Consider the following 61,614-nt stretch of genomic DNA (forward strand, 5'->3'; position numbering starts at 1 on the left):
AGCAGAGACAGAACCCAAAAAGGTGAGAATTTGGGACTTTGTCAAGGGTGGGTGTGCCCTGCTCTCCTGGGGTTCTGACAGCCCCAATTCCAAAGTGAGATTTGGGGAGGTGTGATTCCCTGTGGGGATTTCAGTGCTGGGAGGGCTCAGCCTGGCCAGCCTGGGGTGTTTGAAGCAGCTCTTTGTGTTTGTTTGAAGGAGACTGAGAGCGAACCCGAGGACAACCTGGATGACCTCGAGAAGCACCTGCGGGAGAAGGCCCTGAGGTCCATGAGGAAGGCGCAGGTGTCCCCCCCCTCCTAGGCCAACCCTTTGATATAATGTACATTTTATTTGGTTTGTACTCAGAATTCAATTTCAAATTGCTAAATGTGTTTGAGCTTTAGAATATAACATTTGTTGTAATAATTGCTAGGTTGAGGTTCACCATGTACAAAGGGCATGGATTTACATTACAAAAGGTGTCCACAGTGTACTAGTGACATTCTTTCATTGACAGCATAATTTCATTTAGAGTGAGACTTTTTAGAAGCAGTAGGAATTTGTTTTGGAGGTTTGAAACATGACCGTCAGTTCCCTCATTTCTTTGAAATCCAGCAGAGCCTTGAGCAGAATTTGTGAGGGGCTCATTTGACTTCTTTTGTATCACTTACATGATGCTACTAACCTTTGTGGTTTGTAGGCTTGCCCAGGAGTAAAACCACTGCAGAATTCAAGGAAGTACATCTCTATTTTAATGCTTTCTACTGTTGCCTGTATAGTCTCCATAAAGCCAATCAAGAATAGCAATTTAGAGTGGTACATAAATGAAAGCATGTTGTTTACCAGGACACTGTGGGTTTATATTGATGTAACATGTTGATTTGGAACACTGGAATTTCATTTGTATTTTTATGTTCTTTTTTTAAAGGGCAGTTTCCATGATCAGCAGACCCAGAAAAAAAATAATAATTCCTTCAGTTCCATAAATTTTGTTTGTGAGCTGTCGTTGCCCCATTCATAAATCTTGTCTCGTTACGGTTCTTCGGAATGGTCTGAGCAACTTTCAGAGCTGTGTTCTTTGAAAGTTTAGAGGAACCTGAACTTTGGATATTGTCATGTTTTCACTGTTCTTTGTTTTTGTTTTTTTAACTAAAGCTATATAAAGCTTGTGGATTAAACAAAATAAATTTCTAAATTTAAACAGATGTTGGCTATTTTTATCTGGACGTTTACATTTGCTAATCAGCTTTGTTTTGTGCAGGATTAATGAGTGTTCAGAGATGAGAAAGTGTTTGATCCACTGTGCTGGCTCTGGAAAAATTGGGGCTTTTAACTGGCCTGGTGGAGCAGGAAAAGCCCTTTAATTAGTGATGCTCCTGTGGAGTTCCTGCCAAGCAGAAGTCTAACAGCCTTACCTGGGCAGTGTTTTGGGAGAATGGAGAAGCTCAAACTCAATATTTGCTGTGAAAATTGCTGGTCAGAACAAGTGAAGTGTTTGAAGGCCCTGCAGGAAATGAACAGCAGGTTTGATTAACTTGGGGAAGGAGCTGTAGTGGTGTGAGAGCTCATCTGAGGAATCCTGGGGCCTCCTTGCCTTTCCATAATTATGGAATCAGAGTGGGTTGGGACCTTACAAAGCACCCAGTTCCAATCCCCTTTTAATCACTGGGAACTTGCTGGGTTGCTGCTGTGGAATTGTTGTAAAAACTCCAGCTGTGTTTCTGAAATCAGCTCAGTTCTAAAGCCTGAGGTTTTTCTGGAAGGTGCTTGTGAATCTTTCTGTGCTGCAGCTGCAGTAGCTGAGGTGCCCACAGTGAAGTTGGAGATTGATGAATCTTTCCTTGCCCTTGTACAGGATCTGACCTGAGGCAGGGCAGCTCCAGCTCCTGCCTGGGAGGGGAAGTTTCAGAGCAGCTCCTGCACTTCCCTGCGTGCTGAACCTTTTGTTTCTTCACACAAATGTCATTGTGTGCTCAAGTGCTTGTAAACCTCCTCCAGAGCTGGAATGCTGAGGTTCACCTGTTACTAAAACGTGTGTGATAAATTCCAAGAAGCTTCTGGACAGAGGCACTTTTCAAAGTCCATCTGGGTGAATTTGGTGCTTGAGGAGCCACAGACCAGGACTCAGGACGTGCTGATCCTCACTCACTTGGATTTTCCCTGATGTCCTGCAGGGGTGCAGCTCCCCAGGGTTTAATGCCTCCTCCTTTATCATCCAAATCTTGCTTCTACCTGGGTTTGGTGACCTCTGAGTGCCTTTTAATCTTAGCACTAATAGAAGTTCTTTAAATACATTCAGGGCCTGAGTCACTGCTTATCTTCCCTCACACCTATTTCCATCTCCTGCCTCCAGGGCTGATAAAGGACCTCTGGATGGGCCAGGCCTTCCCTCCACATTTCCATCTCCCTTGCAGTTCCTATTGTTGCTGCTCCCCCTGCCTCTTTTTTTCATCTATCCATAAAGAATGGTGTAGGCTTAAAAAGAGCAAATTAATGCAGTGTTTAAAAAGAATATAACTTCTAAATTGTATTTAGCTTAGTATTTTAATTCCTTTCTACTTATCCATTCAAGTAGTAACATTTCATTTAAATATCAGTTGGGGAAATGAGCCCTCTCCTCTCCTGAGCTGTCCCTGCTGTTGCACAGACCCTTTTTAGCACAGAATCTGCTGGGCTGGCTTCCATCTGTGTCTCTGCTGTTCCTGACACCACTGAATTCTCTCCTGATCCTCTGATTGAGCTCCCCTCATCCAGACCCAAACTTGTCTGATCCCTTCCCCACTCCAGCTTCTTGGTTAACCTCTTCTCTCTGTTTTTAAATCCTTGTATTTGTAGTTCAGAAATGACCCTGGTGTGATGAGGCAGGAGCTACCTGGATCTCGCTTCTTTTTTATCCTGGATCTGCTCATGCTGAATTTTGGCTTCCTGACCCAGGCCACCCTCGTGAAGTGACAGACACAGGGTCTAGGTAAGGGACTTGCTGTGATGATCGTATCCAGCTCCACAAAAAGTTTAATTGGGCTGTGTAACTGAAATGGAACCGAGTCCTCAGCAGTGAGCGTGAGGCTGAGGTGAGTCACAGGTCAGTCTGTGTAGCTGCTTCTGAAGAAAGATGTTTGTTGTGTCAACACCTGGGACAATGGCAGGCGTGTGTGCTACAGTTCCAAGCTTATAGAAACTCAGGGCTGGATTGTTAAATTTTTCCACTTGTGTGACTTTGGCAATTTGCCTGGGAGTGCTGTGGAGCTTCCTGAGCCAAGGGATTTACCCTGCATTGCCCCAGGACACAGAACTGTTCTGCTGCTGCTCCCTGGGAGCCCAGGGACAAATCCCAGCACCAGGGCAGAGCTCTGTGCAGGGAGCCATCCCAAAACCTCCCTCACCTGACACTGCTCCATGTCCTGAGGGCTGCAGGGAGAGACCTGGGCTTGGAGGAGCAGTTGTGCACTGTGACTTCATTCCTGCAGCACCAAACTCCACATCCCTGTGTGTTGGTGTCAGAGCAGCTCTGGGAGGAGCAGCTCAGCAGGGCACAGAGCTGTGTTTTGGTGGAGTCCATTCCACCTGTTGTATGTCATAACTGATGATCTGGTACAGGATCATCTCATAAATCTTTGATTTGTCTGCTTGAAGTCCACTGTGGATGTCACCAATATCTCAAAGCACTGACAATTCAATGGAGTTGTGTCTTACTCATAAATTACTATTGAAAGTAATTATATCTCTTCCAGGGTAATAAAAAGATTATTGAATCTCGGCACAATGGGATGGGGAGTTGTGTATTCCCAGACTAATCAGCAGTTTGACTTTTGAACTTTTTGCAGCAATCCTGGAGTTCAAAGAGGCTGGAACTGCTGGGGTCCCTTCAGCTGGGTGTGAAACAGCAGCTGGGGATGGTCCCCCCCAGTGGCTGGGGGCAGAGGATGTCCTGTACCAGCCCCTCTCATCTGGGCTCCCTCTGGCTCGGGATCAGATGGTCCAGCAGGATCTGGGGTCCTTCCTGCCGTGTGGTGACACAGCTCAGCTGCTCTGACTCAGGTTCTGGGGAAAGGAGTGCTTGGCTTTGTTATCACTTGTTCAGTTTAGTTCTGACTTGAGCCCGAGTGTTTCCTCCTGCTGTGAGTGGAGCTCAGGGAGCATCCAACATGGTTAGAGATCTTCTGGTCCACTTGAGATGGTTTGTGTTTGCTGCCTTGGTGGTTGGAGGCTGTCAGGTGGTGAATTTTTCATTTGTCCCATCCTGAGTGTGGATTGAGCCTTGGGGAGATGGCTGGGAAAAGTGGGGTTGATTTTAATTGCTCTTAAAGCAGGAGAACAAGGGAGATGATGTTCAGAGGAGTCCCCAGTTCTCACTGCAGGTTTCTACCTACACATCCCCAAGTGGCTTTGGCTCTGTCTCACCAGGCTGGAGATGGACTGGAAGCTGTCCTGAAGAGATGAGGATCACACTTTGTTGTGGAGCTGGAAAGGAGGGTTTGGGTTTTTCTTGCCTTTTTTCCCAATCCTTTATTTAAAATCAAGAGCCACAAAGTGCCTCCTCTGGGGTTTGCTGGTGTCTTGTGTAGGGCTGTGCCCAGCAGCAAACGGGAGTTGTGTGGCTCCAGCCCATCTCCCAGGGAGAGAAACGCCGTGGAGCTGTTCCCTAGCTGGGAGTGCCGGGTTTTGTAATGGGATCCGCAGCTCCGGGCAGTGACTCAGGGCAGCCGCAGCCGCAGCCGGGCCGGGCGAGGGCGGCGCTGGGGCGGGGGTGACTCACGGTGACGCAGCCGCGGGGCCACCCGAGCTCGTTCGTGTTTTGGGGTTGTACCGAGCCTGGTTTGGGCTTTGGATAATCCCAAAAATCAGCGCTGCAGGAGGGAACGTGCTGGCCCTAGAGCGGGGCTGGGGTCAGTGCTAGGAGCGCAGCTCCCCACGGGTTGGGGTTTGCTGCAGGAGAGGAGAGTGAGCCTTCAGTGCAAGGTGTTTTAATCACCAAGTCGTTAATTATCTTCAGCACTCGTGTTGTGGCAGATTCTGTAGGAATCGTGGGTTTTTCCCATTCAGGATCAATCCATCGGGAGTTGTGTGGTGAGCACCTCCCAGGGCCAGGTGTGGGCCTTGACCTGCGAGCCCAGCCCGGGATGGGGTCAGGAGTCCCTCTGAGCTCCCACAGCTCCGAGGGGCTGAAGGCAGGAGGGATGTGGGTCCGGAGCATCCTTCCTCCCACACAAAGGCAGGATGTGGCTGCCCCGGGCAGCTCCCGGAGTCAATGCGGGCTTTGTGCGCCGGGCCTCGGGCAGGGACCGGCCCGGGGCTGGGACACCCGGGATTGGGGCTGGGACACCCGGGGCCGGGGCTGGGACATCCGGGATTGGGGCTGGGACACCCGGACCTGGGGGCTGGGACACCCGGACCTGGGGGCTGGGACACCCGGAGCTGTGGGCTGGGACACCCGGGATTGGGGCTGGGACACCCGGGGCCGGGGCTGGGACACCCGGGATTGGGGCTGGGACACCCGGGATTGGGGCTGGGACACCCGGGGCCGGGGCTGGGACACCCGGGGCCGGGGCTGGGACACCCGGGGCCGGGGCTGCTCCTGCATGGAGATGTTGAATCCCAGGGAGAAACAGAGAAGGGACCTTGTCCAACAGATCCTGGGGAGCTTTGGCGTGAGGCTGGTCCTTGTGCTGATCCAGGCATGGGGATGATGATGCTCAGAATCCCCGGGAAGTTCAGGATCCTTCTGTTTCACTTGAGAGAAAACACGGAAAGCAGCTGTCCTGGGAAAGCAGCGCTGGGGGAAAGGGAATTGTGGGGAATTGTTTGTTTCCCCCACAGAGGCTTTGTGTTCAGTGCAGGGGCAGAGCTGCAGCTCGTGTAAATTGTTGTGGCTATGAAATAAATGGAATTCTGCTGCCGACGTCAGCTGGGGATGGCCCCTGGAGAGGAGGGTCAGCGTGAGGGGCCGGACTCTCCAGGGCACGTGAAGTCCTTATCAGATCGGCCAGAGCTTCCTCTGAGTTCGTTCCCACCCCTGACCTGCTCCGGGCTGGCCCCAAGCACACAAAGCTCAGAGGGGTCCAGCCCCTGACCCACACTTGCAGTAGGAAAAGGGAATTTCTATGGGGGCACAGCCTGGGAAGCTCTCAGGAGGTTTTTTACTTTTTGTAATTCCTCACTCAGGCTTTAAAACTCGAGCTCCAGATGAAACCAAAGCTGATGGAACAGTTGTGAGAAATGTGGATCCCTTTTAAGGGTAACCCCCCCAGGCTTCCCCTCTCCAGGAGGGAGGAAGCTCCCATTAAAAATTGATAGTCTCCCTGTCAGCTGGATTTTAATTCAGCAAGTGGATTTGACTACTGATGTGAAAAAAATTACCTTTGTCACCATGCTGATATTTTTTTAATGAGACAGAAATGGTTTGGCACCTTTCCAGCTTATTAAAACCTTTGTGAATCCACAGGCACCAGCACAAGGGGACGAGAAGGGAAAATTGCATTAAGTGCATGATTGGCAAAACAAAATTGAGCTCTTTCTTATTTATTTATTTTTAATCTATTACAAGCCTGTGAATGAATCTTCTATTATTTATGGGGGAGGATAAAGGGAGCCGTCCCTGTGGCTGCAGGCAGACTCTGCTTTCAGTTCCACTCTTCTTTCCAGACAGGGAAAGGGGACACCTGCTGTTATCCAGGACAGAGATAAGTGAAAGGAGCTGTGAAAAAGAAGAAATCCCCACGTTGTGTGGGAGAACAGGGCCCTGGGGGTGACTGATCTCCACGGGTGCTGGGTTTGTGTCTGTGGGCTCCCAGCTCAGCACAGGGTGCATTTCTGCACTGGATAAAAGGGATCAGACTCTTTCAGCCTCTGCATGCCTCGAGTTGAGCAGCCCAGGGTCTCCATCCTGGCTGGAGCAGCTGCAGGAGCTGCAGCAGCCCCGGGGCCTGGAAGGGGCTGGCCCTGCTGGCACCAACCCCCAGAGAAGGGGCTGTGCAGAGAGGGGCTTCCCCTGCTGCCAACAGAGGATTTGGGTTCATCCTCTCCAGCTGCACATCCCACTATTAATGAGCAGCCAGGGCACCATTTGAATTTTAATGACATCACAGATACAGCGCTGCTAATTGCTCATTTGCTTATCTGGAATGAGTTTTAAATCTGTGAAAGAAACCTGAATCATGGAAACCTCTCGTGCAGCTGGTCAGGGCCGGGTTAGAGAAGCAGCTGTCTGTGGTTTAACCCCTCAGTGACAATTCCTCCCCTTTCCATCCCATGGCCCACTTGGCTGCACTGATCAGCTGGGATTCATGGCTGGGATAAAACAAAGGATTTAAAATGGGAAAATCTCCACAGCCTTGGTGCTCTGAGAGCCTGGCTGGGTTTGCACATCCCTGGCTGGGCAGAGGGATGGCTCCAGTCCTCAATTATCTCTCCCGGGTTTGTGCCTAAGCTTTTGCCTCTAACCAGCTCTTATCGTTGCTCAGTAGGAGCCCGAGGAGCCTTACAGCAATCATTGCACAGACAAACCACCAGGGTAAAGAGGTGATAATTACAATTGCAAAAGCAAGGACCCGATGATCTGAAATACCAGAATTTCAGCCTGAGCAGGTCGAGCCTGTGCTCAGATAAGGGGCAGGGAGACAGGAAGATTTGGGAGCTCTTGGTCCTGCCCTGCAGGATTGTTGTTGTTCTCGCCATCTGCAGGGCACAGTGGCTTTGCTGGGGACCGCAGCTGCTTTTTGAGTCGGTGACTCAGGAGGTTTGGGTTCAGTTCCCGGTCCTGCTGTGGCTGTCTCAGGGATTTGGGATGTCATTCCCTTGGCAGTGCCTCAGGCTGCAAGGTTTGGATAAGGTGGAGGAGTTTCTGTCCATGTTTGGAGAGCTGGAGCACCCTACATGCTGCTGCAATGCAAATAATTTTATCAGAAAGATTATTTCCAAATCCTGGTAGAACTGCAAGATCTTGGCCTCTTGTCCTGCCCACAATTCCTTTCCTTTCCTGAGTACTTGGAAAAAAATCTGGCTCCTTCCAGTGTGACTCAGGTAGGAGGAAATAAACCCCACATTCATCATGTCACTGCTTGAGTCAGATCAGCATTTACGCCATGGCTTTGGAGCAGGGTGGCTCTGGGAGAGGTGTTCCCTTTGTTCCTGGGGGTCAATGTCATCCCTCCCAGATGTGGACTTTGTCCAAGGAACCTCCTGGAAAGCTCAGGGGATTTGGTATGCACAGCTTCACCCCTCAGGCAGAGCAGAGATGTGAAAGTTCAGCTGGTGCCCAGCTGTACAGAAGTGGTTTGGGTTTGTGAGATGACAGTCCTGCCCTAAACCGGGATGGGATGGATTATCAGGTGCCTGCACTGATGGAATCAGAATCATGGAATGGTTTGGGATGGAAGGGACCCTAAAAGTGATCCAGTTCCACCCCTGCCATGGGGTTCCACACCTTCCACCATCCCAGGCTGCTCATCCTTGGACACAGCCAGGGATGCAGGGGCAGCCTGTGCCAGGGCCTCCCCACCCTCCCAGGGAAGAATTGCTCACAGCATTGGATCAAGCCAGCCCAGAGATAAAGAGGTTTTGTGTTGGACTTGGATTTTTTTGTCAGTCTTTTTCTCTCTGATGTCAGGCTGCACCTCAGAGACAAAATTGAGCATTGGTGTCATTGCTGTGGCTGGATTGGTCCCTGCAGATCCATGGGATCTAGAAAGGAGCTGCTGCTTCCCCTTTCCCCACACACAAAGGGCAGCACACAGAGCCAGCAGTGCCTTCCCTGTGTCCCTCAGAGCTGCAGCCCATTAAACCCACAGCAAACAGAGTTTCTGCATTTCAGCTCTGACAGGAGCCAGTCCTGGGTGCTGGATTCCAGCTGGGATATAAAGGACAGGGCTCATCAGGGGAGCCCCAGCCACCAGCAGCTTCCAGGCTTTTCTGATGATGGGAATTCTGCAGGAAACCTCGCTGCTGGGTTTGATTGCTGCTGCAGGGGGCTGTGGCTGATTTAAGCACTTAATCAACCTCAGCCAGGCAAAGCTGGGGTTGCTATTTCAGGAGAAGCAGGTTGTGGAGTGATATTCACCAAATCTCCTTATCAGCCCAGGTGTTTGAATCACCTGGGGACTAACCTTAAAAGAAAACAGCCAATACCTGAATTTATTTACTTTCAAGCAACTTCTATACATAAAGGTGGGGAAATATAGATTTTAATCAGGCTCACTAAACTAGCTTTTTTTTTTTCTCTTTCCCAAATAACTTTTCAAGCCAGGAATGCAGTGGCTTTGGGGTTTTTATTGAAGGACTCCTTGTGTGTCCAATGCTGCCATGGGAAGGTTTCCCAGCACTCAGACCCAGCTCCATCTCTGCCTCTTTATCCTTTGCAGGTCTCTTCCTGCAGAAGGAAGAAGCCCAAATCTTTGTTTGCTGATGCTCACAGCAGAGGACAGGCTGATATCTGAATTTGGAAAGTAGGGCAGCGAGAAACCCTGGGCAGAGCACAGCAACAGCCTCCTGCTGAAAGGGGAGAGTCAGGCATTCAATTACTCCTGTTGTGTGTGTGGTCCTGGGAGCCAACTTTCCTTTCCCTCCCTTGGATATCACCTCCAAAGGCAGGGAGGTGACAAGCACTTCAACTTCCCCGTGTTCCAAAGGAAGGAGGTGAAAGCTCTGCCTGTGTCAGCATTCCCAACAAGCTGCCCCTCAGTGCAGGGGACCCACTGCAGAGGGAAACCTGCAGACAATGCCTGCTTTGTCCCCTCCCTGCTTCTTGGGCACCCTGAGATGCTGAGTCCAAACATTTAACCACAAAATGCATTAATTACCATCCAGCTCCCGGGGAAAGGACCATATGCCAGTTTCCAGGGGAAACAAAAAAGGAAGAAGCACGGGAAGGCCATTGATTATTAAATTACTCCAAGTGCAATTACTGCCATGGAAAGTTCTTGATGAACATTTCCTAGAAACATGGAGTTCTCCAAGCTCTGTGCTCGGGCCATGGAGCACAGGAGTGACCCAGAAATTGTGGGATGAGGTCACCTTCCCACATAATGCCAGGGGATGTGTCCTGTGCAGGGTAACTCTGCTCAGCCCATGGCACTGAGCTGTTTGCTGTTTGCTGTGGCAGCTGTGAGCTCCAGGCCCGGCTCCACGCGTGTCCTCAGCTGCTCACTGAAGCTAATCCTAAAGTTTGGCAGCCACCCCGGAGGAGAATGAGCCATGCAGGGACAGCTGGTTGGGAATCACAGCAAGCTGCAGGCAGTCTGACACCGGCAGAAGTTGGGTTTCCCCCGCAATCCTTGCAAGTCTGGCAAAGCAAACCCTGCTCATCACAGGGGCAGTGAGAGAGGGATGAGCCAGAACAAATCCGTCCCTCCCAGGAGGCAGGGGGTGAATGGAGCCCAAAACCCCAAAAACAAATCCGTCCCTCCTAGGAGGCAGGGGGTGGATGGAGCCCAAAACCCCAAAAACAAATCCTTCCCTCCCAGGAGGCAGGGGAGGGATGGAGCCCAAAACCCCAAAAACAAATCCTTCCCTCCCAGGAGGCAGGGGGTGGATGGAGCCCAAACCCCTCTCGGTGCCTGGATGGGAGGGAGGAACGTGGAGCTCCTGGGGTGGCTCTGCTGAGGGGGCCTGAGCTCCTCAGAGCATCTGTGACACGAGGGCTGGGCCTGAGCCTCACTGCTGCATCCCAGGATCCCGAATTAGCTGTGGAATGGGAATGTTGGTATTTATAGCCAGGGTGTGGCAGTCCTGCTTGCCTTTAATGGGTGTCCCTGGGCAGGTTCCTGTCCCAGCTGTGTCCAGCGTGGCTTTCAGGAGCTCTAATGAACCCAGCAGTCAGGACAGGCTCCTGCTTCTGTCACAGCCAGCCCTGGATGCTCTCCTTCCCAACCTCCTCAGCATCCTTCTCCTCACAGCAGTTTCATTACCATTTAAAAAATGGGATGTTCTTACATGTGTCCCACTGAGTGACAACATGACCTGTGTGCTGAGCTCCTCCCGTGCCTGAAAAATTCCCCGTGGAAATAAAAACCCATTTTTGAGCCCAGGGTCAGCGTGGCAGAGAATTCCACAGGAGGAACACGCACAGCCAGGGCAGGAGAGGGCCTGCTTTGATATCTTTAACATCTGATGCCTCCAGTTTCAAAAGCACTTGGAAAGTTTGAGATGGAAAAACTGCTGCAGAAAGGCCAAAACTGCTGGAGAAGTGAAACAATCCCACGTTGTTTTGCTGCTCTGCCAAATGGGGACCAAGCTCCTGAATGCAGCATAAAATAATATTGAGGGAGTGACCCACTGAGCACACATGGGGGGCCAGAATTGCTTTGTTCCCACTCCGTGGCTTGGTGCAATTTTAGCTTTGAGTAAGGCACTGAACTTTCCTGACTCATTCCTCACTGCTGTTAAAGGTGGGTGATGCTCATTTCCCTATGGATTGTTAGCAGCACTGGTGATTTATTATGTAAAGCGTGGACAAATTAATTCTAAGTGTTCTAAAAAAGAAATAAATAAATCCAGAATAATACAAACAGCAATTACTGAAGGAGGAAAGAATTGAGAGCTTTCAGACTGAACATTGTTAGATGTTTCATTTGAATGGGGAGCACGAGAGGTTTGGTAAGTGGTAGCTGGAAACCAGGAAAATGTCATCTGAAAGTGAAATAATTGAAAAGATATCAAAGCAGAGCCAGGGCTGCTGCAGCTGGGTATAAATGAAATAAGCTATTAGCTGCTCTGCGAGATACCAGCAGGGGAGAGCTTTTGTTAGAGCAGAAATGCAGCACTGGCGAGGGAAAAACAGCTCTGGCAGCTCCTTTGTGGGGCTGGGAACATAAAAAGGCCCCAAGAGCCTCACAGACCTCAAATTTGTTGCTCTACACCCACTTTTGTGGGCGCCGTGGGAGAGCTGTTCCTTTGTGCTGAACCACTGCCTGTGCTGCAGCAGGTGGGTCTGGGCTCCGGGGAGCCCTGGGAAGTGCTGCAGGTTTGCCAAAACCTGGGATTTTAAACTTTCTTGTGAAGCAGAGAGGAAGGCTTGGTCCTTGGCTGAGGGGGGTGCCTGGCTCAGTGTTCCTTGTCCTGAATAAGGACTCAGCTCCTGCTTTTCCCAGCAGGCAGAGGATCCAACTTTTCATTGCCCCTCATTAAACCAATCCCAGAATCCACATTTGGCCCCAACTGGTGCAAATTCCTTACTCTGCCATGCAAACTAAGACAGATGCTTGTGGAGTCTCTGGGACAACCTCATTTAAAGGAAATTTCTTCCCTTGTTGGAACGTGGGTTCCAACAACAACAACAACGGCAGACGGTGTCCTTCATGGTACAGGCTGCAATTAATTAACGGGTAATTACCAAGGGAGGTTCCTGGCCAGGGCTGGACTGCACAGCCCCACATCAGTTTGGTTGCAGTGCCACACCAATTTCCAGCCCAAGCTGTCCCACCCCATGAATCAGTGAGATTCCTTGGACTCTAAACCAAGCACAGACAGATATTCCACTGGCTCCCGGGGAGCTGGGGCTGTCCAGGAACGGGAATAAAAAGGACTTTGTCACATTGGTGGCCCAGCCCTATCGCTCTGGAGAGGGGCTCACAGCAGTTTTTCCTGCTCCAGATGGATTCAAGGGCATTCAAAGCTGATATTTGCGTGAAGACATCCGGTTATGCAGCAAACGCCTGGAGAGACAGGAGGTTTTGTTATTAGCAGCGAGCGCTCCGTTGGTAACCATTCCATGGAGCCATCCCGGGCTGCATTTGGGTACAAATTACAAATTACAGGGAGGCTCATCCCGGGTCACAGACGGCATTGAAGTCACTCCGTGCCACCTCGGGCCATGCCACAGCCCCGGCCTGCCCTGGGAACGGCTCTGCCGAGACGCTCAGGTGCAGCTCCTCTCAGACTATTAAAAATACAGTCTGGGCTTCCAAAGGGAAAGCAAGGACTGGGAGCAAGGGCGGGAGGCGCCGGGCCATGAAAGCCGCTCTGTTGTGTGAAACCGCATGGGGAAAATGTGACCGTGGCTCTGCTGTTCCTCTGGAAAGGCTGGAAAAAGCGCGGTTTCTTCTCTTTCCGATGTTTCACCCAGTTCTCCTGCACATTTTTTTGTCCGGCTCCTCAATCCCTGATCTTAATAGTGAGGGGAAAATTAGGCTGGAGACAACTTGGGATGGATTTTCCCCCCTTCCAGGAAAGGAGCCGTTCGTGCTGCTCTGGTGTGGTGGGTCTGTAAGGGGGAAGTTTCTAGATTTTAAGTTTTTTACCTGAGGGTGAGCCGATGGCGGGGGGACACATACGCCGGGACGGGCAGCACCCACAGGGCTGTGGCCCCGACAAGGCCGCTCCCAGACGTTGTCACCGAGCATGACATCAGCCGCGGGCGGTGTCTCACGGCCGGGACGCCCACGGCTGACACCGGAGTGTCCCCGCCACCATGGGGGGACCGCGGGGACCCCCCCGTCCCTGAGGGGACTCCGGGACCGCCATGGCCGGTGCTGCCCCTCACATCTGCCCCCTCATGGGGCCACGCCCCCTCACAGAGACCACGCCCCCTCAGCGCGGCCCGGCATTGTCCCCTCAGGGAGGCCACGCCCCCTCACACATTGTCCCGCCCCCTCGCGAGGCCCCGCCCATCGCCGGCGGGCTCCAGGCGCGGCGCGGGGCGGTTCTCAGTCGCGCTCAGGGCGGGTGAGGGGAGTGGAGCTGCGTCGCCGTCCCGGCTGTGGCAGCGGCGGGCGAGGCGGGGCAGGGGCTGCAGCAGCGAGAGCAATGGCGCTGTCCGTACCGGTCAACGGGCTGAAGGAAAGCGACAAGGAGCCAGTCATCGAGCTCTTCGTCAAGGTACGGCCGAGGGGAGGCAGAGGAGGAGAGGGGAGGGGAGCTGGGGCGGGGGAGTCTCGTCCCGTCTGAGCGCCGAGCGCGCGCGCGCCGCGACCGTTGGGCGCTCCCCCCTCCTTCCTCCCTCCGCTTTCCCGCCCGGGGGGCTCTGGGTCCCCTCACGGCTCCCTCGGGCCCCTCCGTGCGCACCCCGCTCCCCGCGGACCCCACTCCTCAACCGGGCATGGCGAGGGGAGCCCCTCGGAGCGATCCCCCGCACACCCCGCGGGCACGGGGGGCTCCGCTCGGGGCGGCTCCCGGCGCGGTGCGGGCACAAAAGCGGAGCCGAGGGCGTGTGCCCGGCGCCGGGAGGGAGTGCGGGAGCCGCGGTGAGTCAGATGGAGCGGGCGATAGCGCCGGCGGACCGCAAGAAAAGTCACTTTTTTGGGGGGAGAAAAGTGCGGGCCGGATGCGTTTTGCTGGAAGATTCTCCGGCCGGAGCAAAGGGTGCCGCGGGTGCGGGGCAGCAGCGCTGGCACAAGGGAAGAACCGAGCGCCACAATGGATCGCCCTCGCTCGGCATTGTGTGCCCGGCCAAGCGCAGGAAGGCGGCAAAAAAGCAGCAAAAACACGAGTTACTGCTCGCTCCCCGCCCCAAAAGTCTACTTTTTATGACGGGAAGTGAATATGTAAAGTAACACCAGGTTTTTATCCAAACTAGAAGAATGAGCATGTGTTGTACTGCCCTTATCTGGCGAAGATACCATATGGTATCTCCACATGTTTTGCATTCATTTATTGCTGTATGATGCAATATTTTGCATCCTCCGGGGCTCTGGTGATGCAGCATCTTACTTTTACTTCATATCAGAAGTAACACCAATTACTCTGTGCAATCTTCTCTTTCTGTGCTTAAACGTACTTTAATGAAAGCTTCTACAGGAAAGTATTTACATTCTTCAGATGAAGTTTCTTCCAATTGCAGAGAGAAAATCAGAGATCTCTTCATCTGGGAACTTGGGAATTGCTTTGTATAAAAGCAACAATGACGAACATGAAAATTTCCAGCTATTTGGAAAGAAGTTATTAAATATCGATTTTATTTCTTAAATTATACTCTTAAAAGTGTTGAATTTTTCCTCTTTTCACACTTCCTAATAGTAGTATCAAGAGGCACTAATGGGACCCCAGGGACAGCATTGCAGTGGAGGATTCCAGACCTGATTTTGGTCAGAATATTCAGACTGTTAGTATAGAGGTTAGAACTTACAACTGCAGCAATTAAGTTACAGATTACTTTGAATTATTTATAGCAGTGTATCTTTAACATAATGTGCCAATTTATCTTCATCTGTCCTAAAGTTCATCAGCTGATTTTTCTTATTTTTAAAGAAATTCAGGCAGTGATTGATGGCAGGATGATTTGGGGGCAGAGGGAAATCAGCTTTGTGGGTGTGTTTAAAGAGAATATTTCATGCATGAGGAGTGGCATGGAAGAAGCTGTAAAAATAGTTTTGAGAGAGATGTGTTCATTCTGATTAAATCAGAATTGGACCAATAAACCTGTGAGATTATATGAAAGGGAGAAATCAGAATTTTTCTGTCCTTTTCAGTTGAAATTTCTTTATTGGCATGGGTTTTAAGAAAGCTAAATTTTGGGTTATCAGTGAGGCTTTTTTCCCTCAAGGAAACCTTTTCCCATTGTTATGGATGACTGCTGCACGCTGAGCACTGTCTCCCCTAAGGGTAAAGTTCACGTTAAAATAAGAGGTTATTGCTGCCTGCCTTCACAATCTTCAGGTAAAGATTATTTCCTATAAAATCCTTCAGGTAAGGGACAACCCCCAGCCCAGCAGACAGAACCAAAACAGTTGTTTCACCTGGGTATTGCTGCCTTTCCCACACTTTATTGAAGCTGTTGAGGATTATCAGGACAGCTTTTTTGTAAGGCAAATAAAATCTTGTTTTCTGACTCATTTAGATGCTCACTTCAGAAATTGCTAGCAGAATATGTTTATTGAAGACAGCCAAGAGCGTCTATCTAAAGGAGCACTAAATTTGGATTTTAGTAATTATTTTTTCCTCTGGGAATGGAACGCTCACTTGCAGTTTTTTCACGTGGTTGTGGGTGCAATCTAGAAAAAGAAATCTGACTTTACTGAGAGTTTTCTCCATGCAGATAATCACTTTTCAAGTGTCTGGGATTTACCTGTGCCCTGTTAGCCAGGGAAGCTCCTCAGGCAGAGGTAGTGGAAAAAGTTCTGGCCCAAGCTCAGCCCAACCCCGGCCCAGGGGCGGTGCCTGCATGACCTGAGCACAAAGGATTGTAACAGCCAGACCCGAGATGAAACAAAGGTAGGGGTTAAAGCTTGAGAAACAAACCTGTGAAGCCGGAGAAAGGGTCTGGCTCTGCGCCCGACCTGTGGGGTTTGAGCCTTATTAAATTGTGATCAGTAACAAAATAGGATGGGCACGGCCCCGGGAGGAGCACACACAGGCTGGGCTCGGTTGGGAATGGTTGTCACAGTGTTGTCACCAGCACATTGATACGGGTTTGCCCGCCAGACAATGTATCAGTCTGCTGTCATTGTATTTCCATAGTCTGAGAACCCCCTGCAGGATTAGGGGACTTAGGTGAGAAACTCTGTTGCACTGGTGATTCTGTTTCTTGGTGTCACCATGAAAACTTCCAGAATTTATTTCATTCCAGAGCCGGTGGGCTGCCTGTGGTCTCTTTTAAACCAAATGTAAATATTTTCCGAGTCTTTTCTCTTGAGAGCTGATTAGGACAAAAGCAGTGATGGATCTGATTTCATTTCGTTTCCTTGTCTGTTCCATGTTTTATTAACGAGGGAGGCTTCCATTGTCTAGCAGGAATATTTTTATGTGCCCTAGTGGCATTTCAGAGCAGTGAAGGCTGCATTGTGAATGTGCTCAGAGAAACTTGAGCTCTGGGATTGGAGTGCAGCTCAGACAGGTCACTTGGAATAAAAGCTGTGCTTTTGTTGGTGGTGTGTGGAATTTTATTGTAAATAAAAACGTAGTGAGGTGAATTGGTCAAATAGGCCCAGTCACCTGTGGAAATCACAGAACAGTTACAAAACTGCCTGTGCAGTTGCTGTCAGGATGGAGCTGCTGAAAGCTCAGCCCTGGGCGTTCTGGAGGGCACTCAGTGATTGCATCCTCTGCTCGTACCCAGGTGGAGACACAGAGGGTCAGCAAGTTCAGTGTTAAAGGAAGCAAACACCAGGCCCCACTAATGAGGAATTCAGAGCTGTGTGTCTCTGCTGGCATGGCATGGGTGGGAGGAAGGTTTCCCCTCTCCACTGGCAACGTGTGTGTACTTGTAATTAACGAGACCTTGGATTTCTGGCAGCTCTCAAGTGAGATGTCATTGCAAAATGGGGCACCTGTGTTGAAAATCAGATAGAGTCTGCTGTCTGTTTTACCCTTGAGTTGCCTGTCAGTACAAAAGAAAAAGCTGTGATTTCACATTTAATAAATACCCCACTCTGAAGCACTCCCAGTGACTGCAGCAGAAGCTTGTCTCTGTTTTTGTGTATCTGAAGCAAACAGGGATTTGGCAGGTGAACTGTTTGTGTTCTGGGCTCAGGGTCTGTTTTGTTCAGTGCCATGCTGGGGCTGGGGCAGGAAGGGATGTGAGCATCTCCAGAGGATGGATTTGTGTGCATTCAGGTCTGCCTTTGTCTCACCCTGTGCTCATTCCTTATGTAAGCTCTGCCGTGGCACTCTGAAGCCCTGCAGCTCTGTACATTGGTTTATTACAAACCATCCCTGAACTTCTTTGTCATCAGTTTTTATTTTTTTTTTCACTCACAAAGTAGCTGTATGATTTAGAGGCACATCAGTACAAGGAAATAACAGGACTGGAGACATGCAGTGCTGCTTCTCAGAGATAGTCTTGGCAGGGTTATTGCTTGATAATCTTATTAGATAAGTCTCCTCCTTATGCACCAGATCATCCTTGGAGGGTTTGATGTAACCTCAGCAGCTGAGAACCTCCTCAGCCTGTCTTTGATATGTGTTTGTTATAGACAGCAAAATGTCATGTGAGGGTTATTTCTTGGGAGTGTTGTAAAGGAGCCCTTTGTAAACTGAGGTGTAACCATTGAGTTATATCCTGTGCTCAGTGGGTATAAATCAGGCCTTTTCCTGCTCTGGCCAGCAAATTCCTTTAAATTCTGCCTGGGGAAGTCCTCACAGCCAGAAACATCCTCAGCTTTTTCATTTGGGTCAGGTTGGTGATACAGGAACTGTTGCTCTTAGTACAGAGGTGGCCTCAAGTGTAAATGTTAAATTTTTCTGCAAATCATTGCTACGTAAGCTTAAAACCTCCTGGCAATAATTTCCAGAGGGTTAACTCATTTCCAGATGAGTTAGCTTTCCTTTAGTCAGGAATTGCTTCTGAGTAATGGTTGTATTCCCTGGCATCCCTTCTCCCTTCCCAATGATTAACATCTGATTGTCAGGAGGGCTTCTGTTTGACTTTGCAGCTGAAATGTGTCTTAACATTCAAGCTTCAACATTTTCCTCTTTTCCCTTCTAAAATCTGTGTGAATTCCCAGATTTCAGCTGTGGCCCTTCACAGGCTGAGGGCTGGGCCCTGTGGTGGTGCCTGTGAGTCACTCCCTCTATGGGACATGTGCCATGGACACATTCCTGCAGCACAGATCCTGCTACAAAAGACAAGTCTGTCCTCAGTTTTCCCAGCTGGGATTTCTCAGGGTGTGCATCCAGGGCTTGAAGTGGAAGGAGAAGCCTGTGTGTCAGAGCAAACCTTGTGGGGCAAACTTTGGGGCCTGGAGGCTGCTGGAAGTCAGGGATGGACGAGCACTGAGGATCCAGGGCTTGTCCTGATGTGTGCAGTGATGAGTTCACCCAGCAGGGAAGGGCCCTGTGAACACCAGCATTCCTGTGAAAATGAGTAAAGAGACTGAGATCCTCTTTAAAGAGAGTCTTGTGTGGCCATAAAAGCACTCGATTGTTGAGAAGTAACGAGATGTGAGAAATCCTTGCATCAGTTTAGGGAGTGGGTGGGAGCCCCTGCTAAGCTGGCAGTGGGCAGCCCTGGGACAGGATGAGCCCATGAGAATTGGTGATCATCCCCTCCCAGCCTGGAGTGATTCATGGCCCTGTCTGCTCCTTGCATGGCGATCCTGACCTCATCCTCACCATGGAAAGGGTTCTTTATTCGAGGAGCAAGCCTGTCTGTCCTGGAGTGGGGAGAGCAGAGAAGTGGCTGCTTCTCTGCATGTGGATTTTTGAAGGCTGAGCTGTCCCTTCCAGGAATCTGCATTTGGAAGGATCTAATTGGGGAATTCCTTGAACTCCAAGCTAAACAGTAACTGTGTACTCTGGGAAGCGACTGTTGGACTCTAAAGTTTGATTTTTTTAAAGTGTTCATTAGCTCAAAGGGACAAAAAAAAAAAAAAAAAAAAAAAAAAGCCCTGGACTGTTATTTTCTCACCAGCGTGTGCTCAGATTGTGTTTAAATGAAACATTTCTTGTGATGTGACAAACACAAGGCCTGCAAGCTTTTGTAACAGTGCCTGCACCAATCCCAGCTCCTGGCCAGGCTGGACATAGCACTTAAAAATCCACAAGAACGACTTTTAAGGCTGGATAACTGTACTTGGCAGTAATTGGATTTGTTGCCTTGTTTTGGTAGATGTTCTCTTTTCCCAGTGAACTGAGCAGTGCAGTTCTGTAAAGCCTGAACTGGAGAAAACAAGGTGGTTTTTGTCTGCCAGGGGAGGCACTTGGTTTGTCTAAGACAACAAAATTTAATTAAGGTGGTGGTTGGTTGCAAATTGATGGTTCATGAAAAAAATAGTTTACATCTGTATTTGTTATCCATCTAATTTGATTTTTATCTTCAAAGTTCTTGGTAAATAAGCTGTAACAAACAGCTTATTGTCCTAATCAGGTTTGGGTTTTTTTCCTGCATGTTCTTCAGTGGAATAATATAGTTTTAGTATTAAAATAGATGCTAGGTGCTCCCTTGTGGTATTGAGAGTTTGTGCATATTTGAACAGTAAAAACACCCAAACCCAAAATTGTTATGTTGTCTTCATAGGAGTTTCAATAGAGGTTTGACTTCAGGAGCTTTAAATCCTTTATTTAGAATATTTTTCCCTAAAAGAAATATATAACAGTTATTTTTTTTAAACTTGCTTTGAGTAGTTTGGGGTTTTAAATTCAGGTAAAATACATTTGAGGCACAATCTGGATTTTTAGGGTGTTTGCTTCTGCTGAAGTGAAAAACATAAGCTAAAGTGTTGTTAATGACAAACATCTTTGTGTGGGAATTCTCTGAGAGTTCAGACTTATTCCTTGTATTGTTGGCCAGACAAAGGGCAAGGAAAGGAAATGACTGAGTTCTCCCCACTGAATCTCCATATTAGGTATAAACTAAATATAGGAGTGCAATCCAGGAGTGAAGTCATATCTGTATATTTTCCTGGGAAGAGCTGATGGGATCAGCCAGTGCTACTGGGCCAGCCTTGGAGCTTTTTGGCTCTCTTGGAGCTTTTCTATTTTGGCTCAGTCCTGTGGAGAGCTGCTTTTCTGAAATAAAGGAAACAGCTTTTTAACGTGGTTTTATCTAAAAATGAAATCAAAGCAAGCCTGAGGAGGTTTTTGGGCCTTTCAGGGTGTGCATGAGGTGAGACACAGTGTTCTGGAGCTCAGGGAGATCGGGACACAGATCGCAGAGGAGAAGCTCGGGCCCCATCTCCCAGGGCAGGGGAATTCAGTCAGGGAGGTGCCTCCCCCAGTCCCTTCACTCTGAAACAGAAACTCCAGCCCCACTTTTGGTCTCTGATAAGGTTTTTCCTGCCCAGAGCTCTGGAATGTGCTGCTGCCAGGGGAACAGGTTCAGGACTCACTGGGTTTTGAGAGGCTGCTGAGAATTTGGGCAGTGTGTGTCTCACTGCCCCTCCTTTGTGGGCTCTGCTCCTTCCCCCCGGGCTGGGGCAGTGCTTCAGCTGCACATCCTGTGTTCTACCAGGCTTTAAACCCCCAGCTGGTGCTTTTGGGCTGGGATTCTGACATTGAACTCCTCTGGGGTTTGCTGGGCTCAGCCCGAGTCAGCTGGGCTGGGATGACCTGCAGGAGGAGGAGGATGAGGAGGAGCAGCCCAGGGCGAGGCTGGAGCAGCTCTGGGTTGTTCTCTCTGCCCGTCTCTCTCTAGATGAGGTTATAAATATCACAAACACAGCTCTGTCTTTTCCTGTCCCACGGAAGTGAGGCACAGCCAGAGGTTTATTTGAAGGACTCTGAAATACCACAGATTTGACCGGGTTCTTCTGAGCCCCAGTGACAGCATTTGCAGTTCTTTCCTCTCGCTTTGGTGCTCCATGATTTGGTGGGGGAGGTTTGCAAATGGGTCTCTTGGGCTCTAGCCAAGGCACACACTGTACTTGAGCAAATTTAATAAGTCCAGGGAGAGAGAATCACTGTCATGAACAATTCCTGCTCTAGGTTTGTGTGCTGGAGACCCAAAGGCAACCTTCAGGCAGTGTAAAAGAAACCCTCAGTGCTGCAGAGTGAATTGTCTGCCGGCAGTTTCCTAGCAGAAAATTGCAAGATTGTGTCGAGATGCTGCCCAGCACATTGCAGTCAGTGTGGCCCCGCTGACCCTGTGGGGTTTGTTCAACACCAGCTCTCTGTTCAAGGTATTGCCACAGCAGAGATGCCAGGCCTGTGCCATTAGGGAATAATTGGATTTTCCTGTGCCAGGCCAGGAAGTGTCCTGAGTCTGTCCACAATAAAGGCAGAATTTTGTGTTCCTGTTATTAAGCTCATTTCTTCACTGAAGAAAATGGTGATTTGTATTTAAAGCAGGTTTGGGACTCTCCATCTGATTCTTCCAGAGGATGAGCGTGGAATAATTCCTGCTCTCCAAAGGACTAGAAGCACTTAATTAAATTCTGCTGAATTGTGAATTTACTTCCCTACACTACGAGGATCCCACAGCATCCTCCAGAAGCTTTTCAGTGGGAATTGGGCAGTGATGAGCAGGAGCTGCAGGACAAGTCTGCTCATGATTTTCCTCAGAGCAGCATCACAGGGCTAAAAACAGCATCATCCTAAAATGGTCACTGGCCTTTCTAGTGTGTGACACAGAGGGGACTTATCAGCAAGGTAATGACTGGAGGGGCAGCTTGGATGGGCTGGCAAACATTCCTTTCCCTGCTGAAAGAGCCAGATCTCAAGTAAGCACAGGCACTCAAGTAAATTATTTTGAAGTATTTTTTGAGTTTAAAGGAATTTCAGCTGAAGTGGAACTTGGGCTGGTTACAAATGGTGATAGGGGTCAGGAGAGGCAGTGGTAACTCAGGTTGGTTTTGCCCTGGGTGTATTAATGTCAGTCGACATATAGCAAATGTACACTAATTATCTCAGGCTAATTATCTTAGGGAATTCCAGGTGTCAGCACTGACCTGATGCTTTTTGGTTTCCATTTCCCATGTTTTTCTCAAAGGAATGGCTATTTAAAGTAGCAGTGATGGCCTAAGTTTGTCAGTAGAGCTAAATTTGGGCAGGGTGTGGTGGTTGTGACTTGAGAGTTTACCTTCACACAGTGTTACCAAATTAAGAATTCACTTTCAAAAGGCACTTCTGATGCCCTGAACCCTCTGCAGGATGTGCTGTTGGTTTTTCTCCCTGATTCCCACCTTTCCTGGATTTATTCATCGTGGCAGGGAAGTTCTTTGGGCTGTCAGCCCCGTTTGTGTGCCAGCCCTGTGTTGAAATGTTCTGTTCATGCGTGCTCTGCCTGGTGGCACAAGGAAAAGCTTTGCCCTGGAGGTCGTGGCCCCTGCCCTGGAGAGGCAGAGGTGACAGCAGGAAGTGTCCCTGTCCCTCAGCCCTCAGATTAAAGCTGGCTGAACCGGATTTAGTCAGGGCTGGACTCTGCCTTGCTCCCTGACCTGTTCCTCCCCTAAAAACAAATCAACTCCCTTCTCAAACTGCAGGTCTGGGAAGTGGCAAGGAGTGCAACACTCCTGCAGATAAGCTTTTCCAGCCCTGCCCTATCACTTGTTTTGCTCTTTGAATAAGAGGAGAACATCAATATTTCATCAATATTTGAGCCACTGGGGGCATTTAAGGTCTGCTTTGCTTTGCAGAGTGGGTGTGAGGAGAGATAATCCCTGGGGGCTCCTCCATCATCCCTGGGGCTCCTCCGTCCCTGGGGCTCCTCCGTCCCTGGGGCTCCTCCGTCCCTGGGGCTCCTCCGTCCCTGCCCCAGCCCAGGGAGCAGTTGCAGTAATGGCTCTGTGGGGAGCATTTGTTGCATCGATTGCTGTCACTCCTTCCATGGCTGCAATTCTTCACCTCTTATCTGGAGCAGCCCCAGTCAGCAGCACAATTGTGCCTGTTCAGCTTGGCAAGGGAAAGGTGCAGGGATTTGGGCTGATGCAGCCAGATCCTTTTCATGTGTGGAACATCAAACCCCTCCTTCCTGTATCCTCTGTTCCTTTATCTCAGGCCTTGGAACTGCTGCAGGTTTTTCACTTGAATGGCTTTGTTAGCTCACCTTAAACCATTTCCTCTCAAAACAGTAATCCTTAAAGGATTATTATTAATTACTCACTTTTGGAATAAGCTTACTGCTCATTAAGCAGGCAAAATTGATTGTTATCTGCTGGTTTGAGGCAATGGCTTTGCATCCTGCTGGGTTGCTCATGCAGTTTTCTGAGCAGGTTTGGTTTTCATTGTTAGAACTCAAGACATATTTCAAGATGACTGAGTTTAGGATTTGAACATACTCTCTCTTTCATTTTAATTTTCCCCCCAATCTGTTTATTGCCTGGAACATTATTCTTCTAGACTTTGCAGAGTGCAGCTTCCCTACTTGGGGAATGGGGATTTCCTTGGTGCTGCAGTCCTTGTCTCTGGTGGAAAGTATTCTGTGAGATGCTTCTAAAATATTTTTATCCCTCCTCATCCAAACTTCTCTCACCACTTCTGGTAAAGATGTCACATCTGGGAGGAATTCCCTTGAGAGTTTTGGGTAAATGAAGAAATGGTCTCCTGGTGTTCTGCCCTTTCCTTTTGTTCTATTTTTGCAGGCAGAGACTGAGCTGTGTTCCATTGCTCATCAGATGCACTTTGACTTTATTTTTCTGCAGTTATTTGATCTACTTTGGGAAACTTGTAGTGGGCTCCTTTTAACTGATTCATATTTGAAACAGTTTTGCAGAAATCTTTGGGACCCAAGATTTCTAGAATTCTCAGATCTGTTCTGTATAAGAAGGGTTCTGTGCCCTTTAATGTTTCTTTGCTTGTCTGGCTTTTTGTTGGTCTTGCAATAAACTTCAGCACTCCCTTGCTGAGGTAAATCCACTCAGCTTCTCGTGTCAGGAGTCAGGTTAATTTTTATGCAGCTGTGAAGACAAACATTTCACAATTTAAATGGATTTTTCCCTCCCCTTAGCTTGTTCAGCCACTCAAACAGATGTTTGGTTACTTGTATTCTCTGGGGTTTTGTTTTTTTGGACAGTCTCATTTGAATGAAATCACTCCTCAGGGAAGAGAAAGGGAGGAGGTGGCCTCCAAGCTCAGCTCACTCCTGCAGACACTGGGATAAGCAGATTTTGGGGTTTGTCCCTTTCCCAAGGGCTGCACTCCTGCATGGGCTGAGCTGCTGGGCTCTGGAGTTGCCAGGAATTTTAGTGTGGCTGTGACAAACCAGGCTGGCTCCTCAGTGAGCTGCTGATTCTGTTACTGCCCTGGAACTCTCCCATTCTTATTTGAACTTCCTTTCTTATTTAATGTTTCTTTAAAAATAGCTTTATTTGTTTTCATAGAGCACTGTAGAGCAGCGTTCTGAAGGGTGTGGGCCCTGCTCTCCCTGTGCCACGTCTGACAATTAATAAAGTCCTTTCTGCCACCTTCCCAGAGGTTTTCTGAATTCACTTCAGTTTGTAGAGGGTAACACAAAGTGAGAAATTCCATGTTCCTTGCTGTGTGAGAGGTGTGGCACTTTTCCTCTCTCTGGTCCTAATCCCTGCAATTGGAAACCTGAAATTCAGTGAAATTAGATATATAGTGAGGTTTTTGAATACATATCCTTCAGTGTGCAATGGTAGAATTGGAAATTAGCCCTAATTGCAGGCAGTTTGGCATTAGTAATATTACCAATACTACTGGTAATAAAGATTTTTAGACTGATTTTAAAAAGAATTTGAAATAAAACCTCAAAGCTTCTTGGTATAGAATGACTATAGCCTTGTTAAATAACAAATAACCTATGCTGAGGTTAGTGCAGAGAAGTCAACATTGAATATTTGCTTTACTCTGATGGTGATGAGGATTAGCCACTGAAGATATCCTGGAATTTTATGGCCTGAATTCAAAGACAAGGCAGTGACAAGCACAATTATTCTGTGATTAACCCCTGCATGTCAAATCATGTCAGATTTCAGAGTATTCTTGTAATATGTAAAGTTTAGAGTTTACTGCCAGCACAGCTCTGTTCTGGCAGAGAAAACCAGAGCCAGGAGTGGCTCCTGCAGGAGCACCCAGCACAGTGGGGAGCTCTGAGGAGAATCCATGGATTGAGGGTAACCAGAGCTGAGGAGGATCCATGGATTGAGGGGGACCCAGAGCTGGGGAGGATCCATGGATTGAGGGGAACCCAGAGCTGAGGAGGATCCATGGATTGAGGAGAATCCAGAGCTGAGGAGGATCCATGGATTGAGGGGAACCCAGAGCTGAGGAGGATCCATGGATTGAGGGGAACCAGAGCTGGGGAGGATCCATGGATTGAGGGGGACCCAGAGCTGAGGAGGATCCATGGATTGAGGAGAATCCAGAGCTGAGGAGAATCCATGGATTGAGGAGAATCCAGAGCTGAGGAGGATCCATGGATTGAGGGGAACCCAGAGCTGAGGAGGATCCATGGATTGAGGGGAACCAGAGCTGCTCCTGAGGAGGGGCTGGAGCATCAAACACCAAATGGGCCTCTCAGGCAAGAGTTACAGAGCAGAATTCCTTGGCTCCAGAGCTCTGGAGCCAGAGTTTCTTGGCATTCTGAGTGCATTCCTTCTCCAGTGTGTGCTCAGAATAACTTGGGACTTTTTGGAGCAGAAGTGGGACAAACGTTTGCAGACAGAACAGTCTGGGCTTCCTTTGGGCTGCTGGGCTCTGAGAGTGCATCAGGGTTTGTTCATGGCTCTAATCCCCTCCTCTGACTCAAATAATCCAAAAAGCCTGTCCTGAACTAAAGCAGATGCTGCTGATGGTTGTTCACTTGGAATGTTGCACTTGTGTTGGGAGAGAAGGGAAGTTGCAGGATAAGTAAATGCATTTGACCTTTTTTGGTCACTTTGGTTTTGGCTTATGAAGATGGACCTCAATGAAAGCCACAGGTCAGCCTGAAATTTTAAACAACTTTTTGTGCAGTTCTATGATTTTAAAGTAGCTTTGGTTTGGATTGCAGTGGGCCAGGTAAAGTTTAATGGGATGGAGATTTCAGCCTGTGCTGTTACTGCAGTGTAACTCAGGCTTTGCTTGAAGTTTGAGGGCTCAGATCAGTTCTGAGTCAAATAATTATTTCTGCTTCAAAGCATGAATTGCCCTGGGCAGTACAAGATATGTATTTTCCTTAGATGGGATGCAGTGTTATGTTTTTCAGTCCCTTTTTTCCAAAGATAGATCAGACCTGACACGTGGCAGCAGAAAAAGCAGATGAATATAAATCTATAATTTACCTGTAGGAAATGTCAGCTCCAGTGTAAACATGGGAGGGGGAATTGCTGAAATCCAGCCTGCTGTGTGCAGGGACAGTGAAGGGTTAAATATTAACATTATCCTTTTTCTAGATGCTTCTAGAATTCAGCCTCCTGAGCAGACACGTGGCAGAGTTTAAGACAATCCATTAACAATAATCTGCTGCAAGTTTGACTCTACTATCCAGAGATAAAGCTGGCAATTTGTAATTTATACAATTTAATAACTTCTTTTCTCTGTCAAGTCTTCTTTAATGACGCTAATAAAGGTTTGAAGAAAACTGATTCTGTATCTACAGCCAGGTCTTTGGGAGCTCTGACAGGAGGGACTGTCAGGAATGAGTCCATTGGCTGTAGGAACAGTAATTAATTTAAAAATCCTCAACAGCTGTTAAAGAAACTCAGCTCTACCTGCAAAGGCCCCATGACTTTACAAAACCCCAAACAGCTTTCTGAATTTAAGACAGCTTCTCTGAAAACTCTCTCTTTTCCTGGCCTTTGAAAATCCTGCTGTTACTCTTCTTAACTTTCAAAGTCTTTCTGAATTCCCCTCACTGTGATGATGAAAGAATTGGCCAGGCTTTGAGAATTGCATGGATGAAAATCACCCTTGGAAGGACTCTAATAATAACAATAATAAGCAAAATCCATTGAAACTCATCTGATATAAAGTACATGTCAGGATAATCTGACATATTTGGCTGCTTTAAGTACTGAACTGGTTCTCAGAGGATTGAATTTTATAACAAAGGTTTCCAGTGCCTCATTCTAGCCCAGAAAAAACTAAAATTTTCCAACTCAGCAATGCATCCTTCATTGTCAGAGCGATGATGAGATGGGTGCTATCACTGGCAGCTCACTGCTGCTTTCTAATGGGCCTTTGTGGTGCTGGGACAAAGACTGGTTGATAAATTGCCTATAAAAAGTGGCTTTGGGATATTATTTAATTGTCAGTGAAGTCTCTATGTACTCACAGTTCTGTCTTTGCTCACAACACCTGCAGTACAATCAATTCTCAGTTCCTGGAGCACTGCACAGGGAGAGATAGAGGCACTGGACTGGGAGATGACTGGGAGATGACTCCAATGAATCAGCCATGCCTTGGAGAAGAAAGGAAAAGAATAATAAAGAGCAAAGAGCAGCAGTGCCATTGGAAAGCTGCCCTCCCTCAGAAGGTGTGGCTGCTCAGAGAGGATGTTCAGCTGCCGAGGGCACTGCAGCCCTGGCACTGGCACAGATAACTGAGATATTGCTCTGTGCATTTTCTGAGCAGCTGGGGGACGTGACAAGTAAAAACTTGACAGATGTGGCAATTTCATTGTACTGAGTGTGTGTTTAACCACAGCTGTTCCAGAGGCTGGGAGAGGAGCAGAGCCATCCCTGCCCATATTAATTAATGCTCTGTTCTGTCTGCAGGCTGGCAGTGATGGTGAGAGCATAGGAAACTGCCCCTTCTCCCAGAGGCTCTTCATGATCCTGTGGCTGAAGGGAGTCGTGTTCAGTGTCACAACAGTGGACCTGAAGAGGTAAGAAATACTTTAATTATTGGGCCAGCAAGAGTTCAGCACCCTTGGTGGAACAAAGCTTTGGCCAGAGCTTCTATGGCTCATGGGATGGTTCTGTGAAATTAAAATCTGTCCTAATAATTAACTGGATGTAAATGGTGCATTCATTATGGTTTAACCAAAAATTATGGTAAGTTCTCTTGAATTTGTTCAGTGGTTCTCTTCTGTAAAACTCACACAAAGCCTTTTGTAACTGAATATTGACTCTTCCTTTCCTGACTTCACATCAAGATGCCCTCAGTGGGGACAGGTGGATATTTTTAGTCAGCCACCCTCTGGTCAAATTCCAGTGATGGATGATTGTCACAAACAATGTGCAGCCTTCTCCTTTTCTTAATGTTTTTAAGATAATTTTGGTTATTGTGCAATAACAATGAAAATACCTGCCCATGAGGTAAATCCAAGTGAAATGGGCAGGAATAAAATGCAGAATATTCTACCTTTGTTCAGTGTCAGCCAGATAAGCCATGGTGCTGTCACCTAAACTGCAGCTGCTCCTCTGTAAATGAGTACCTTGGTGGCTAAAACCAGTGAGAATGAATGCAGGAGCCTCCATTTCCTCAGGCTGGGCATTCCGTTTTATGGAAGTGCTAAATTCAGCAGGGGCCTTGTGTTTGCTTTGGGTGTGAAGTCATGTTTTCCCAGCACTGATGGAAAACTCTGCTGGTCACAGCTCTGCAGAGGGGAGGCTGCCAGTGCCTCCAAACCTGAATTTCAGGAATAAAGCCAACAGAAACACAGTGTTCTGCACTGAATCCAGCTTAGAAGGGAGAAATCACCCTGCTGGGCTTAAGCTCTGGGTATTTTTTGGAGGGAGGTGACTTGTTTGGGTTTTAAAAATCACTGAAGTTGCTGCTGCAGTGCTGGCAAGGAGAGTGAAAGGCTTCCATGTGTGGTGAGGGGCAGAAAGCAGCTTTTGTCAGCCCTGGGTGCATTTGGAGCTGCTCAAAGAGCTTTTCTGGCCAGTGTGGGATTTCCCTGCCGATGCTGCTGCTGCCAGCCCCATAAACCAAATGTGTCACATCTTCCACCAGCCCTGCTGTGGTTTCTGCAAGCTCAGGGGCAGAGCTGCTGCTTGTGGGCTCTTGGTAATTTGGGATTTCCTTTTCCTTTAGTGATGGGGTTGTTTAACCTATTGCAGTTCCTGGGGTGGGCAGAGATATTTTAGGTTTGAAAGGCTTTTTACTGCTGAAGCAGCTTAGATATCATTAAAATGCCAAATATTCCTGATGAATTGGCTTTATTTTGTGTCCCCTTGGCAACTTGGAGTTAATTGGGTGGGGGAATGAGATGTAAGACTAACTTTTAGCCTATAAATTGGTTGCAGATGTTTAAAGTTGACCTTCCTTACACAAGGAATGCTTTCTTTCAGGATTTCTTTTTCTGTTGAGGAAGGGGAAACACAAAATAAGTGCAAAATTAAAGCTCTGCAGGGGAATAGGTCAAATAAACCACCTTTGTGTTGGGCACTGAAGGGGTTCTCTGGGAAAGGACACAAAGGACCACTGCAGCTAATTCAGGGTGAAATAGGTATTGATACAAACTTAATTCCTTTTAGACTTTATTTAGATGTCCTTAAATACAGCTTTAACACTGGACTGATCAATACCCAGTGGCAGAGCAGTGCAGCTTGCAGAACATCACATCCAGCTGAGTGCTGGACAGGAAATGTTTGATATCACATGGGGCTGTTTCCCCTTGTTATCACTGCCAGAATGATAATGGATGTTAGGTGGTGCCTTCATATTGCCACAAGAAACTGCTTTTGTGAGCACTTTATTCAACCCAATTATCTCCTCTGCTCTTGTTGAGTTTGTGTCTAACAGGAACAGAGCAGAGCAGGAATTGTTTAAAAAATCTGAATTTATTTTGTTGGCCGAAACCAGAAAAAAGGAAAAGAGGCTTTGCTTGCCTCTGCCTCATAACATCAGTGCTGCACAGCAGCAAGGCCAGCTCTGTTTGTGAGCCTGAAAAGGTCATGGTTGGGTACAAAAGTTCACAATGAGGGGCTTGGGACACAGGAAAATCTGAGCCTGCTTCTCCTGCCTGAGCGCTTCCCCTGCAGAGCTGCCCTGAGCTAACAAAGGCACATTCTGCACTGCTCAGCTCTGCCCTCAACACACAGAATGTGCACATAGGCAAGGGAGGAGGGCAGTCCCACCCTCTGCAAGGAGTCAGGCATTTCTTCCCTCTCTTTGGGCACACAGAGGCTCCATTCTTCCCTTCTGGGCAGCAGCATTGCAGTGCCCAGGGCTCTGCCTTGTTCTGGGGGCCAGAGCAGAGCTGCCCTGCACAAACCATTTGTTGGGCTTGGAGCAGCACTCAGGGCCAGCTTGCCTTCAGCTGAGGGCTGAAATCCTGTTTGGAGCATCTTCATTTGGAGTTTTTGCAGTTCCTCTGACAGGCAAAGCTTTAATTATATGAAATATTCAAATTAAATATTAAAGACCACCCAGAGGTGAATCCAACTTGAGCAGAGTGAAATACTGCTGAGAACTGGGGTTTTAGTGCTGACTGACTTTCCCCATGTTACTCTTCAGATCCTCACTGCAGTATTTGTGTAATTTATAAATGTGTTACATTTGGGGGCTGGAATTTGTCTGCTCTACAATAAATAATTTGCATGCTAATTACCACTCTGGTTTGTGGCAAAGCCATGAGGTGTTTACACCTTAACTATGAGGGCCAGATAATGAATGTGGCCCTGCCTCCAAAACCCCTGGTAAACTTTGGGGTAGTCACAAACCATGTTGGAATTATTTGGAGTGGTTACAGAAGGGGTTTTTGTTTGGGTTTGGTTTGTTTTTTTAAGCTCTCCAGCTTTATCTCTGAAGGAAAACATCACTGTTACAGTAATTGCCTTCTTGTTTGACTGTTGAGGGAATTTGTACTCTGAGCCTTTTCAGGCTGTTCCTGTGTGCTCCAAGGGCTGCGCTAGAGCAGGGCTTGGTTTGGATCTCCTGGCAGGGGCAGAAAACTGGAGACAAACCCTGAGCTGGGCTGTGGGATCTTCATTCTGCGTTCTTTTGAAAGATCCAGATGGATAAAGTGCTCTGAGATGCACTCTGCTTCTTTGGAAAGCTCTTTTGGGCAGTTCTTTGGAATAATCTGTTTCTGAGCTAAGCTTGCCTTTGATAGTATTCCTGCAGATCCTGTGCTCTTGCTCCTGTTTGTTTTTCAAATAACATTCCTTTTGAGGAATTTTATCTGGCCAACATGGGGAGCTGGAAGGGAGCCACGATGACTTCCTGTAATTGTTGGGAGTTACAAAGCTGTATTTAAATGAAGTGTTAAGCTACTTAAAGCATTACCCAATGACGACTTTAAATCCTAAAAGTGAGGGAGAGGTGGCAACTCTTAGTGAGAAATAACTTCTCAGAAGCTTAAAAATGGAAAAGAGTTAAATTCTTGTATTCATAAGATCTCCCAGGGTAAGGTATGAAAATCACTTTTCTCCTTCAGTGTTACAAGTAAGCACACTTTGGCTCTAGAAGAGGGCCGCAGTGAGCGGGACATGAAATTCTGGCAGGGGTTCTAAATTTTGTAAGAAATAGAAAACAAGGTAGAGTTGTAAACTGAGCTCAGCTTGGAGCCCAGCTGCTCTCATCCCTGCAGGGCTGGGGCTGTGCATGGCACCAGTTCAGTTTCCCTGTCTGGGGCTGTCAGGAGCATTTCCTGAAGTGCAGTTTCCAGTAAATCCAGTTCCTGCAGGCCTGCAGCTGGCTCAGGAACGTGGCCAGGCTGGACAGGGCTCAGGCCCAGCTCAGGGTTGTGCTCCAGTCTGGATTTGCTCTAACAGGACCAAGGGGCAGCTTTGCCTTGGCACAGCTCTCAGCTGAGCCAGCAGGAGGCGGTGGCCAGGCTGCCTAGGGGAAATGTTAGTTAGAAAAAGAGCTAGAAATGGCTATTTCAGCTTTTTGCTGTTTCTCTCATGAATAATCCCAACGTGGGATTGCTCTCCCAGGTGTGCTGCTCTTGTTTGTAAATACCTTTTCTCACTGGGGGAAACTGAAGCATCATTTTAACCATGATGTTCAAGCATCTGTCAGCCTGCCTGGAACCAACCTCCCTGGGCATGTAATAAATGCTTTATTCACTGTTCAATAAATGCTAGGGCAGACCTGCTGCTTTCCAGAGCAGCTCTGTGTGAGGGGCAGGATTAGCACAGATTATGCTATATATAAACTGCTCTGTAGGGCTGGGGAAGGAAGGAGAGGTGTGTGTATAGGTATCCCTCTTCTAGTCAGCACTGGATTGAGTTGAGAATAAACACAGCCAGAGTTAGGAGGAGATTGGTTTTAACTGTTTCAAATTAATTGTTAGCAAGTGTATTCAAAATGTTTAGTTGTAAACTCACTTTTTAGAAAGAAAACTGGTGGTGTCTATTTAAAACTGAGGGTGTGGAAACCTCAGCAGTGCTTTTGTGGTCATAGCAATGAAATGTTGTCCCCTGCTTAGTCTTCACGGGTTTGCATCTCCCCAGGAAACCAGCAGACCTTCAGAATCTGGCTCCAGGCACTCACCCCCCCTTCATCACATACAATGGGGAAGTGAGAACAGATGTGAACAAGATTGAAGAGTTCCTGGAAGATGTTCTGGCCCCACCCAAGTAAGTGTTAAATGATGGTTTGTCACCTCAGGCACAGCTGTCACAGGGGATTTCTGCCCCAAGAAACTGAAGACATGGAATAGTTCTTGCTTGTCATACCTCCCTCCCCTCAACTCCCTCATCTTTAGATCAAAAACTGTTTTCTCTCTAAGATTATTTTATAAATACCCTTTGCATACCCCAGTCATCCTTTCTGCACTTTCAAACTCTCCCTTTTGGTGACAGGCACATTTGTGTCCAAATAATGCAAATGAAGATGAGTCTGCTGTACAAAACTTGGTCCTAAACTGTAGTGAGAATTTGTTTTAATGTGCTCAAACTGTCTCCAGACTCTTGGCTTTGTACTCCTCAGCTGGCAGGCAGATCCAGACACTGCCTTTAACAGACTGGACTGTTTTGTCTTTTCAGCATGGCAAAACTTCATGTTTTTGTTAAGAGATGTGGAGTCCATAACTCTGATGCTTATTTTAAAAACCCCAGTATTTTGCTGACAGATGAGTGATGTGCTCCCTTGGCAGCACTGATTGAGGGAGCTCTGCTGCCCTGGGCTCCTCGGACTCTGTTTGTACCAAATATCTGGTTCAGAAAGCAGCAATGTGCTTTTTCCCTCTGGAAAAGGTTTAAAAACCTCAGGGTGTGATGCTACACTTCAGGAGCCAGGCTGGAAAAGGATAAATCAGTACCAAAATGCCATTTTGTGCTAATTAATAGATAATGAGCACCATTCTGCTAAATGTGCTGTAGATCTGCTCCTTGCTGCTTTTCAGGTACCTGAAACTCTCACCAAAGCACCCAGAATCCAACACTGCTGGAATGGATATATTTGCCAAATTTTCTGCTTTTATCAAGAACTCTAGACCAGAAGCTAATGAAGGTGGGTCACTGGGGGACAGTGCACTCCTGATTCACTGTTGGTGTTTTTCAGAGCAGCTTTGTGGGAAATATCTCCCTGACAGATTTAGCTGCATGTTGGTGGACACTTGACAGTCTCATGAATTAAAATCTTAATTTAAATTTAATGTTAGAGATTTCAACATTTGAAAGAGAACTTCAGTTCAATCAGAATTTCAGTGGGGTGCGCATGGTTTGTAAATATCCCTGGCACTGGGTCTTCTCTGTGCAGCAGCCACTCACAACTCTTGAATGAAGGATAAAGAGTTTGTGTCGTGCCCCAGTGGTTGAATTTCTCTGCATCTGCTGCTCTTATTTCACCTCTCTAGGACTCAGGGCTCCCATTCAGAGTTCTGAGCTGAGCTTAGTTTGTGTCACTTCCATTAAAGGATTAAAACCTTTCTGTGTGGAGGGAAAACAGGAGATTTCACACGAGGGATCAGTAAGTGGTGAAGAACTCACAGCTGGGCCTTTAAGTAGTTCAGTACAAATCAATTTTATCCTTAAAGTACTTAGAGGGAAAACCAAACTCAGGGAATCTGCTGCAGTTCAAAGGGAGAGATGTAAAATATTTGTAAACAGTTGGGAAATAACTGGGGATTTTCTGGGGTGTGCTGCCCTCTGCTGCTGCATTCCATAAACCTTCTGCTCCATTCCCAATCCTGCTGTGCTCCTGCACCAGCCTGGGTGCTCTGGGTTGGTCAGGGCTGTTTGCTGAGCATGTGACATTAAACAGATTATGTTTAAATGTATATAAACCCCAGCATAGCTTAATTCTAATCAGTTTAAGCCAGTTAGGCACAGTCTTAAGAAACTGACATAAGCCACTTTTTAAACCAAAAATAAACCCTTGTGGGCAGTCTTACAGCATTTTAAATTAGTGCAAACTCCTGTGTTAGCCAGCTTTTAAATAACCTGCATTTGTGGGATATTTAAAGAGATTCTGGTCCAGTTTCAGTGTTCTGGTGAGCACAGAGACACAAAAACTGACCAAGGGTTACAAATCCTTCAGGATAGCACAGAGATGTGGGGGTTTGTATTTCAGATCTAGTAGCAGCCTCAGTTTAATATTTGTTTTGAATGATCCCTTCCTGTGCAGCCTTAGAACGTGGCCTGTTGAAAACCCTGCAGAAGCTGGATGAGTACCTGAACTCCCCCCTGCCTGATGAGATCGATGAGAACAGCCTGGAGGACGTCACAGTGTCCACACGCAAATTCCTGGATGGCAACGAGATGACCTTGGCCGACTGCAACCTGCTGCCCAAGCTGCACATTGTCAAGGTCAGACCTGGGGGGCTGCAGGGGAAAATGCAGCAGAAAATATCTGTGCTTTGTGTTATTCCTGTGCACAGCTAATTGCAGCTGTCTGTAAGCTTAGCTGCACTGGTGGTACCTGAGTTTGTGCAAGGTTTGGGTGACTCAGAGGGCTCTGAGCAGTGGAGATCAGGGCAGGTGTGAATTTGGGCAGCAGAGAGCCCAAACCCCATTCCCTGCACTGCCCTCGTGGTCCCAGGGAGCTGCAGAGCTCACAAGGAGGAGGAGGGTGAAGATCAGGTGAGCAGGTAATGGCTGAAGGGGGCTGCTCACTTCTGTAGAGGAAACTGCTCAGAACAAAGTAAATTACACAAATAAAGGGATTGTGTAAATAACCAAGCTGGAATGTAAAAGGCAGCCTGGGACAGCCACAGGAGTGCAGATGTGCCCACAGCAGTGTGGTTTGGTTCCTCCCCTGCCTGCAGTGCTCTGTGTCAGTTCTGTACTGCAGATGGAGCCACAGGCTCAGTTTCTGCCTGCCTGCAGAAGAATTTCCCTGGGTGAGGAGAGCCCCAAGGGGAGGGAGGCAGGAACAGCCAGGGCATCCCTCAGGAACAGCCTCTGGAAACTGCAGGACTCATCCCACGTGTCCAGGCTGGAATGATAACTTCACAAGAAAGTGGCCAGGGCTGGAAAAGCGTTTAAAGTGAAGGATGTAAATTTATAACATAATTCTGTCATTCCAGGTGGTGGCCAAAAAATACCGCAACTTTGAGATTCCCAAGGAGATGACAGGGATCTGGAGATACCTGACAAATGCTTACAGCAGGGATGAGTTCACCAACACCTGTCCTGGAGACAAGGAGATTGAAATAGCTTACAGTGATGTAGCCAAGAGACTCACCAAGTAACCAGCATCTGCAGAGGATCAGGTTATATCCCATAACAATGCTTCTAACAGACTGCTCTTTTCATATCAATAGCAATTGGTTTTTGCATGAACTCGCAGTTACTCCAAGCCACGTGGATAGACCAGGTACAGTAATTACCTAAAGTTTGCAGACTTTAATTACAGGCTTGTTTTTCCTGACCTCCTCTCACAGCCTCTGAGCATGGTGGATGCAGTCGTGTTCCTGTTGCACTGGGGTGACTCTGGATTCTTCATTCTGAAGGGTTGGCTCGCCCCTGCTGCTTTTCTCTGTAAACATTTGGTCCATGATTTGTCCAGGAATTGGTTTAGGATCCTGTCTCACTGTATGGTACAAGGAATATTTATGTATTTTGGAATTTATTGCTTTTCCAGAAGATCTGTACACACCTGTCATACCTGTGACACGTTGAACTGTACCTGCTTGTCTATCCTATTTACATAGAGAAGGGAACTTAGTATCCAAAAGAGCCATTTGCAAAATATTTGGCAATGTTTTGTTGGTTTGTTTTGTTGTATTTTTATAAAATCTCTTGGATTTGAAGTCATGGTGATGGTTGAGAATGGACTCAATGTGAACCTTGGATTTGAGTGACCTCAGCATCAGGGAAGTTTGAATCCAGGCCTGAGAGCTGGGGCAAGAAGCTCCAAGCTCAGAGTTGATTTTTTTGTGTCTTCAAGAGCTTGAGGAGATTTAAACACCTGCATTTGTATGAATTTTGAGTTGCAGCAAACAAATAATTGTCAGGATTTTCCATCAGGAAACAGCAGAGTTGGAAGCTGCCCTCTGTTCACCTTAAGAATTGCAAGTGGCTTTCTTTTTGGTAGTTAAGAGCCTTTTTGTTTTGTATAGGTATTTTTGGTGATTTTTACTTAAGAATCTGTTCTGTCATAGCCCAAATCCATGGCAACTGTAGTGTCCTAACTCTGGGTGGGGAATAGCAGTGCAATGATTAGTGATGCAAAATGGACTGAGAGCCATGAAATGGGAATTTTTAATGCCCTTTCTTCCCTGAAGAAAGCTAAAGTGACCTTTAAAAAGAACATTTGCCTTAAATGATAGTAGGGTGGTTTTTTTCTGAATGGAAACCTGGGAATTTTGTAAAGAATTGGTGGTGGCATCCAGTCCTTTCCATGGAATTTATCCCAATTGTTTCTGTGCACCTGCACTGCAGTTTTGCATACTCGTAATCATTGCACTACTATACTTAAATCTTTTTACAGCAACACTGAGGAATAGCACTACAATTTTTTTAAAAGCAATTTTCAAATGTTTCTAAACCAGGGAATAGTTTTCTTGTTTAAAATTAATGGTTTTGATGCACGAAATAAACTGCTAGGTTATTTTTAAAAGACCATCATAAACAACTCCAAAGAATGCTAGACTTATATGCCTATTTTTTTGTAAAGATACTTTTATATTTAACTGATTTTAGAAGCTGGAAAGTGCTATTCCTGCTAGGTTGTTCTTGGAATATTTAACATTCTGCAATAACGTGAAAATGCTGACACAAACACTTTTATACACTAATTGTTTTCTTTTTTTTTTTTTTTTTTTTTTTTTTTTTGGTAAAGCACTGGCTTTCTGAAAACCAGCCTGACTTTTCTAAGCATCCTGCTTTTGCTACTTTATGTATCCATGGAGTTAGTTGGACATAGAAGAGGTAGAGAAGCAGATCCATATTTGTATCCCTGGCTTGTGGTGCCTTGCCTTGCCTTCCTAGAGCTAGAATTCCAATATAAGGGCACTTAGCAATCCTGTCACATCTCTTTCAAAGGCAACTCTCTTAGATACACCTAACCCCTGTTGTGATTTGTTTCAGGAATGTTTAGGCACAGAGGGACATCCTGGGGAGTGACCTGGTTAGGAGAACCTTGGCTGTAGCCCTTGATGAATTACTGTGTTCTGATGTCACGTTCCCCTCCTCAATAATAAAGTTCCTCAGCCATAAGAATCCTCTGTAGGGCTTCAGTCTCTGCCACAATGTGACATCTAGAAAAAGGAATGACTTTTTTATTTAGATAACAACATTTTTATTGACACATAGGGTGAAAAATACCCCAAACCCAACCCTCCTTGGTTTGGTGCTCTTGGCCACCACAGAGTTCACAAAGCTGTAGGAAGTGATTTTGGACGTAGCTTTGAAAGGAGAGCTAAAAACTTCACAGAAGCAGATCAGGATGGCCCTTGGAAGTTGTGGTGATGGGGTTGTGGGGTCAGGCTGTGCTCCTGTCCCCAGGGAATTGTCCCTGGAGTGCAGAGAGCAGGGCACCCACAGCCAGGAGCTGCTGCAGGCAACCCCCACTCCTTAAACACCAGCTCAGACCCCTTCAAACCCCTGCCCTCCTCCCTCAGAGGTTTAACTGTGTCTGAGAGCTTCAAACAGAGTTCCAGCTCTGGCTGTGACCAGCGGGTTCCTGATCTCACCCAGAGCAGGAATCCCTCGGAGCTGGAACCCCAGCCAGCTCCAGCCGGGCACGGGACCTGTCCCGGGTGTCCCTCAGGCTCCCTGCTGCAGTTGTGTTGTGGCAGGAGCTGCCCAGCCCCTCCTGGCTGGGGAGGGAGCAGCAATCTGGTGCAGGGGAGCAGCTCCAGCTCCGTAGGTGATCCCTGCAGAGCAGGGGAACGGCGGCGTCTGCTGTGGGCACAGCGCTTTCATCTGGCCCCAATCACCAGCTCCACACTAATTAAAGAAGCCCTTTCATAACTATGTAAATTCCTGACTTCTGTCAACTTGTTTACAATCTGATCTTTAAATGCATTTTTAATTTCATCAAACAGCAATTAATCTACCCCCTGTTTAAATTTAAAATGCTGCTTCTAGCCCCTTCTCCAATTTAAAAACAGCAGTTACCCTTTCAAGTAGGCATTCCAGTTTGCAAGTTGGTTGCATGTATTAGCATGCTGAGTAACTCACTTTATTCTCAAGCTGAAATATGCTTAAATTCGCATTAAAACAGGTGACTTGTGTATTTCCTGAACACAAGGGGAAAATCCATCACCTGCACCCTGTTTTTGTGTGGGAGAACAGATTATCCTAGGTGCATTATTATTTTGTTTTTTCCCCTTAACGAAGCTTTTCTTTCTTGAGGAGATCCCTGCAGTGGAGAGGCTGCCTGTGGAGCAGGAGGTGTGTGGGACTTGTGGAACAATTCCAGCCTGTCCATCCCTTCCCTGGGTGTCCCACAAGGCAGCCCCAGTTTGCAGCTTTGCATTTTCCCATAAAATCGGTGTTTTCTCCACACTGGGCATGTCCAAACTGATCCAGAGCTGCGTGATAAGGAGAGAGATGTAATCAAATTTTTATGCTAAAGCAGCAAATTAGCATTTGGTATCAAAGGAGCACAGACAGGAGTAAATGGGAGCTGCTGGAGCCAAACCCACTGATGCCTATCTGGGTGCAGAACAAAAAGTGGTGAAGTGCAGCCAACTCTGCTGCTCTCCCTTTGCCACTCAGAGCATCTGAACCCATCCAGTGAAGATTTTTCAGGAGAAGGCTGTAACCCAAGTGAGAAATGCTCCATCTGCCTCAGAACCTGTGCCACCAACTCCTGAGCTTGGTTTCTGCAGGGGGTGGGAGCAGGATGAGGGGATGGAGACTCCCAAGACAGAACATCAAGGACTGGAGCGTGGTTTGCAGAAATACTTGAAGAGTTGATACAATTTGTTGTAGTTTGCTTTTGTCTTTCACTTTCTGGAACATCTTTTACAGATATACCAGTATACTGCTGGCAGCTATTGTTAAATAAAATTATATTTTCACTACCAAGCAGATCTTTCTCTTATTTCTGAAGATTTCATGTGCAATCCAGGTCTGCAGGGTGATGGGCTGAACTGAACAACACAACTTATTGGTTATTAATTCTTTCTCCATTTTCTTTAGGAGAAGTGAGATGATTTTTTTTTTTCAGATTTTCAGTGGGAAGTTAAGAACAGATCTTGGTAGCTTGTTTTTCTGTGGAATGCAAGTTTTCAGAGATGAATGAGATTTGATTTAAAAGACATCCAAAAAGATCTCAACTTTGGTTCAGCTTTATCCCCTGAGTGGCCACGTCAGGAGTTGAGATTGAATTGATCTCATAACAGAATTCCTGGATTTCAGAGCTCTTGCTCTGAGTTTCAGATGGGTTTCTTTGCTGTTTTTTCCTTTCAGACAAGGTGCAGCAGCTCTGGCAGCCCCAGAGTGTTTTAATCTGGGTTAGTTTTGTTCCAGGACTGCCAAAAGCTGGGACTGAGCACGCTGGGGTCGTGAAGGCAATGCCAGCCATGGAGGTGAGTGAGTCAGCAGGTAATTAATGAAAACCTTCATTTCAGGGGGATGCAGAGCCTGGCTGTGCCTGGTGAGCAGGGGGGGATGAGCTCTCCAGGCTGGTGCTGGATCCTCTCCAGAGCTGGCAAAAGGGAGCTCATGATTGTTTGACTCAAGAGAAGAACTGCTGTGCTCTTGCCACTGGACAGGGAGATGAAAACAGTTGCTAAACAAAGATCAAACATGTGAACTTTATAAATAAACAAACAAAATTGATGCTAAGGGACGTCTCAGCTCCTTTGCCTACGGCAAAGGGCTTGGCAGGACCTGGGGAATGACTTTGTCAGTTTGCACACAGAATTGTTATTTTAAAGAGGCTGATTAAAGTGATACTGCTGCTCTTAATGAGTCTGAAAACATCCCTGTCCACACAGGGGGAATGTGGGGGAGAGGAGAAATCATGTCTGGGGCTGAGCTCTGGGTGCAGAGCACAGCAATGTTCCAAATCTAAATGATCCTCACGATTAAAAATGCTGATTGGGGCAGGCAGACAGCGAGGGCAGCAGGGCTGGGAGGCTGCCAGGGAGGAGCTGGGGCTGCTTTGATGTGCTGAGCTCTGCCAGCCTGGCCAGGCTGCCCAGGCACAGGGCCTGCACCAGGCAGGGGCTCTGCTCAGGAAAAGCTGTGAGCAGACAGACAGACAGATGTTATTTCTGGTTTTCTTCCTTCTGTGCAGAGGGCCATGAGCTGCTGTGGGTCAGTCCTGGCTCCCATTCCAGCATCAAGGCCCCTCCATCCTCTGCAGCTCCTCCTGCTTTTCTCCCTGACTTTGCTGCTTGAGGTTTGAGCTGCATTAGAGGCTTTGCTGCCTTTGAGCACAGAGCAGAACCCTGGACCCTGTGAGCAGCCACGTGGAGCTCCTGCACAGCTCTTGGAGGCTGTTTTTTTTTTGGGGTAAAGTTCTTGTTGGGAAGAGCCCAATGAGGAATGGGATGGATTGAATCCCTGGAGTTGACTTTGGAGGCCATGAGTTCATTTCTTGTGTGTGTCAGGCAGGCTGTTCCCATTTGTCGTGAAAATGTAGGGTGAACTATTCCCTTTCCTTGGTTGGGTGTTTTTTCCACTTCAATTAATTTAACTTCAGAAATTCAAAGTAATCACTTCCTTTGGAAGGTTTTGGTGGTATTTACAACAATCTCCCTCTGGGAGCTGAGTGGGGACCCTGTGGAGGGCAGAGCTGGCTGCTGAGCCTGCCCTGGCCCAAAGCCCACGTGTGGCTCCAGGTGAGTCCCAGCTCTGCTGCTCCTCCTGTCTGGAGGCTCCTGGGGTCAAGAGGGGACCTGAGGTCACTGCCCTGGAGGCTGCTTGAGGACAGGGACACGTGTTCTGAGGAAAGTGGCTTTTCTTAGAGTGCTGCTCACAGTTTCTCAGCTCCTCTGGCTGCAGGGAGTGAAGCTCCAGCTGTGTGAGACCCAGCCCTGCTCTGTGCCGTGGAGCTGAGCTTTGCCATCCAGCCTGGTCTGGATCTGTGGATGAATTTGGAGCTGGAGAATGGAGTCTGTGCTGTTTTCAGGGCACCTGGGCAAGCTCAGCTGCTGTTTGGCTGCCAGGTGGCATCAGCAGTGGCACAGGAGCCAGGATGCCCAGGCAAGGACAGGGGGCAGGAAAGTGCTGGGAGCTTTTGGGGTTTAAAGTGTGGGCAGGCATGTGCTGCTTCAGCTACTTCTGAGTTTTAATTTCCCCAGGCAATAGCTCTTACAGGGACTGGGAGTTCCTGCAGTCTGTGTTTGGGTGTTTTTAGGGCAGTGGTTGGCTCTTCATCTTGCTGCACCCACTCACTGAGGAATCAGATCCACAACAGCACAGGAGCATTTACTGCAGGCTCCCTGCACGGGCTGGGTGGGTTTGAAGTGTTCAGGGTGAGATTTCTTCATGGGGCTTTAATTTCCCAGCTTTTTGTGGCCTTGGAGCCGGAGTCAGCACCCAGGGAGGAGTGTGAAACAATGCTGCTGTGACCTTTGGGTGAATTCCTGTCTGTGAGGTTCCTTGAGGAGACTCTGCACGCTTGCAGGCAGCTCCCAGGATTCCCAGGATGGAGATTGGTGCCTGGAGGGAGCCAGGGACAGAGTGTGGCAGCCCAGCTCAGGCACCCTGAGACCCTTTAGTCCCAGCTGGCAGTGAAAGGTGCACATGAGCAAAGCTGCTGACAGCACGACTTGCCCAGAGGCATCAGCGGCCAAAATCCCTTCTCAGGCTCCTCCTGGCCTTCCCTTCCAGCCCAGACTTCCCTTAGGAGCAAACCCTGCTCATGTTTCCCATTAAACCCCTGGGTTTGCTGCTCTGCCTGAGCCTGTTGGCATTTCAGTGTCTGGGGGTGCAGAGGAACCTTCTGGGGGCTCCTGAGGGCAGCTCCTGCTCCAGAGCTCAGCTGCAGGTGCCTGACTCTGGCTCCAGATGGTTTTAGGGCTGTGCTGGGGGAGGGAGAGGCTGCTGGAGGTTCTGGAGGGCTGCAAGAGGAGGATCCCGAGCACCCCAACGCGACTCCGGAGCCTTTGAAGTGCTCTCTGCCATCCCTGCGCCTTTCATCCCTCGCCAGCGCTTCCCCAGCTGGAGCCATGAAAGGGAAACTACAGAAGCCATAAATCCTGGCTGCCAGCATCTCCACTGGGGAGATTTCACAACGAGCCCGAGCTGCTGCAGAAGATAAGAGAGGGCCTTGAATCCCAGGCAAGTCAGGGCTGGTTCTGGGAAGAGCTGAGCTCCACGGCATCGTTGGGGGTCCCTCTGGCTTCCCTGGGCTCAGCAGCTGCCTCTGGGTGCCCTGGGGTGAGCTCCAGCCTGGGGCAGAGCTCCTGACCCCGGGGCAAAGCTGTGGTTTGGGTGGAACAGCCCCTCTGCACAGTTCTGCCATGGTTTTACTGCTCCCAAGGGTTGATTTTATCACTTCTGCAGTAGCTGGGCTGGCAAACCCCTGCTGCAGCAGAACCCCCCGTGTGGAGGGGCTCCAGCAGTGCTGACCCCCTGCTCTGGCTGCTGGAACAGGGGATGGAAGGTGAGGGAGCTTTGAATCCTCACGCTCAGAGAGCAGCCAGAAGGCTCCTGGCTCTGTCAGGAGTGTTGGTTCAGCAGAATCAGGGGAATCAGCCTGAGCTGCCAGACAGCTCTGAAGCCCCCAGCAGCAGCTCCAGCCCCAGCTGCCCCTCCGTGGGGACCCTGCCAGGTTTCCCTGCCTGTCACAGGCGAGGGCAGAGAGGATCCACTCTGGAATTTGGTGCTGACACACAGACAGGGCCCGGGCTCTGAGGAGGCAGAGGCTGTGTCTGGGAATCCACAGCTGCAAACCCCAGCCAGGCAGAGCTGCCCCTGCCCTCCAGGGATGCCTTGGCTCTGGCAGGGCTGTGCTCACTCTTGGAACAGCAGCCTCAGTATCAGCTCCACCCATGGGACCTTTCCCTCTTTTTCAGCTGAAAACCAAATCCTCAAATTGCTGCCTTATTGATAATTAGGATATAGGGAAAAGGCTTCCCAGGAATGCAAAGCTGTAAACAGTCCTTGCCTGCTGTCCCCTGTTGGGGCAGGTGGGGTGGATTTGGGGCAGTTGGGATTTCTGGATCAGCTCCTGGGGGCTCCATCTCCTGCAGGTCCTGTCAGACCCACAGCTCCATGCTCTGCAGACCTTCCCTGCCTGCAGCATCCCCATCTCCCACTCCCTCTTAATTTCCAGAGCAGTGGGAAACGACGGGGGAGATTCCCAGGACGAGTCCTGGATGCAGAGGAGATGGAGAGCAGGAACGAGCCCAGGATCTCCTGTGTCTCCCTGCAGAGCCGCCCTCCTGGCACACACAGCAGGAATTCCCTGCCCCAGCCGTGTCCCCAGCTTTGGTGGCACCGGGACAGACTGGTGGGGAAAGGGCCGGGCTGTGGGCAGGGCTTGGGGACCTTTGCAGGTGGGGCTGGCGCCAGGAGCAGCCGGGGCTGTGATAATCCCGAATTTGTGATGGTGATCTTGGGTTTGTGATGATGGTCCCGGGTTTGTGATAATCTTGGGTTTGTGATGATGGTCCCGGGTTTGTGATGATGGTCCCGGGTTTGTGATGATGGTCCCGGGTTTGTGATGATGATCCCGGGTTTTTGAGGATGATCCCGGGCTGTGATGATGATCCCGGGCTGTGATGATGATCCCGGGTTTTTGATGATGATTCCAGGGCTGTGATGATCCCGGGTTTGTGATGATGATCCCGGGCTGTGATGATGATCCCGGGTTTTTGATGATGATTCCAGGGCTGTGATGATCCCGGGCTGTGATGATCCCGGGTTTGTGATGATGATCCCGGGTTTGTGATGATGATCCCGGGTTTTTGATGATGATCCCGGGTTGTTGATGATGATCCCGGGCTGTGATGATCCCGGGTTTGTGATGATCCCGGGTTGTTGATGATGATCCCGGGTTTGTGATGATGATCCCGGGTTTGTGATGATGATCCCGGGTTTGTGATGATGATCCCGGGTTTGTGATGATGGTCCCGGGTTTTTGATGATGATCCCGGGTTTTTGATGATGATTCCAGGGCTGTGATGATCCCGCCGGCCTGTGGAGGTCAGCCTTGGCTCGGGAACCTCCCGGGGCTCCTCCGAGGCTGCGCCTCCCGCCCTGCCGGGCTTCGCTGCCCCTCTCTGCCCCCCTGCAGCATCCTCCGCGATTTCCTTACTCATCCCCTGGGAGAACACGGCGGGCTCTGGGCTCGGCTTGGAGAAATGTTTGTGTCCCCATGCCCAGCCGATGCGCCCAGCTGTGCCCTGCACTCTGGGGATGCAGAAATGACCACAGATGGACCCTAGCACTCCTTTTGGTGCTTTGGGGTGGGTTTCTGGGGGGACTGCTCTGGATCTGAACCCTGGATCTGAGCTCTTTTTATCAGAGCAATAATTCTTTGCATTTCCCACCCGGGAGAGCTGAAAGCCCTTGGAGGCTTTGGTGGCTCAGCAGCTGCTGCCAGGCTCTGCTCCCTGGTCACTGTCCCTCCCTGTGCTCCAGCACACGTGGAGAAGGTGGATCCCTGTTTTAGAGGAGCTTTAGAGGAGTTTTATTTGAGCTCACATTCTCTGCCGTTCCCAGGTTTCTCTGGATGCCACAGAGATGTTATTAAGCAGATGAAAGGCCAAGGAATGAGTTTGCTGTGCTTGTGCTTGCCCAGGGCTGAGCTTTCTGTCCCTCCCCAGGTTTTCGGTGCATCCATCCTGCACAAAGTCGCCCCAGGAAGGCTCTGGGATGGTGCTGATGGAGCTAAAGCAGATGTTTTGCTGCCTGAATGGTGGCTGGGCTGCAGGGCTGGGCAGCCTTGGTGGCACCATGGTGTCTCTGCTCTCTGCTGTGCCCAGGGCTGGTTCTCCCTGATGGTTTCCACAGGCTCTGGAGTTCTGGAATCACTGCCAGAGCTCCTCAGACCCTGGAGAGCTCTGGGTTCTGCACCTTCCCTCCAGAGCCAAGGCAGCCCCAGAGCCCCCAGGGAGGCTCCTCCAGTCCCATCCCTCAGGACGGGCAGCCCAGGGGCAGGAATGTGGCTGCTGCTCACCAGCAGGGACACCCTGAGCCTGGAGAGGCTGGAGAGGCCAGGCCAGAGCTGCTGGAGCTCCCCTGAGGCTTTTCCTGCCCTGTGGGGCTGAGGCTGCCCGGTCAAACCTGAGAGGTTAAAGTGGCTTTTCCTGGATTCCGTGGAGGAGAGGAGGGGCTGGGAGGGACAAACAGAGGGAGAGGGAGCAGGAGCTGCAGAAAGAAGGGCTGGGAAGGGGCACCAATGCCCCTGGAGGGCACTGCTGTCCGAGGGAGGCTCAGATTGGGGTTGGATGTCTGGAAACAGCTGCTGGGGCAGCACAGGCTGTGCTGGGTGAGGGAACAGGTTTGGTGACTCCAGCCCTGCTCCCCTGGTCTTTGTGGGCTCCTCCTGGCCTGGGCCTCCCCTGTCCCACCATAAACTCAGCTCTGGACCTGGGACAGGAGCCCACATCCATATTCCTCACATCCCTGGGCTCTGCCATCTCCTGCTGCTGAGAGCTGCAAACAGCCCCAGGCCCTGAGAGGGATTATACAAATGAAGCTGTGCTAGGGCTGTAATTTCAGAGATTTTTTTTTCTTTTCTTTTCTTTCTCCTTTACTAAAAAAAACCCTTTGTGCACTTTGGAGCAAGCCTGTCATATTTCTTGGAGTCTCCAGTGACTCCTTCATCCTACAGACTTTCTGGAGTCCTCCTTGTTAGGCCAAGGACTGCATGATTCATTGTGTGCTGGAGATTTAATACTGCACAGAAAACAGGCCCAGTTCAAATTTGTTTTCTTTCTTTCCCCCTCCCCTCTTTTCTTTTTTTTTTTTTTTTTTCCCTTTCTTGGCTTCTCACTTACATCCTGGAATTTCTTTTTTTTTTTTTTTTCACAAGGTATAAAATAAATAGGTTCCCAAATATGCCCAGAAGGAAATAATCCCATTGGATTTTTCAGCTGCTGTTTTAGGGCTGTTAAAACCAATTTGGAGCAGTTCAGCTTCCTCAGGGGCTGGCTGTGTGTTGGGAAGACCCTCTCCCATCTCTCCTGGATCTCCATGAACAGCTCAGCCTCTGCTGCATCTGGACAGGGTATTCCCAGCTAAAAAGGCTTTTGGGCTCGCTTTTCCAAGGGTGAGATGTAGATTTTTAATGCCAAAAGGGACCTTGTTGGTTGTTGTCCCATCCTGGGGGATCAGCAGGTGATTCTCTGGGTCTGATGTCACCCACGTGCTCCCAGCCGTGGCTGGGATTGGGATTTTCTCAGGACAAAGTGCTCTGAGGGGCAGTGAAGTGGTGACCTGACCCTGGGAAGAATTAATTGAAGCCTTTAATTAGAGCTTGCCTGCAGTGAGGTGCCTCTGTCCTGCCCAGGCTCCGCCGCATCTGCATTTTCCAAATCCAGGGTAATGAATTCCCGTCCCTCTCGGCCATGAGCTGAGAACCAGCGCTCCAGAGGAGCCCAGGGCTGGCTTTGCTGGGATCTGGTTCTGGGAACGAGCTCCTAGAGCAGCTCCTGCACCCCGGGAGCCTGATTTCCACAAGGGCCTCAGCACTCCCATGGCAGGGGCAGCCTGGAGCCCATTCCCGGGGTTCAGGGGCAGCCTGGAGCCCATTCCTGGGGGTCAGGGATAGCCTGGAGCCCATTCCCTGAATTCAGGGGCAGCCTGGAGCCCATTCCCGGGGTTCAGGGGCAGCCTGGAGCCCATTCCCTGAATTCAGGGATAGCCTGGAGCCCATTCTTGGGGCTCAGAGTCAGCCTGGAGCCCATTCCTGGGGTTCAGGGGCAGCCTGGAGCCCATTCCCTGAATTCAGGGGCAGCCTGGAGCCCATTCCCTGAATTCAGGGGCAGCCTGGAGCCCATTCCTGGGGTTCAGAGTCAGCCTGGAGCCCATTCCCTGAATTCAGGGGCAGCCTGGAGCCCATTCCTGGGGTTCAGAGTCAGCCTGGAGCCCATTCCCTGAATTCAGGGATAGCCTGGAGCCCATTCCCAGGGTTCAGAGTCAGCCTGGAGCCCATTCCTGGGGTTCAGGGGCAGCCTGGAGCCCATTCCCTGAATTCAGGGGCAGCCTGGAGCCCATTCCCTGAATTCAGGGGCAGCCTGGAGCCCATTCCCAGGGGTCAGGGGCAGCCTGGAGCCCGTTCCTGGCACTCAGGTACCAGCTCTGTTTTTTTGTCCCTTTTTGTGGTGTCTCCGCAGTTCCAGCTCTGGTTTTGTGGGATCTCCGCAGTTCCATCTCCGTTTTTTTCCCCCTTTTTGGGGCTCTCGGGTTCCCGGCCGAGCAAGGATCGTTCCCCACCCAGCTGGAGCAGGGATCGCGGCCCCGCCGGTGCCTCCCCTCCATCCTCCCCATCCCCTGCATCTCCTCCATCCCCTTCCTCCCCTGCATCCCTTCTATCCCCTCTATCCCCTCTATCCCCTCCATCCCTTCCATCCCCTCCATCCCCTCCATCCCCTCCATCCCCTCCATCCCCTCCATCCCCTCCATCCCCTCCATCCCCTCCATCCCCTCCATCCCCTCCATCCCTTCCATCCCTTCCATCTCCCCATTCCCTCCATCCCCTGCATCCCCTCCATCCCCTCCATCCCTTCCATCCCCTCCATCTCCCCATTCCCTGCATCCCCTCCATCTCCCCATCCCCTCCATCCCTTCCATCCCCTCCATCCCCTCCATCCCTTCCATCCCCTCCATCTCCCCATCCCCTCCATCCCCGCCGGTCCCGGGGCCGCCGCCGCCTCTCTCAATCTGCCGCCATCGCGGCGGGGCTGCCGCGGCCCCGGAGCGCCCCGGGCTCCCCCAGCCCGGCCCAGCCCGGCCCAGCCCGAACCGCGGCGGTTCCGCCACCGGGGCCGGGATTGCTTCAGCCGCTCCAGCCTTTCATCCCGGCTGAGGTGACTCAGCGCCCCCGGGGGCCCGGGCTGGGCTGGCTCTGGCCGCACCGCGCATTGCATTTATATATTTATATATTTATTTATTTATTCGTGGGCAGTGCGGCTGCGGCAGAGATAGCCCGAGATGGGGAGTTAAGCGAACCTGTCGGACCCAGGCCGGCCCAGACAAGGAGCCCGGCTGCGGTCTCGGCGCGGCTCAGCCGCGGCTGGGGCAGCTCCTCAAAGCCGGGCTGTGCTCCTCGGGGCTCTGCCCCCGCCCCGGGGTCACACCTGCCCCGATCCGGGGCTGGACGAGGGGTCCCAGCTGTGCCTGTCACCCTTGGACCGTCCTTGTCACCCCCTGGACTGTTCCTGTCACCCCTTGGGCTGTCCCTGTCACCCTTGGACTGTTCCTGTCACCCCTTGGGCTGTCCCTGTCACCCTTGGACTGTTCTGTCACCCCTTGGACTGTCCCTGTCACCCCTTGGGCTGTCCCTGTCACCCCTTGGGCTGTTCTGTCACCCTTGGACCATCCCTGCCACCCCTTGGGCTGTCCCTGTCACCTTTGGACTGTCCCTGTCACCCCTTGCACTGTCCCTGTCCCCCTTGGGCTGTCCCTGTCACCCTTGGACTGTCCTTGTCACCCCTTGGGCTGTCCCTGTCACCCTTGGACCATCCCTGCCACCCCTTGGGCTGTCCCTGTCACCTTTGGACTGTCCCTGTCACCCCTTGCGCTGTCCCTGTCCCCCTTGGGCTCTCCTGTCATCCCTTGGACTGTCCCTGTCACCCCTTGGACTGTTCTGTCACCCTTGGGCTCTCCTGTCACCCCTTGGGCCGTCCCTGTCACCCCACAGCATCTCCCCAGCTGATTTTCATCTGATTTTCCCCGTTTGCAGAGGGTGAATATTTGGGCAGGTGTGGTGGCCGTGCCCTGTGGAGCCACCAGCTCAGGTGCCCCTCAGACCCTGGGCACGGAGCGAGAGGTCCCAAAGCTCCCTGGCTTAAACCTGGGCTCCCTCTGTGCCTGCTGAGCACACTTGGCTGCCGGCAGGGATGTAGCAACTCCCCAGCACACATGTTGGTGGTTTTGAGGGCTAAATTGGACCTTGGGAATTAGCAGCCTTGCAAGTCAATAACAACATGTCCTAATGAATGCAAGATGTCCCCAGGAAAGGAAAGCTCCTCTGCCGGGCTGGGATCCTGTGACTGGGGGAGAGCACCAGCAAACAAGCAGGAACGCTTGGGCTGGAGATGGGCAGGAGATACAAACCCGGCATTGCACACACACCCGGCCTGGGCGGTGCTGCCGGGGGAGCCCGAGCCGTGGCAATTGTGAAATTGTGTCTGATCCCGAGTGTCCCCTGCGTCCCCCCGGGGCTGGGCTGTCCCCACTGCCCCCCAGCAGCACCTTCAGGCCGGGGTGGCTGCAATGCTGCCCTGGGGAGCCCTGTCCCTGTCCCTGTCCCCAGCCTGGACACGGCTGGGCCATCGGGCAGGGCTGGAGCAGCTCCAGAGGGGAGGTTTGGGGTTGGGGTTGGCTTTGGGGCTCTGGCTGTGCTGGGAGGAGGCAGAGGGGCTGCACAACACAGAATGTGGGGTTCCATGGGCTGCCCCGAGGGCAGGAAGGGGCTGTGGGTGAGCCCAGGGGGGATCTGGGGCTGTTCCTGGGGCAGAGCAATCCCTGAAGGGATCCCATTGCTGGTAATGGGCATCACCAGTGCCACATCCTCAGGGACAGGGGACTTGATCCTCAGGGGCCAGGAGAGCAAAGGGCCTCATGGATCCCTCTGGGAGATGGGGCCTTGTGGGCCTTGTCCCTCAAACCAAAACCTTTTCCCCAAACCTGCAGGGGCCCAGCAGCTGTGAGACCTCACTGAGCCCCAGCGAGCTGGGAACGGGCTGAAATTGTCCCAGAGCTGGGATTCCCACCGAGCTGGGCACGGGGTGGAACTGGGAGAACGCCCCGAGAGTGGTGCTGGGTCAGGATGTGCTCGGCGGGAGCAGGGAAGGAGCTGGGAAAGGAGCCGGGATGGAGCGGGGATGGAGCTGGGATGGGATCAGGGGATGGAGCAGAGAATGGAGCACGGAAAGGAGCAGGGATGGAGCAGGGGATGGAGCAGGGATGGAGAAGGGAAAGGAGCCGGGATGGAGCAGGGAAAGGAGCAGGGATGGAACACGGAAAGGAGCCGGGATGGAGCCGGGAACGGCGGCGTTGCCCAATCCACGCGCATGGAAATGAAGCGCTTTGTGCGCAGAAAAAGCCTCGCTCGGCAGAGGCGCTGGGTGTGTGCGCGTGTGGGAGTTCAGACTCCGCAGGAGCAACCTTGGATGCCTGGAAAAATCTCCTTTGTGCATTTAATTAGCGGTGAGGGCCATTTGCATGCGAGATGCCTCTCGGTCTGAAGATCAGCCCGTTTGTACCGGGAGCTCCGCCGGCCCCGGACCGCAGCGCTTTGCATTTCAAAGCCGGGCAGGTACCGGGGCCGATTTCACAAGCGAGGCTCCGGGAAGGGCAGCCCGAGCCCCAGCCGTGCCCCGCGATGCTCCTTTGGCTTTTCTGTCCCTGCCGGTCCCCGTCAGTGCATTGAAGGAGGCGGCCGAGGTGCCTTTGCTGGGCTGGGCAGGGACGGGGCTCCCTCCGGCCCCTCAGCGAGGTCCCAGCTGGCCCCAGGGAGGAGAAAATCATCCCCGGTGCGAGGGGAGGATGGGGAGCATCCCTTTCCTCCCTTGGGAGCCGCAATCCCCGTGGAGAGGAGCAATCCCCTCCCTCGCCAGCCGGGCCGGGTCCCTGCGGGCTGGGACAGGGATTTTCTGCACGCTGGTGGCCCTGGGGGGAGCAGCAAAGCCACCAAACAGGATCCCTGCCCTGGCCCAGTGTCCCGCGGCTCATCCAGGCTCCCCTGGGAGCTCCTGCTGCTCCAGGGAGCTCCAGGACACGTCTGTCCCTCTGCAATGTCCTGGCTGACACATGGCCAGGGCTCCAGCGAGGCCGAGGCTGATATCTGGGATTGGAGGGGGAAAAAGGGCCAGACCCAGCCCCTCCATCCCGCTGTGGATGTGTTCCTGCTCAGCCCAGCCCCTCCATCCCGCTGTGGTGGATGTGTTCCTGCTCAGCCCAGCCCCTCCATCCCGCTGTGGATGTGTTCCTGCTCAGCCCAGCCCCTGCATTCCTCACCAGCCGCTCTCCGGGCACCTTCCTGCGGTGGCAGCTGGCACGGAGGGGCTGGAATTTCCTCCTCCTGCTTGGTCCAGGCCCAAAAGGCCTGGCTGACATTTTAAATTTGTTATTTTATTTAATTATTATTGCTTTATTTGCATTTATTTGGCTTTCCGGCCGAGCTGTGGCCAGCAGGGCCGCTGGCATTTGTAGGGAATTCAACTGGACCTGCTGTGCTTGGGTTTTCCTCGATGAACCTCGGCCAGCCCAGACCTCCCCGAGCCTCACCTGAGGCTGGGGCCGTGGTTCCTCACACAGAATTTATCATTATTACCCTGGTTTTGTTCTAAAAACCCAGAATAAAAATCCCTTTGCAGCTGTGAAGCCTCACAGGCTGATGCCAGCCAGGGGCCATTCCATGGGTGTGGAAATCCTCTTGTCCCCAGGTTTTCTCCAGCACAGGGGTGGGAAGCTGGGTTGGAGCCTGGCTTCCAGCCTTTCCCTTTAGTCCCAACTCCTGTTTTTCCTGAGCCCACCCTGAGCACCTCCTGTGCTGCTGAGGCAGGGATTTGTTCCCCATCTGAGAACATTCATCCCTTCAGGAGCAGCCCTGAGCTCCTCCTGACTCGGGGAGCGAGGCTGGGCAGCAAAGAGTTAAATCTTCTCCCTCCACCTGTGTATTTTCCCAATTGGGAATGCAGGAAACTGCACCGAAGGGCTCTGGATTTGCCAGAACTGTGCCACGAGTCAGAAGCATAAAGCAAAGTTTATTTGTGAAGTTCCAGCAGGCTGAAGCATCTCCTGGGAAGGGCTGAGCTCTTTAAACCTATCCCAGTTTTTGGGGTTTTATTCCATCTCTGCCTTTTAAAGTGACCAGGCTTGGGAAGAGGGAGAGGATTCATGCAGAGGGGCTTGGTTTTAATCTAATAAGGGTTTTTTTCCCCCCGTAGGCAAATGCTGGAGCTCTTCAAGGCACAGATCAAGCCCGGGCTGGGTTACAGAGGGGCCTTTGATTGGGATCATTTCAGAGTGTTTGGGGCTTTGGGAGGGACCTGGGGGGGCTCAGCCGTGGCCCAGCTGTGGCTGCCCAGCTGCAGAGGGGCTCAGCAGCCCCCAGGCCGTGGGATGACGTGTGGGATGCTGTGTTGGGATGCTCTGATGGGATGCTGTGTTGGGATGCTTCTTTGGGGATGATTTTTTGGGATGCTGTTCTGGGATTTTGGGATGCTGCTTTGGGAGGTTCTGATGGGATGCTGTTTTGAGATGCTGTTTTGGGATGCTGTTTGGGATGCTGGTTTGGGGATGTTCTGATGGGATGCTGTTTTGGGATGCTGTTTTTGAGATACTCTTTTGGGATGCTGTTTGGGATCTTGTTTTGGGGATGCTGTTTTGGGATGCTCTGATGGGGTGATGTTTTGGGATGGTGTTTTGGGGATGGTGTTTTGGGGATGCTGTTTTGAAATGCTGTTTTGGGATGTTCTGAGGGGATGCTGTTTTGGGATGCTGTTTTGGGATGCTGGTTTGGGGATGCTGGTTTGGGGATGCTGTGCTGGTCCATGGCCATACAAGGACCACAAGCTCCTTGGCCATTAACCCAGCCCAGCTCCACGTGCTAATTAACAATTAACAAAGATCCTCAAATCCCCAGAGGCTCCGTGGGAGTGTTTTACAACCTCTCCACTCCAGCGGCAGCCGCTGTGCCCCTCGTGCCGGGGGAGCACATTAAAACTTCTTAATTAGATATGAAAAAATTAATAATGTTGGCGTTTCTCGTGGCAGGGGAGAGCCAGGGGCTGGGTTTGGCTCCTTGCTTGGGGGCTCTGGGCATTCCCAGCTCAGAACCAGCCCTGTCTGCTGCTGCTGCTGCTGCCCAGAGTGAGAGGGGAGGGTGTCCCATCCTCATCCCGTCCTCATCCTCATCCCATCCTCATCCTCATCCCATCCTCATCCCATCCTCACCCCGTCCTCATCCCGCCCTGCAGAGGCAGCAGCTCCTCCTGCCTACGTGAGCTCTGGCACACCCCTGCTCTCCTGAGCTCCCAGAGCCCTGGGGCAGGGGCTGGGATGGGCAGAGCCCTCACCCCCTGCCCTGGCAGCCCGGGAGCTCTGGAGGGGACGAGGAGAACGTGGGACCCCGCATTGCTCCCACCTTGGATGGGCTCATCCCTGCCTGGGGAAGGGCAGCCCCATGGCCAGGCTGCCATGGAACCACATCCCAGTTAATCACATCCCATGGGACATCCCAGCCCCTCCAGACCCAGCTCAAACCCAGTTCAAACCCAGCTCCAAGCCCAGCTCAAATCCAGCTCAAATCCAGCCCAAATCCAGCTCAAACCCAGCTCAAACCCTCCCCAAGGCGCTGGGTCAGCAGGGCAGGGCTGGAGCCGGGGTTTGGCTCTCCATGCTCAGCTCCCTCAGGTTTATTCCAATCCCTCCAATCCCCCCAGAAGGAATTGGGCTGAGGCCAGGCCGGGAGTGCTGCAGGTGCTCCCCGGGCACGGGGTACCAGGGCTGGGCACCCGCGGTGGCACCGCCCAGCCTGGGTGGCCCTTTCGGGGCGCTGTTAATGAGCGCTGTTAATGAGCGCTGTTAATGAGCGGGGCTGGGGCTGGGGCAGGGACAGCGAGAGGGGCGAGCACGGCGCGTCCGTGCCAGGGGCACCCCCGGCCGGCCCGACCGGTCCGACCAGCCCGGCCCGTGCCCAATTCCAGCAGCAGCGCCCAGGGCTGGGCTCGCACCGCCTCCTCCTCCTCCTCCCCCTGCCCAGGGCCGCAGGAAAGGGCTTTGGCTTGGGGTTTCCTGCAGGAAAAAGCACAAAGCCACCCCAAAATGCCAGCTGGGGTGGGGTTTGTGTGAGGAGGGGAGCGCCGGCTCCTGGTGGGGTCTGGGGGTGGCGCTGGGTGGTGACTCGGGCACAGCAGCAGAAAAACGATGGAACAAAGGTCTGGGCAGAGCCCTGGGGATGGCCGGGCCCTGGGGACATCCCGGGGGTGGGAAGGAATCGGGGCTCCCGAGGGGACACAGAGCTGTCCCAGCTCCCTGGGGCTCCTCCTCGGGCATCGCTGGCACCAGCTGAGGTTGGGGGTGATGGGAAGGGGCACCTCAGCTCTCCCCAGCCCTTTGAACCTCCCATGGAGTCACATCCGCTCCCCCTCAAAACTGCCGAGGCCAGGAACCTACTTTACACTCACTAAAGAAAATGGAATTAAATGACATGAAAAGGCTGATCTCCTATAAAAGGGGATTTAGGAAAGCCAGCAGCTGGCGCACCCAGGAGCAGGGATGGAACACGGCAATAAAATCATCTCTTCAGGCAATCTCCTGAGATGATTTAGAGGGTTGGAAATGCCTCTCAGCTTCCCCCAAAAAGGGCTCAGAGAGGTACGTGGGTGCCTGCATGCGCTGAGTGACCCCGCTTCCTCTCCATGGAAAAAAAAAAATTAATAATTAAAAACCCCCTTGAAAAAAAAATTCCTGCAGCGTTTTCCGCCCATTTCTTTTCCCCCCACGTGGATTATCTCCTCTGCTTCCAAAGCCACAAGAAAATATCATCACATTTTTAAACCGAAACCTCAAGGTAAATAAAGGAAAGGGTTTGGATCTGCCTCCAGCCCTCGCCACTTCTATCAGGCAGAAAAACGCCGGCGCAGCTCCCGCCGATATAAGATAGAAAGGTGGAGAACATTTTTGAAATGTTCTGAAAACATTCCATCATCTATAGGAATCAAAGCCCCATTGAAAGCTACAGAACCCCTCACATTCGAGGGTTTTAATGAAAACCAAATTTTTTTTCAGGCCCTGTGTTTTTCTTTGCGAGGATTTCCAGGGGAATACAAGTGGAGCAGGGGGCGGACGTGGGGAACTTGGCTGGAGTTTCTCCTGCCCCAATAGGGCTTTCACTGTGGGGCTTTAAAAAAATGGTTTAAAGATAATATGGCCTCGTATTTTTGGACTTGTCAAAGCGCTCCGGATCAGCGCTGGGTTATTTTCCACTGGAAAATGAATGATGGAGCAAGGGCAGTAGGGGAGCTGGGGGTCTTGGGTGCCTGCCATGAGAGGAGGGCTCCCGAGGTCGGGCTGCCAGGCTGTGGGCAGGAACGCAAAGACCAAATTCTGGGCTTCATCTCTAATGGTGTGGAGCTGGGCAAACCTCCCGCCTTCCGTGGCAGGGAAAAACTTCCCCTGAGCTGTGAACTGCCCGGCCCTGGAGAGGAAACCTCTGCCCACCCTCCTCGGAAAGCAGCAGGGGTTGTGTCCCTGTGAAAATACCCAGCATAAACCCCAGCTGCTCTGGGTCAGCTGAAAGGCTGCTGGTAACAGACATCTCCTTGGTTTGGGCTCGTTTTCCCCATTCCTTTCAGTCTATCCCATGTGGAAGTGTGGCCATGAGGAACAGATGAGGATGAGGAGATGAGGATGAGGATGAGGAGATGGGGGGCTGGCAGAGCTCCCCACCAGCCCCATCCCCATCCCACAAGGACTTCCCTCTGCTCTTTCCCTTGGCCACCAGTGCCCCAAACCCCCTGGGGTATCTCCATGCCCGGAGGGGTCCCTGGTGGGGCTCAGTGAAGTTCTGTGTCCCACCCAGGCAGGGCAGGGGGCTGGACCACACAGGTCAGCGCAAGGCAGGGGTTCAGGGGGCCCCAAAACCACCCAGTGCCAGTTGGGGTGGCCTGGGGACCCCCAAGATTCGCAGGAACATTTAATCCCCTCATTAACATCCCCCATTAGAACAATTCATTCTTTCACTCCGGCTTAAACACCCAACTTTTCTTTACAGCTCATTTCATTTATGACTGAGAAATGAAATTACTGTATCGATTTCATGGCAGGCAGCAAAAAAAAAAAACCCTGGGTGTTCCCTGCCGTAATAAACCCACCGACTGCAAGGACAAACAGCAAAACCTGCCAAGGAGTGGGGTCTGGGTTACAGCCACCCTGGGGACGCACCAGGAGCAGCACCGGCAGCAGCACCTCTGGGACTGCCCTCCGCAGCCAAACCCAGCTCTGCTGTGTTATTCTCCTGCCCGAATTAAAACCCTCCCTGTGTGTTTTCAGGGACTGGGGGGCTTTGCAAATCACTCAGATGGAAAGGAAATACTGCTCCTGGTAGCACTGGTGTGAAATGTCCCTCCTGGAGCGCTGCCAGAGCCTGGCCGGGGCTGGGGAAGGGGCTCCCGGTGTCTCCGCAGGGGAAATGCTGAGTCTCGGTGGTGGAGACCCCCGAGCTGATCCTTGGCTGCCCACCCCATTGGCATTGGGGTGTGGGTGCTCACAGGGCTGGGATTTGGGTGCTCACAGGGCCAAATTTGGGTGCTCACAGGGCTGGGATTTGGGTGCTCACAGGGCTGGGATTTGGGTGCTCACAGAGCCTGAATTTGGGTGCTCACAGGGCTGGGATTTGAGTGTTTATAGTGCCAGGATTTGGGTGGTCACAGGGCCAGGATTTGGGTGCTTACAGAGCCTGAATTTGGGTGCTCACAGGGCTGGGATTTGGGTGCTCACAGGGCCAGGATTTGGGTGCTTACAGAGGCTGAATTTGGGTGTTTATAGGGCCAGGATTTGGGTGCTCACAGGGCTAGGATTTGGGTGCTCACAGGGCAAAATTTGGGTGCTCACAGGGCTGGGATTTGGGTGCTCACAGGGCTGGGATTTGGGTGAATACAGAGCCCGAATTTGGGTGTTTATAGGGCCAGGATTTGGGTGACCCAGCCCCAAAGTATGCCCGCGGTTTCCTTTCTCTCCCGCTCTGCTGCACGGTGGTGCTTTGGGCAGGATCTCAGGGCATCACCCGCTGCTCCCAGCGCTCTCCTGACGCTCCGGTGCCATCCCAGGGATGGTTTTGTTACCCACCCAAGACACTAGCAGCTTTTCCAGCCCCGTCAGGCCCAAGGCACGCCGTGCTGCCTTGCTGGGAGCGCAGGGAACATCACCAACAACCGCGGCAGCCCCGCCCGACCCTCGGGGGAAGCGGAGCATCCCGGAGGGAGCGGCCGGCCGGGGGTGCCCGGGCGGGGCCGGCGGGAGCTGCAGGGAGCTGTGGGTGCTGCAGTGCCTCCGGGAGCGTCCCCCGCCACGGGACCTGCCCCGTCACGCGTGAGCCCGGCCCACGCAGCAGGTGCTCCCCTGGGGGATGATCACTGGGGGATGCTCACCTGGGGATGCTCACCTGGGGATGCTCACCTGGGGATGCTCGCTGGGGATGCTCACTGGGGATGCTCACCTGGGGGCGCTCACCTGGGGATGCTCACTGGGGATGCTCACCTGGGGATGTTCACTGGGGATGCTCACTGGGGGATGCTCACCTGGGGATGCTCACTGGGGATGGTCACTGGGGATGCTCACCTGGGGATGCTCACCTGGGGATGCTCACTGGGGATGGTCACTGGGGATGCTCACCTGGGGATGCTCACCTGGGGATGCTCACTGGGGATGGTCACTGGGGATGCTCACCTGGGGATGCTCACCTGGGGATGCTCACCTGGGGGATGTTCACTGGGGATGCTCACCCGAGGGATGCTCACTGGGGATGCTCACTGGGGGATGCTCACCTGGGGGACGGCCCCGCGCACTCGCACGCGGCCCCGGCTCCCCTGCCCGCCCGTCCCGCCCCAATTAGAGCCCGCTATCGGCCCATCTAACGCGATCCCCGGGTTAACGAGGCCTCGCTGCGCTTTGAAGTGGGGCTGCCGCTGTCTGACGGCGGCGGGATCCCGGCGCTGCGTTGCTTAACAGCGTTTGTGGGCTAAGCCAAGAATAAAGACTCACATGAGCCTATTTTAATTTAAACTCTTCTGATCTCCCGGCCCAGCCCGGCCTCTGCACAAGGAAACAGCTTCCCCGCATCCCCGGCTGCTGCTGGCAGGAATCAACAGTTACACGGGGGCCTTGCTTTGCATGGACTGAATAAAAAATGAAATGTGTGATTAAATCACAGAGCAGCACACGAGGTGCCTGCTGAGGCTTTCAAGATGTGGTTTTTGGGGCTGCCAGCACCGGGATGCAGGTTCAGGTGCCATCAGGAGGTGGCATGGCCCTGCTTGGTGGCATCTCTGATGTGGTTCAGGGCTGGAAGGTGGTGTCAGGACAGGTTGAAGCTGGGGAGAAAGAGCTCCCTGAAAAATGAAACATCCTGAACACAACAGCTGCCATGACCTTGGGACAATGTTTTCACTGGGTTGGTTTTGCATTGCAGCAAACTGGAGAAATTCAGAGTTATCAGGAATGAAGAATTGGGGGTTTTTTCAGGGTTTTATACTTTGGGCACTGGACCAGCCCTCCACCCCCTGCTCCTCTCCCAGCTCTGATTGTCCCCCATCCAGCACTGGAGGAGCTGGGGGTCTCAGCCTGCAGATCCAGCCCTGGCCATGGATTTGCCCTTTGTGGATCTTGGCTAACAGCTCCTGCCTTTTCCAAGCCCTGGGAATGGCACTGGTCACCTCCCAGGAGTGGGAAGGGGACAGAGCCCAGCAAACCCAGGCCAAGGGGGCAGCGAGATTCAAAGAGAGGCAAAAAGTCTCATTTTTGTGCCTGCCTGGAAATTAAATGGAGGGGAAAAAACCCTCCCCAACCGCTCCTCTATATAAAATCCGTGTATATAAATGTATATAAATATATCTCTCCCCCAAGGCGCGAGGTCCCACTGAGTAAGTGGATGTGAATGACGTGTAACCCAACGCTTGCCCAGACACCCTAATGAATTTTCCATGTTTTCCATCATTTAGCTTCTAAATAGGCAGCATTCACGAAAACACCCACCCCAGCCCCACAGACCCCCCGTCCTTTCCAGCAGGAAGGCCCTGCAGGAGGATTTACCCCCATGGGTGCCCACGGAGGTGGTGCCAGAGGGGGGGAACCTCGCTCTGCTGCAGCTGGGTGCCCACAGGGTGATTTTTACAGGTGCAGGGGGTGCTGGATGGGTGCTCTGCACCTCTCAGGGCCATCCGGTTCCATTTCAGAGGAACAGGGTTTCATTCCTGTCTCAGAGGAGCAGAATTGGGCCTTAATGATGCTGATTGCTCGTTTGGTTCGTTAAGGGCCTGATGTGGGCGAGGCAAAGGCCAGGATCCTTCCCCTATATCCTGTGCAGTCTCAGAATCTGTGCAAGTTAAAAGATTATTTACCAAGGCAGTTTGGACACAACAGAGTCATTAAAACAGAGGCTGGGCTTTGGAGTTTGGGCTGGAATGAGAATAAAACAAGCTTTTCGCTGAGACTTTTGTTAGCTCTGATCTCAAAGGAAATAGTCTTCATTTTTCCTAGGAGATTTTTTAGCCCAAACTCCACGCAATTTAATATGTGAATGCTCAAAAAATAACTTTTCAAGCCCCAGCTATTTTTTCCCTTTTTCTGTTTTCTGTTGCAAAAAAAAAATGCAAACATTCCTGCTCTGACTGCCTCATGCTGTTGCTTCCAGCCCTGTTTTTCAGCTTCCCCCTGGAATACAGGGAGCCCTCAGGTATTTGGGAGCCTTTGGGTGAGGCTGATGTACCCCACAACCCCATACTACCATGCTGGGGTCCAGCTCTCCCATTTAAATTCATTAAATTGGGGTAAAACCTGTGTGGTAGCAGGATGAAGCAGCAGCAGCATATTGGATGCTGTGCAGGGTAGGTGGCCTGGGTAAAAATATCCCCAATATAAAAACATCAACCTTATAAAAATATCACCCATGAAATAACACAAATAATTATAATGCCCATATAAAAATAATGCCCATATAAAAATCACAGCCCTCTGGCCCTCAGGTGTGGGGCACATTTAACACCATCAGCTCTCTGGGCCTCCCATCAGCATTTTAGTGCTGATTTTAGTGCTGTTGTCCCCGACACATCCTCATCCCCTCCACGGGCACCTGCACCAAACCCACTTCAACCCCATGGATTCCATGGATGATCCAGTGCATGTCAGTACAATAAAACCCTTTTTATTTGGCCTCTTTTTTCCCCTCTTTCCTTCTCCTTCTCTTTTCCCACTGCAGCTCTGACCGAGGCAGGGAGAAAAGCACGGATCCATTTGGAACAGAAAGTTCCTGTAAATGGCAGCTACACCTCGGGGTGTTTCCTCTCCCAGTAGCTGTGGAGAAAAGGCAGCTCACTCTCGGGTTTTCCTTGGAACACATTCCCGCTGGCCAGGGCTGTGGAGCTGGGTACCAGCATTTCTTGTGGTTTGGTTTGGGCTTTTCCTAATTTTTTTTTTTCTTTTTTTTTCTTTTCTTTCCCTCTTTCCACGCTCACGGAGATGCTGTGGAGGGGAGGCAGAGCTTTGGGAATGGCCCCACTCTCCTGGCCCGGGCTCATCAATAATTGTGGCGCTGAGCTCCCCGGCTCCTCGGGAGCCCGGGCCCGCAGTGCCTTGGCACCGGATCCTGTTGTGGGCTGGGATTTTTCAATTTTTGCCTTTCAGCTGTCGTTTGGGTTGAGTGCTGAGGAGTCTGGGCTCGCCCCGCTCGGGAATTTGGGTCCTGCTGGGTTTGTGCGGGGTTTTTGCGGCTGGGAGGGTGCTGACAGGAGGAGGGCTGGGCTGGCACACAGCTGGGCTGGCACACACTGGGCTGGCACACAGCGATCGCTCTGCCAGGGCTGCCCGCGGGCACGGACAGCGCTCCACATCCCTTTAAATGGGAGAGCTTTAAATGGGTTTTCAGCGAGCTCAGGCCCTCCCACCCCATGCCACCCTGCCTGCCCTCCCCTGGTTGCCCTTGTGGTGCCAAACTGCGGCCAAGAGCAGCCGTAAAGCGCGACTGTCGTAAAAGCTGCCGTAAAGCGCGGCTGCCGTAAAGTGCGACTGTCGTAAAAGCTGCCGCAAAGTGCGACTGTCGTAAAAGCTGTCGTAAAGCGCGACTGTCGTAAAAGGTGACGTAAAGCACGACTGTCGTAAAAGCGGCCGTAAAGCGCGACTGTCGTAAAAGGTGTCGTAAAGCGCGACTGTCGTAAATACGGCCGTAAAGCGCGACTGTCGTAAATACGGTCGTAAAGCGCGACTGTCGTAAAAGGTGCCGTAAAGCGCGACTGTCGTAAAAAGGTGTCGT

The 61,614-nt window shown here is 50.9% G+C and overlaps 2 protein-coding genes across 9 annotated transcripts in view; both read left to right on the top strand.

Annotated features, from left to right (window-relative positions):
* The window catches only part of SRRM1 (serine and arginine repetitive matrix 1), a 17,260-nt gene extending 16,077 nt beyond the window's left edge, over positions 1 to 1,183 (top strand). For all 8 annotated transcript variants that reach the window (XM_063177621.1, XM_063177625.1, XM_063177622.1 and 5 more), the window contains 2 exons: positions 1 to 22; positions 199 to 1,183. The exon at positions 1 to 22 is cut by the window's left edge and continues 173 nt beyond it. In XM_063177621.1, the coding sequence (XP_063033691.1) occupies positions 1 to 22; positions 199 to 303 (127 nt within the window). In that variant the 3' untranslated portion in view covers positions 304 to 1,183. The remainder of the gene's footprint in view (positions 23 to 198) is intronic.
* A 12,479-nt stretch (positions 1,184 to 13,662) lies between these two features.
* CLIC4 (chloride intracellular channel 4) lies at positions 13,663 to 39,542 on the top strand. Its single transcript, XM_063177665.1, has 6 exons — positions 13,663 to 13,791; positions 27,942 to 28,051; positions 32,574 to 32,699; positions 33,467 to 33,573; positions 34,690 to 34,871; positions 35,591 to 39,542. Exons 1-6 carry the CDS (start codon positions 13,720 to 13,722, stop codon positions 35,753 to 35,755), a joined length of 762 nt encoding a protein of 253 aa, XP_063033735.1. The 5' UTR covers positions 13,663 to 13,719; the 3' UTR covers positions 35,756 to 39,542.
* The last annotated feature ends 22,072 nt before the right edge of the window (positions 39,543 to 61,614 follow it).

The sequence above is a fragment of the Melospiza melodia genome, chromosome 27 (assembly GCF_035770615.1).
Source record: "Melospiza melodia melodia isolate bMelMel2 chromosome 27, bMelMel2.pri, whole genome shotgun sequence".
Classification (NCBI taxonomy): Eukaryota; Metazoa; Chordata; class Aves; order Passeriformes; family Passerellidae; genus Melospiza; species Melospiza melodia.

Excerpts from the sequence above, each read along its gene's own strand:
- CLIC4 (XM_063177665.1), top strand. The coding sequence starts at position 13,720 with ATGGCGCTGTCCGTACCGGTCAACGGGCTGAAGGAAAGCGACAAGGAG. Across the intron at positions 28,052-32,573 it reads ACAACAGTGGACCTGAAGAG|GAAACCAGCAGACCTTCAGA; the intron begins GTAAGAAATACT and ends GCATCTCCCCAG. Across the intron at positions 34,872-35,590 it reads CCAAGCTGCACATTGTCAAG|GTGGTGGCCAAAAAATACCG; the intron begins GTCAGACCTGGG and ends CTGTCATTCCAG.